A 71291-nucleotide genomic window follows, 5' to 3' on the forward strand; every position below is an offset into this window, starting at 1 on the left:
TGAAACTAAGATCTCCTCAAATTGTTCACAAAGAACAAGAATGAGATCCCCCCAACCCAGAACAGCTGGGTGCTTAGGACATTCACCTGAAGGAGCTCTGAGTTACCTGCTCCAAATCAGGGTGAGCAGGGATTTGAACAAAGCTCACCCACATCCCCAGCAAAGGCCCAAAGCACCCACTTTTGGTATCCAGACACTGCTTCAGAAATCTGTAGCTGAACCAGGACTAGAAGCCAGTTGTCTTGGCCTGATATCACCAGGCTATCCCTTCTTTTCCAGTAGGTCTGGTGCACTATTGATTGCACATCTGTTAACAAGGCAGGGGTTATAGCTGCCTGGAAAATAAAATGTCCTTCCTGCGGCTGTTTGGACAAATTTTCATCCAAAGTCGGCAGCCCACAGACAAAAAGTGAAAAATTCAAAGTTGTTCACAGGAAGGAAAGTACCAAAAAATTCCTCTTCCACAGAACCAAAGGGAAATTTTCCACTGGTTCACTGGACTGCCTAAGGAGTCAGGTTGATGGCTACCAAGAAGTCAAGGAGACGGTTGCCTGGAGAGTTGGGGGAGTGGCTGCCCGCCAAGTGGATTACGATGGAGACAATGGTGCTAACTGTCCAGTAGGCTTCCTGGGACCAGGGCAGCCAGAGCACCTGGCAGCTTGCCTGCCAATTGCTAGGACAGCTGTCAAGAAAGAGATCTTGGAGTCATTGTGGATAGCTCTCTGAAAACAACTGCTCAGTGTGCTGCAGCAGATTGTTAAGAATGATTGGGAAAGGGATAGATAATAAGACAGTCAATCGTATAATGACACTATATAAATCTATGGCACGCCATCACCTTGAACACTGTGTGCAGTTCTGGCTTTGCCATTGTCACGCTGTCTGAAACAGCTCACAAGTGGGAGTGCCGATCTCAGGGCAGACTGTCAGAAAACCAGGGCAGACGCGTCTGGCCGGTGGTGTGTTCTATAGTTAGATTTCATCAAGCCAGTAACAAACGTAAACTCCTGGATCACTGTACCAGTCTTACCATGGAGTTACTGACAGTCCTCTTAGATGGTCCAGTCTGTCTTGCCACCCAGACAAACTGGACTTAGTGATACATCATCACTTAAACCTAAAATCACATGGTTTCAGGTTGCTCCCCATCTCAAAAGACCAGTCACTTACCCCAGTTCAGCTGGTCCCCTAGATGGTACAGCAAAGACAACACTAACTGCCTATTCTCTAGTAAACTAACAAAAGGTTTATTAGCTAAGAAAAAAAGAATGAGAGTTAATGAGAGGTTAAAGCAGGTAAAATATATGCACAGGTGAGTCACAGTTTGCAATTCCAAATGGTAGCAGAGATGTAGTAGTCTTCCAAAAACAATGTGAGACCCGTAGCACTTTAAAGACTAACACATTTCTGCAGGCATAAGTTTTCGTGGGCTGCAATCCACTTCATCAGGTGCATCTGAAGAAGTGGGTTGCAGCCTACAAAATCTTATGCCTGCAGAAATGTGTTAGTCTTTAAAGTGCTAAGGGTCTCACATTGTTTTTGCTGTATACAGACTAACACGGCTACCCCTCTGAAGTTATCTTCCAGTTTCCCAAAAGTTTCTCGGAGCTACCCAGAATAACTCTGGGGATCTCTGTCTTCTCGTTCAGTTATTCCTCTCTGTCGGAATCCAAACAGTCCAGAGATGAAGGATCTTTCCTTGAAGTCATTCTCATAGTTTCTTCTCACAGAAAACAAGCTGACAGTGTCACTACCCATGTGGGCTTTTCCTTTGAAGATGGAGAGTAAGGAATGAATTTAGAGTCTTTGACCTCAGAGCATCACACACAATGACTGCTTGCTTTGAAGTTAGCACTTTTCTGTTAAAGTTCTTTATTTGCATGCCACAAGACTTCTTTCTTGTTTGATGAGTTATTTATTTACAGGGCTAAACACAATGTAAATGTTTCCTATTACATTATAACAGGATATAGATACGTGAAACAATGATGTATCATTCCATATTTCAGTTTTCATGAAGTTAAAACACCAATTACATTCACATATTTACCAATAGCTTTGACCTATACTAATATACAAGTGAATTGACCTGGGGCTTTGCTATGAACTGTCATCTGGTCTGCCAGTGTCACACCTGTATCAAAAAAAGATAGCTTAGAACTGGAAAAGGCACAGAGAAGAGAAACAAAAATGATTAGGGTTTTGAAAGAGCTTCCATATGAGGAGAGATTAAAAAGACTGGGACTTTTGAGCTTAGGAAAAAGACAATTATGGGGGTACATGATAGAGGTCTATAAAATCATGAATGGTGAGGAGAAAGTGAATCAGGAAGTACTATTCACCCCTTCACATAACACAAGAACCAGGGATCACCCAATGAAATTAAGAGGCAGCAGGTTTACAACAAACTAAAGGAAGTACTTCTTCACACAACACACAGTCAGCCTGTGTAACTCATCAGCAGGAGATGTTGCGCAGGCCAAAAGTGTAACTGGATTAAAAAACAAATTACACACGGGCCATCAATGATAATTAGCAAGAGAGTCAAGGATCTAACCCATGCTCTGGGTGTTCTTGTTCTGTTCAATCCTTTGGATCCATCTGGTTTTGGCCACTGTCAGAAGACAGGATACTGAGCCAGATGGACCATTGGTCTGACCCAGTCTGGCCATTCTTATGTAGGCAGGGGCTACTGAGTGGGTACATTTCACAGTCATGGACATTCAATTCAATTGAAAAATACATCCTGAATTTTGGTAACTGATATATATTGCTTCGAGTGCCATTTTCAGCTAATTCACAGTCAGAGCAGGTGGGAATTGGAGCTGACGAGGGTTTTTCAGTATGACTATAACATTCTGCTAAGGACAGCATACTTTAAGAACAGCTATTTTGGTCCCTGGTGACTGATCGAAGAAGAGTCTGTCCATACTATGTAAGGTGCTTGACTTTAAGGATGCCACTGTTTCTACAGGCCTGATCACAGATCTGCAGTGACAGCTGCTCAACATGAAGGAACCCTGATCAATTTCATTTGAAACATGTTAACTTCATTAACGTTTGCTTATGATAAAACTAATTTTAAAAAAGCCTTGCTTCACTATGTGCTCATTCATACCATCCCTGTTAGCAACACAGCTTCTAAAAATAAATCTCTCCTATTAGCCATGCAGCACCCATGGCTGTAGAGATTTACAGAAGGACACACAGGTTGTTATAACTCCACATGCTTTAATCCGCGCTCTGAGAAATGTTACACTCAGCTGAGACCTGGGTAGTGCCAGGAGATTTGTCAAACCTCTCAAGGAACTAAAGGTCAGTAGCTGAAACAAAGTTACTCATTGTTTTAATGGGTCCCACGATGGGCCATTAGAATGGAAACGTTCTCGAGAAATGCAGGTCTCGGCAGCAGTCTCATCGGGGCTGATTAGAAAAGAAAGTCAGAGGCATGGATTAAAGTTAGACAAAGGAAAGGGAGGGTTTGTTCCTTTGGCAAGCAGCCCCTGATGTGTAAAGGGAAAGGGGTCACGCCAGTTGTGCCAGCCCCTGTGAAAGGTGATCTTTCATTCATAAATTCCACCAGTCCTCCCAAGTGAGGGAATGCAAGGGGAGGAAGGAATGCCGTGAAATGGACATGTAAACAAAGTGGAGAGTCCCACCCGGTTGGCCAAGGAAGCATGGCCCAGGCGCAGCGAATGAAAGGCAATTCCAGGATTGTAGGCCTCAGTCACAGAGATCAGCCAATGTACCTGGATCCTGACAGGCTTTGCTGTCCCTGCCCATGACCCCCAGTTCTGCCCTCAGCCCTAACCCACAAGCCGCACTCCACCTAATGCTATTAATGTCTGGGTTTACACACAGACACACGTGCACCTCAGTCCTGACTCTATAGTCCCCTGGATGTCACAGCCTGCCCCACAGCTCTGCCAACCTGCAGCCTCCTGCTATCCCAGTCCTGGGCTCCTCCATGGCCCCCAAAGCTCTGCCAACACCCATTAATCCTGGCTTGTTACAGCTGGCTGGGAAGATTTAGTTGGGGTTAGTCCTGTTTTGAGCAGGGGTTTGGACTAGGTGACCTCCTGAGGTCCTTTCCAACCCTCATCTTCTATGATTCCATAAAGTCTTGCTCCTTGCACAGCGCTTTTCATAAGTGGATCTCAGAATGCTTAACGAAGGAAGATTAGAATCATTATCATCACTTTGTATATGGGGAAACCGAGGCACAAGACGCAGCAGTGACTTGCCCAGGCAAGTGGCTGGGTTGGGAATAGAACACAGATTTCCCAAGACTCCATCCCACGCTCTGTCCACTAGGCCACACTGCCTCAAACAGCTTAGTCCCACTCATCTACTAGCTGTTCTCACTGTGAACGTGCAATTAATTCATACTAAATAATTTAGACGCTGGATGTGATTTTTTTTTTAATTCAAAACGTTTCGTGATATTCAAAAGATTTCTTGATTTCTTCATCATTTCTTGATGAAAAATGGCTGTTTCAACAAACACGACGTTCCCTAGGGAGACATCTATTTTGAACTTCTTTTTTCTTTTTTTTTGGACTACAATTTGGGGGCGGGGGGGGGGGGTAAGGGGAACCAAAAAAAACCAAACACCAGCCCATCTCACTGAAACCCTGCGGAATTCTCAATTTTTGCCATTTTTAAAAAAATTGTTGGGTTTTTTTAAATGAAAACATTTCTCAAGTAAAAATATCCAAGATTTTCTTTTGGTTCATTTCAAAGACAATAAATCTGTCTCTTTAAGTGCCTTGAACAAGAAGCTTGCACTGCCTGGCACCGCAAATGCCGATTGCCCGGTTCTGTGTATGCAAAGCTACAGTAATTTTTGCTTTCCCAGTGACATACAGTAATATGTACAACACCCCTTGACTGTGCTCCTTTGGGTCTGCATTATGATAAAGTCTTTAATTACATGAGAACAACTGTTGACTAAAAGGTCACCCGCTATTTCTCAAAGAATTGCCAAGGAGTGCCCAGTTCCCGATTTAATGGGAGGTAAGCACTTAACTCCTGTAAGCCTCTCTGAATATTCCCTCCTTAGTGACTAAAACATGAACAGGTATCCTTAACTCTGCCCTCTTGTGCATACTTCTGCAAAACAGTCAACAGGGGGTAAGCAGCTGGAGTGCTGAGACAACTGCTTATCACGGTCACCTCACAATTGTTATACCACCGGTCTCTCATATCCATCTCTTCTCTCTCCCCTTATACAGACATTATAAGCTCTTTAATGAAAGACAACATCTCTTTGTCATGGGTGTGTACAGCGCCTAGCACAGCAGGATCGACAGTTGGTGAGTCTTCAATATAAATAAACAATAGTAATTAACACATATTATGCTGCAATCGTTAATGAGATGATCATGTCTGGTTCTTTCCCATGTTATACAATAGAATCTGATTGGGCAGTTTTAAGTCTGCTGCAGGTCAGATTAGTTACCAAAAGCTGACACCAAACCAATGTGCCCCAAGGCGACGTAAACCCATTGACGTCCATTTTCATTCTTACAAAACAAGTATATTGCAATAGCCCCTAAAAACCACAGCCCTGGTGCAAGGCCCTGTACAAAGATATTGTAACAGGGTGGCCTGCCCCTTGAAGGGCCAGGAGCCCTGTGACAGTTGGGAAGACATCAGGGATCCCTCTAAAGGGGTCTGTGGAGAAGAGCTGTAGGAAGCAGAGTAGCCCCTGCCCTGGAGCAGTGAGATGAAAATAGACACTAGATCAGCAATACATAGGGGCGCAGGCATCTGAAGAAGTTGATAGGAGCCTAGTGGAATTTACAGTAGCACCTAAGCAGGGTAAGTGCCTAACTCCCCTTGGATGGCATCAGGACTTTGCCATGAGCTTTGATGAATCCCACTAGGCGCCTTTCTCCATCTTTAGGTGCCAAAATCCTTTGTAATCCAGGCCCACAGATAACACAGAACCTGGCCTGGAGCCAAGGAACTCTGGGGAGATCCCAGGGCCTGTGGCAGGCTGGGGGTCAGACTAGAGGATCGTAATGGCTTTAAAATCAAGCCATTGATAAACTGTTGCCTCTGGGCCTATGCTTCTGAGCCGTGCAGGGCTCCAGGGAGTGAGTCCCACTAGCCTTTAGCAAACAGACGTGGATAAATTGCCTTCCTGCAGCATCGTTCCTTTAATGTCAGTGCAGCTCACACCTCCTACACACAGCTCATCTGCGGAGAGTGGCACATCTGAGTCTCGTTCTGTCAGGACAGTCCTTAGAATGAGGGGGAAGGATTCTCAGATAGCTGTGCCTTCAGTTTCTAGATTCTGGTATAGAGATAGATATTGATCAACAAATCCTGGTGCTGGATGACTGGATACATCACCTCTTGGGGAAAAATCCACAAGGATCTGTACAGTAAGTTTGCTATTTCAATTAAATATGTTGGGGGTTCAAAATACAGGGGGAAATTAAGATGATAAATATGAATTGCTATATGAACTCATTAAGACTTTTACTCTCAGTTCAATCAGCTGATTGGAATTTTTCCACCCTTCAGGAAAATTCTGACTTCTCATTGAGTACCCAAAATCCTTTCCTTTTTCTGTTAAGTTTTGGCAATTGAAAACTTTCTGCTAAAAACTGGAGGGTTTTTAAATCACAAAACTGAAAACATTTTGTTTTTGAGTTTTCAGTTTCTTTACAAAACAATCCCTAAAAGTTGGAGAAAAGCAGACAGATTCTGAGATTTGTTGTTTAGCTGAAAACCCAATCCCCCTTAAGAATAATGCAGCTGAAAATTTCCACCCAGCCTTAAACTTTAATTAAAATTGGGGAACAATAAGATTTCTTGATTTCAAACCCATTTATTCTATTGCATCTGTGTGACTTCTCTTTCAAACGGATAGTTGCCAGGAGCTAACAATTGAAGAACTAGTAAAATTGATAGAGCACACAGAATATTTTATATGGACTAGCCCCTTTAAATGCTGGGTTTGAGCTGAACCAAGCAGCAAACGCCTGTCTATCCTGACCCCTTTCAAGGACAAATAGGAGCTGAGAGGGAAGAGAATTACCTCTTGGTTGAGCTCCAGACCATTGCTGGCTGAGCGTAGATGGGTGTGCAGAACGTACAAATAACGAGACATGGGGTGATGTTTCCAAAGGTATTTAAGCACCCAGTGAGGTTATCAGAAGCACCTAGGAGCGTAAATGTCATTGATTTCAAGGGTGGTTCAGTGCATAGATGGTTCTGAAAATCCCACTAGGGGCCACAATACATTTTAAATTATGGACCAGGGCCCCTCACCAAAAAATCTTGAAGCCCTAGTAGATAAGACAAAGAAAGGGAGGGAGGGGAACAGAACCTAAGTGTTCTGGCAACCACTGCACCACACAGCACAGAGAACAATGCAACAGAGTGGTAATGGAGGGATGAGACTGGCCCATTGTTACATGCAGACAGAAGTGCAGCTGGGATTTGGTGCTGTAAATTAGTTGGGAAGCAGGCAGCAGCTGTCTAGGCACGGAGCTGGGGGGAGAAAAGCTGCCACTTAACATGCTGGCGGAGTCCACTTCATATTGCCCTACAGCTTGGGAATCAGCGGTACTGGCGTTTTAGTCTATCAGCTTCATGGCCAAGGTGTGAGGTTCTTTGCGACGATTGTTGGATTTGGATTTTACTTTGTTCCATCCTTCACTCTGCATCTGAACAAGCCTCTCCTTGAGACACAGACTCAGATGAGAACAAGTAACAAAGCTCCATTGATTTTAAAGGAGCCAATCCAATGTACACCAGTGTGATAACACGACTGATTGATTGTCAACCTGAGGAGCACTGACAACACCTAATCATTGTAAACGACGAGTGCTGTGCACCTCTGACATTCATACAATCAGATCTCAGGGAAAGCAGAATCCAGTCCATTCCCTTTGTAACTCTAATCCTAACCACTGCCCGTCTCATTCCCTCCACAGCCATCACACAATGGACTGAGGAAAAAAATGTCCAACCAAAGCAGCATGACCGAGTTCCTTCTCCTGGGATTCTCCGATGTTCGAGAGCTGCAGATTTTACACTTTGTGGTGTTTCTAGTGCTTTACCTGGCATCCTTGGTGGGGAACCTTCTCATCGTCACAGCCATAGCCCTCAACCATCGTCCTCACACCCCCATGTACTTCTTCTTGATGAATCTGTCAATCCTAGAACTTGGCTCCATCTCTGTCATCATCCCCAAATCCATGGTCAATTCCCTCATGAACAGCAGGTCCATTTCTTACTCCGGATGTGTCGCCCAAGTCTTTTTTTTCTTATTCTTTGCTTCAGCAAATTTTGCCTTATTGACCATCATGGCGTACGACAGATACGTCGCCATCTGCCAACGACTGCACTACGAGATGGTGATGAACAGCGGAGCTTGTGTCCAAATGGCCACCAGTGCCTGGATCACTGCAATTCTCAACTCTGCAATACACACCGGAAACACTTTCACAATCCCCTTTTGTGGAGGCAACACGGTGGATCAGTTCTTCTGTGAAGTCCCCCAGCTCCTCAAGCTGGTCTGCATTGACTCTTACCTCAGTGAAGTTGGAGTTATTGTCTTTAGTATGTGCTTAGCCTTAAGCTGCTTTGTTTTCATAACTATGTCGTATGTTCAGATCTTCACCACAGTGCTGAGAATCCCCTCTGAGCAGGGCCGGCACAAAGCCTTCTCCACCTGCTTCCCTCACCTCACTGTGGTCTCCTTGCTAGTTTGCACTGCTGCCTTTGTCTACCTGAAGCCCACCTCCAGCTCAGCCTCAGGTCTGAATCTCTTGGTGGCTGTTCTCTATTCCATGTTGCCTCTGATGATGAATCCCATCATGTACAGCATGAGGAACAAGGAGATCAACAGTGCATTGAGTAAATGGATGTGTTGGAGGTTATTCAGCAAGAATAAAATGTCCACGTCTCCTTCTGTAGCAATTTCATTCAGTGTTTCTTTATAAATATAATCATCTGATGATGTTATTGCCTCCCTGAGAGTATACTGTGCAATCTGTTTATGAGGAATTGGGTTTTAACACTAGTAAAAATCCAGGAAAACAATACTCAAGAAAAAAAGTAATTACTATAGTTATACGTTAATGCAATTAAGATTGGTATCTATCTATCTATCTATCATGTACTGCTACCCATCACCTTGCTCCTATTAACCATAGCAAAATCCTTTGTGTGGTCTGTGGCTCTTCTTAATTTTTAAGGATAAAAACTCTGACAGAGATATGAGCACATTTGTTCTCTTTGGTTTTTGTTCATTAGTCACAGTTTTCATTTATCTTTCCTTAGTTGTTTGTTAGTTTTCTTTGTATCTGTGTTCCAGGTGGTTTTGGAAGGGGGAAGGCCTGGAGAGATGATAAGTGTTTGGTTAGACAGGATTTTCAATATTTGACTTCTCTTGAGGGTGCCAATACGTCTTCTCTTTAATGGGATTTTCTGAGAGAGCTGTAGGTTTTCTCCCCACAATGATAATGGCCATGTTCCTCCTGAAATGATTATACTGTTGCGATATTATTGTGTTATTGATGATGTGTTGAGGGACAAAAAAACTCAGGTGGTGTCTATTTCTTATTTTAACCTTCAATGAATATGTCAAAGCTGTATGCAGTGGATCTCTGTCAGTCCCAGGATATTAGAGTGACAAGGTGGGTGAGGTAATATCTTTTATTAAACCAACTTTTTCTGATGAGAGAGATTAGCTTTCGAGCGACACAGAACTCTTATTTCCCAGACCCTACCAGCTCTGTGTGGCTCAAAAGCTCATCTCTCTCATCTAGAAAAACTGGTCCAATAAAAGATTTTACTTCACCCACATTCTCTATGTAAAATCTGTGTCAGTCTGGCTGTGGTGGGAAGACTGCTTTGAAGAGAAACTTTTCCCAGTGTTTTCTAAAGAAACACTAACTCATAGAATCATGGAATCATAGAAGATAAGTGTTGGAAGGGACCTCAGGAGATATCTAGTCCTATCCCCTTCTCAAAGCAGGACTAATCCCAACTAAATCATCCCAGCCAGGGCTTTGTCAAGCCAGGCCTTAAAAACCTCTATGGATGGAGACTCCACCATTCATTTTAAGGAGACCAAATCTGGATTCCATGGAAGTCACTGATTTGGCCAACTGCCATGTGCACAGCAGAGGTGAGATGCAGCCAGCTCTGGGATGGAGCAGCAGGGTGACAGCCACAGAGATGGCTCACCTGGTGCCGAGGGCCGGTTGAGTCCCTGCTGCTGCCTGCTGGGAGGAATGGACCCCGCTCAGAGGGTGAAGAGAGTGAGAGAGCCCCGCACCTCCTAGAAGACAGAGCACGGGAACTTAGTACTGCCTGCACCTGATGGAGATTCCCCATGTGCCCGGGGGCTGGTGCTGGAGTTTTCAATGTGGCCTCATCTTGATGTCCACCAAGTCCTGTTTTTGCAGGTGGGGCTGTGCTTGTGGGAAGGGCAAGGTGGGAGACTGTGTGTAAGTAGGGAGGGCTGTCCCTGGCACTCCCCTGGGTGACCACAGAGCATTCAGGAATCAAATCCAGATCTTGCTGCTCCTACACAGCCAGAGAACACATCCCAGGGACCCAGCAGCTCAGAGAGCATGTATCAGCCCCCTATCGTCCAGCTCCCTTTATAGTAGAGACGGAGGGAGGTGGCTGAATTCTCACAGCCAGGTGGGTTTTCACCCACAACTGCCTCTCGCTACAATTCTTCCCTGGCTGCTGCGCTCTTCTGCCCCCACCCTCCCTGCCCCAGCCACTAAGCGGGCCATGCACCAATTCCGGGAGGAAATTAGCAGGAGGTTTCTAACCAGCAGAGCAGGAAGGTTCTGCAAGAGCCTCCCTGTCAGAGCTGTGGGCGAGCAACTTAAAAAGAGAGGTGTAGAAATGTCCGAGTGGGATTGTAGGAGGTGGTTGTTTGTGATGGTGGGGGCAGTAAAAGTTCCACGTTCCTAAATCTCAGGGTTTCAGATGGCAATCGGCAGGGGTCAGGAAGGGATTTCCACCCTGCCTCCTCTTCAGGGCAGGTGTTAGAGCTTGCAGTAAGCATCTCCCAGCCCTCCCCGTAATGCCCCAGTAAAACCAGAGATGACCATACTTTACAGCCTCCCCCATTTCAGCCTCCCCCAGTATAACTCAAGTTGTGAATTTAAATTGATAAAGTTAAAGGAAAGCAAAAAGTGAGGTGGATGTTCTTAATTCAGTTTAAACCAGATTATTCTGGTTTAGTTTAAATCACTTAGGAATAGGTTTTATTTGACCTGAAATCAGCTTCTTTGAGAACAAAGTAAGTTTGTCCACACATTGGTTTAGTTATGTCACTTTAATAGCCAGGTCAAGTTATGCCAGTCGCTAAGGCCTAAATTGTTAAGAGACGAACATTTTTATACTGTCCTTCAGAAAAAAGCAGATTTATATTTTCGACGGACAGGCAGACAGCGAGATAAATGTAAGAAGTGACAGTGAGGATAGATCGTTAGACGCACAGATCGAGATGGCCAGTGCTTAATTTCTAATGAAAGAGGTGCCAGGGCTCAAGCGATTCTTTTACTCTCATAACGGGCGCGGCACAAATAAGAACTGGATTTGTGTGAGTTTAAAAGAAACAAAAAACGCTTTAAAACATTTTGGTTGGGCTTTTTGTTCTCTTTCATAAAGGAACAAGAAAAGAAAAAAAATCCTTTACAGTTCCTTTGTAGCGCCCATTATCCATCCCCCTGACCGGCCAGTCCCTGGAGACTGGGCCAGACCAGAAGCCCCTACCGCCCCCTAGCAGGGTCTCCCTCAGAGCCGCCTTCTTTGCAGACCATTTTTAAAAAGAGATTATGGCCACTTGCTTGGCCTTGCTCTGGTGTCTGTCTTGAAGAGGAGTCAGAGCTTTCCCTCACCTGTGCATTGGTAGCTCACACCTTTGCTACACCTTGAAACATTCTAACCACCTCCCTTTTCTTTCCACAGTAATAAAGAAAAACCCATCTCATGGCGGGCAGGCAAAGGAAGACACAGTGTCTTTGTTCTTTGCTAACAGGTGTATCGCATGGACTTTAACTTTCAGGCAGGCCCCGAGACCCAGAATCCCGTCTCAGGCAGATACACAGGCCTAAATTCTTCTATGAACTTACATTATGTACTTAAACCTTTGCTCACAAACAGGGAAGATTTGGTAGGGGAAGTAGAAGAGGGTGGCAACCTAGGCAGCAGTGACCATGAGATGGTTGAGTTCAGGATCCTGACGAAAGGAAGAACGGAGAACAGCAGGATACGGACCATGGACTTCAGAAAAGCGGACTTTGACTCCCTCAGGGAACTGATGGGAAGGATTCCCTGGGAGGCTAATATGAGGGGGAAAGGAATCCAAGAGAGCTGGCTGTATTTTAAAGAAACCTTATTGAGGGCACAAAAGCAAACCATCCCAATGTGCAGAAAAATTAGCAAATATGGTAGGCGTCCAGCTTGGCTTAACAAAGATGTCCTTGGTGAACTTAAACGCAAAAAAGAAGCTTACAAGAAGAGGAAGCTTGGTCAGATGACTAGGGAGGAGTACATAAACACTGCTCGAACGTGCAGGAATGAAATCAGGAAGGCCAAAGCGCAATTGGAGTTGCAGCTAGCAAGGGAAATGAAGGGGAACAAGAAGGGTTTCTACAGGCATATGGCCAACAAGAGGAAGGTTCGGGAAAGTGTGGGCCCTTTAGAGAATGAGGGAGGCGACCTAGTGATGGAGGATGTGGAGAAAGCTGAGGTACTCAATGCCTTTTTTGCCTCTGTCTTCACAGACAAGATCAGCTCCCAGATTGCTGTACTAGGTGGCACAGAATGGGAAGGAGACGAACATCCCGCAGTGCTGAAGGAACGGGTTCAAGACTATTTAGAAGGATTGGACATTCACAAGTCCATGGGGCTGGATGCAATGCACCCGAGGGTGCTGAGGGAGTTGGCTGAGGTGATTTCAGAGCCATTGGCTATTATCTTTGAAAGTTTGTGGCAACAGGGGAGGTCCCTGAGGACTGGAAAAAAGCAAATATAGTGCCCATCTTCAAAAAAGGGAGGAAAGAGGATCCAGGGAACTACAGACCGGTCAGCCTCACCTCAATCCCTGGAAAAATCATGGAGTAGGTCCTTAAGGAATCCATTTTAAGGCACTTGGAAGAGAGGAAGGTGATCAGGAACAGTCAATACGGATTCACCAAGGGAAAGTCATGCCTGACCAACCTGATTGCTTTCTATGATGAGGTGACTGGCTCTGTGGATGTGGGGAAGGCAGTGGATGTGATATACCTTGACTTTAGCAAAGCTTTTGATACTGTCTCTCACAGTATTCTTACCAGCAAGTTAAAGAAGTATGGGTTGGATGAATGGACTATAAAATGGATAGAGAACTGGCTAGAGCATAGGGCTCAATGAGTAGTGATCAATGGTTCTATGTCTAGCTGGCAACCAGTCACAAGCGGAGTGCCCCAGGGGTCGGTCCTGGGGCCGGTTTTGTTCAACATCTTCATTAATGATCTGGAGGATGGGGTAGATTGAACCCTCAGCAAGTTTGCGGATGACACTAAGCTGGGGGGAGTGATAGATACCCTGCAAGGTAGGGATAGGATACAGAGTGACCTAAACAAACTGGAGGATTGGGCCAAAAGAAATCTAATGAGGTTCAACAAAGATAAGTGCAGAGTCCTCCACTTAGGAAGGAAGAATCCCATGCACAGCTATAGACTGGGGACCGATGAGCTGGGCAGCAGCTCTGCAGAAAAGGACCTTGGGGTAACAGTGGATAAAAAGCTGGATATGAGTCAGCAGTGTGCCCTGGTTGTCAAGAAGGCTAATAGCATATTGGGCTGCATTAGGAGGGGCATTGCCAGCAGGTCACGGAAAGTGATTATTCCCCTCTATTCAGCATTGGTGAGGCCGCATTTAGAATATTGTGTCCAGTTTTGGGCCCCCCACTACAAAAAGGATGTGGACAAGTTGGAGAGAGTCCAGCGGAGGGCAACAAAAATGATTAGGGGGCTGGAGCACAGGACTTATGAGGAGAGGCTGAGGGAACTGGGCTTGTTTAGTCTGCAAAAGAGAAGAGTGAGGGGGGATTTGATAGCGGCCTTTAACTACCTGAAAAGGGGTTCCAGGGAGGATGGGGCTAGGCTGTTCTCTGTGGTGGCAGATGACAGAACAAGGAGCAACGGTCTCAAGTTGCAGGGCGGGAGGTCTAGGTTGGACATTAGGAAAAAGTTTTTTACTAGCAGGGTGGTGAAGCACTGGCAATTTTTTGAGGACACAATATTAAAGGCACAAGTTCAAACTATTCTGATAAAAAGGAAAGATATGAAGAATCCAAGAGGCCAACATGGCTCCATCAGGAGCTCTTTAGTGACCTGAAAATCAGAAAGGAAGCCTATAAAAAGTGGAAACATGGGAAAATTACTAAGAAGGAGTACAAAAGAATAGCAGAATCACTTAGGGAGAAAACCAGAAGGGCTAAGGAACAAAATGAGTTACACCTAGCAAAGGACATAAAAGGCAATAAGAAGTGTTTTTTTAAAAATACCTTCGGAGCAAAACAAAGGAAAGTAATAGATCTTCCACTTGGTGGGGAAATGCCTATTTTGCTTCAGTTTTCACTAAAAAGGTTCAAGTGATGAGATATTGTTCACAATTAACACTAACAACAAAGAAGAAGGAACACAAGCCAAAATAGGGAAAGAATTGTTAAAGCATAAGAAAATTAGGAGGGATTTTCAAAACTGCCTTGTGGGTTAGACACCCCAAACCTTACAAAACTTTTTTGAAAGGCCCAGCCATCTTCTGGTTCTTGGTACTTTTGTAAACCTCAGTCTCAATTTTGTCCCGGTTTAATTTATATCACATTGGACACTTTTTGTATCTACTTGAATGTGATATTCACTTAACGCATAGATCTCACTGGCATGGAAAGGCATTAACAGGATTGGAATTAAAAGGTTTACAGAATTATTTTGAATAATAAAAATAATGACCACAGCCATAATAGCTAGGACAGAAAGGGGAATAAATCCTTCTATTTCAGGTCATAACCAGACATTGGCAACAGGAAGTTATGCAGAAATTTTCATTATCAGATTATTAATCCCGAGTTGTGCATTACTTGGATTTTATACTTTCTTAGGATAACAAAATTCATTAGTTGAGGATGTAAATGAATGAACTATGAAATGAAAACCTTGGAAAGTTTCTCCATCTTTAATTTATCTAATAACAACTGATAACGTTGAGATTGATGTTACATGGAGTTATGAACTGACATTTTAATATTCCCAGGCTAGCCTAGTGCTTAGTTACAGTGACCGGTTTCACACGTCTTTTTTATGCTCCTTAGATATGCCCATTTTATTAGCCAACATGTGAGTCACCCGGGTGATACATAAGTGTCTCATTTCCGGGGTCCGTAATGAGTGAAATACTCACGCTGTTGAAGTGCATGAGCTCTCCCACAGGCATGGACAATGATGCTTAACCTAAATGCGGGTATATTTCAAGCTTGGAATGCTGGTCCCTCTTTTCTCTGGGATTCAGGTTCCACTCTCTCCATCACCTCTCATATTTAAAGACTCACTAAAGAGAAATGCAGGTGCTAGAACCACAATCTGTCCTGGAACGTGTTCCTTCTCTGCTGTTTCTGAAATTCAGAAGCCTCCTTATGTGTATATGTAGCCAGGAGGGCTGGTCCCCCTCTGAGGAGGACCCAGAGAGGGAGCCAGACCCACCCTGGCTGACAGAGGCCTGCCCCAGGGAAACACCTGACCCGAAGCAAGGGGGCAGGTCTAGGCCTTTAAAGGCCCCAGTGGCCCCACCTGACCGGAAGCAGGGGGGCGGAGCTAGGCCTTTAAGAGCCAGGCCGGCAAGCTCAGTTGGTGGGAGGCGGCCGAAGGGGAAGGACGCGTCTCCTCCAGAGCTCCTAGCCAAGGCCAGGCTGGGGAGCCGGGTTGAGAGGGAGTGGCTGGCCTTAAACCCAGCCTGGGGATCGACCGAGGCCTCCCCCAGGTACCCTACAGCCTGGGAGTTGGAGGGACCGCCAGAGACCCCCTCGGCCTGGGAGCCAGAAGAAGGCCCGTCGGGGCTCCCAGCGGACTACGAGCTGGAGGAGAACCCCCCGGAGACACCCGGGGCTTGGGAGACAGAACCTGCCAGAGCAGTGCCGAGCCTGGGACCCCGAGGATCTACCGGCCCTGCCCGAGGCCTGGGGGCCGCAGGACCTGGAGGAGCTACCCCCCGAAGACGAGCCCATGGAGCTACCCGAGCTGCCGCCCGTGGACAACGAGGGCCTAGCCAGTCTACCCCACCTCAGCGACCCAGAGGAGGGAGGTACCGGGGGTTTTGGGGAGGAAGAAGCCCAGGGATAGCTGCACATTGGTGGCTGAGTCGGGGGCAACCCGGGCGGCGTGTTGCAGCCGGATACCTGCCGACCCGGTGGCAAACGCCGTTGCCACTGCCAGGGCCCTGGGCTGGGATGCAGTGGAGACGGGCGGGCCTGCATCCCCCTCCCCCCTTCCCTATCCTCCGTGAGGAAGCCTTCCCTGCCGTGCCGTTCCAGAGAGCGGCTTGCTCACCTGCCAGCCCTGCCTGAGGGCCTGGCTATAAACTGTTTGCCTCGCCAGCCCTGCCTGAGGGCCTGGCTATAAACCCTGCCAGCCCTGCCTGAGGGCCTGGCTATAAACTGTTTGCCTCGCCAGCCCTGCCTGAGGGTCTGGCCGTAGACTGCTTGCCCTGAAAAGGGCACAAGACTGCTCCCTGTGGGAGGTAGCCGGGAGGGGTGGTCCCCCTCTGAGGAGGACCCAGAGAGGGGAAAACCCAGACGCTGCTCCCCGGTTCCAGGGGCACGTCCACAGTATACCATTCACTAAAGAAGCTGGAGTCTCTCCTGATACTGCTGAACAACATTTGGAACAACTGAGCTAGGGGAGTTCCTGGGTTTTCCCTACAGACAAAACAAATAACAATCCTGAAGCAATCAGCCTTTCCCTCTCAAAGGATGTCTCTCTTCTGATACCTAATCTATTGGGTCATTGCTCAGCGTGATGCGTGTAAAGGCTGGTTCATCCCAGCCTGACCTGTGGGGGGATTCTCTGGGGCAACATGCATGAGGTCAGAGATGCAGGCAAGGAAAAAAAAAGGAGAGAGTCGCCATCATGTAAGGAGTCAAAGGGAAAACAGACATGGGGCTGGTCTACTCAATGAAGTGACCTGCATGGTGTAAATAAAGCGACCCAAGCCCTGCTGTAGACACCACTAGGTTGATGAAAGAATTTTTCCATCTGTCTAGGTACCACCTCCCGGAAAGGTGGATTTATGACAGCGACAGAAGAATTCCTTGCTTCGCTGTAATGAATGTCCATATGACAGTGGCGCACCCATGACGCTGTCATGTTTCAACAGTAGCCATACCCTAAGACAGCCCCACTCAAGACCTAGTGAGAATTCAGGCATAGCTGCCATCTCTCTGCCCCTGTCTCAAATGAACTCACATAGGAAACTGACAACAACCAAAACCACCCTCTCCTGCAAGGATCCGTGACAACTGAACCTGGGTTTGTGGGCTTGGGCCAGCCGATGGTTCCTTGTCACCAACAGGGGGCCATGGAGAGCTTCAGCCAAGGAGCAATGCAAAGATTAGGCATGGCAGGAAGTACCGCCCTAAGGGACTAGAGTGAGAGACCCCTGACACCCTCTGATTGGCCCATCGTCACTATTTAACCCTGGAGAGTGACCCAGGAAGAAGTCTAGGTAACCACACAGACTTGAGGTCTGCTTTGATTCCAGACCTCACCTTGATTTCTGATCTCTGGTCTCCCACGCTGACCCCCGCTCTTGTTCATCGATCCCGGCTCTAGCAACTGCTCATTGACCGCCCCCTCATGGCCCTTATTGACCTGTGGATACAAGCCCTGCCATCACTAGTAGTTCAGATCACCTCTGCCCTGACCCCTTGCAATATCACCCATGGGCGAACACTTATCACCAAGGGATCACTCCGTGTCCGACCTCTCATTCCCCATCCTCAGAGAACGCCTGAGAAACTTTGAGAAAGAACAATGTGGAACAGAACAGATTTGGAAAATATAAAAAGGCATATCAGCTGTTTTTAACATCAGGAAAAAGTATTAGTAATACATCCTGGAGCAGAGGGAAGTGATGGTTTGGCTCAAGAAGAAAGACTTACCATTTTTATTTTCATGACATTACTTGGGACCATCTATTACAAAAGCAAGCTGGCCTGGGTGGCAAGATAGGCCGGGATGCCCAAGGGGACAGTCTGTGACTACATGGTAAGGCTGTTATAGTGCTTGAGACCATCACATTTCATACTTGGTGGGTGAAATCTAATTCTAGAACATGCAGCCAGTTTGGGGTTTGTGCCCTGGCTGGTATCTGTCTGCCCGGAGGTTGGTATCCACGTTCATGAGCCACTCCAGCCAGCTTTGCCCTGGGCTAGTCCAGCATTGTGGGGGGCTGTCTCAGGGCACCCCCAACCAGAACAATCTCCACATTTTGCATTTTGCAGAGGCAGCTGAGGCTGGGCCAGGCTGCAGGGGCTGTCAGGTCACCCCGATGGACAGAGGGGTGCTATCCAGTGGGGGTCTGGGCTATAGAGGAGAAAGTGTGAGTGTGTCTCTCATGCTCAGGGAACCAAGAGAGCTGAGGTGCCCAGCTGGGCCTGAGCCCTCAGACGAGGCAGAGGACAGAGCCAGGGCAGAGGATGAGTGAGGCAGAGGAGACAGTAAAACCCTCTAACCTCAACCCAGGAGGTGAGGCAAGGACAGAACCGAAGTGTGCAGAGGGGATTTGCTATAAACTGGCCCTAGAGCTCTGGGGAAATCAGTGCAGTTGCCCAGTCCAGGGTGTTAGAGCCAGGAAGGGCCCTGTCTGGCCACCTCAGGCAGAAGAATTGAACCCAGTCCATGGTCAAAGATCCTTAACTACAGAGCAAAACTCAACTGCAGTTGACCTGGTGCCTCTTTGCTAGGTGAAAGCAGATTGCAGAGTCTTGTGAATGGGTTTTCTCTTCAAAACAGAAGTTGGTATTGTGGGAAGAGAGACACAGAAAGAGAAAGCAAGAGAGTGAGAATCAACATTGTTTAAACCCAAGAAAACAGGAAATCAATTAAATGAAATTAACCACATTGCTTGGAAATTTCACCCAGTATTTACTTTTTACATTTACATTTTCTGCTGTAACAAATACTAGGACTGGACTGCACTGACTTTCTTTCTTTCTTTGACAGGATAATTGTGTGATTACTAACTATATTTCAACCTTTTAAAGATTTTCAAATTTCTTTTTTTTTTTTTTTGCATAAAAAGGTTACCTGGCTGGGTCTCTCTCTCTCTCTTTACATACATGTGTGAGTATGTTTTCCTGTGTTGAACAGTAGGAAATCTGGCAGCTCATAGGTGACTTTCTCAGTGGAGCAGAGATGGTGCTTTGGAGTCAGGATGTTTTCTAATGTGGTTTATTTATTTACTGAATGCTCACAGGTCTGGTTTCCTTGAACAGAGCTGGGTCACAAAACACAGACTGGCACCTCCCTTTCCTGGAAACCTCAGCTAAAGCCCCACAGTCCTGTCCAAGTGGGAGTTCCCCAGCACCTTGGCTTCTCTTGGACTCTTCTGTTTAACACGTTATTGCTTGCTCCTGCCGCAGGCTGGACCCTGGTGGAACTCTTTCTCCAATCCTTCAGGCCTGTCCTCATGAGTGATTTAACACAGGTCTGAGATCCCCTGGCTCTGTCAACCTGACCCCCTTTCAAGCCCTCCTGTGCAGTGGTGGTAATCAGACAGGTTAGCTTTTCTACAGGGCCACTTATTCAAGCCATTGTTAGTGTGTACACAGCTGTGTGCCGCAACACAACAACTGAGGACCACCAATCCTCCAACACCTTTCCACAGTCCCCAAGGACCCCCCAACACAACCGCCCTTTCTTGCCACCCTTTCTGATGTCCCACTGCACATAGGTTTGATGACCAGTCTGTCCCTACACACAGCTTCCAGCACCAGCAACTGCCCAGTGTCTCCAGCCCAGCTCAAGTTCTGATGCCAGGCCATCCTGCAGGACCTGAGCAAAGGTGATGTTAGAAAAGGAGGGGTGGCTGAGCAGTCTGTCCCTACACAGGGCGTCACAGTCTCTCCCTGCCAGGCCAGGAGGCAGTCCCCATGTGCCCCATCGCCCAGCAGAGTTAGCACCAATTCTCCCTCATGGAATAGGGGACCCAGTACTGGGCCCCTTGGTAGGGCACCAGAAACGAACCCTCAAGTGTCTCCACAACACACGCCTCCAGCGGCAGCTGGAGCTGCACCTGCACCTGCTGGTGCAATGACAGGAAGTGGCAGAGGGCAGGGTCCTTGCAGCTAAGTGGAATGAGTCTGATGATGGACAGGGGCTTCCCCAGGGTAGAGAGGAGTGGCAGACAGTCGGCATTGGGGAGGAAGGGCGGGACAGAGGTGACCACCACCCATACGCCCAGGTCCTCTAGAGACTCTAGAGGGACATAGATGCCCCCCACCACCAGACCCTTCTCCACCACCGGGTCCTTCTCCTCCTCAAAGAAGGACCAATCCCAACTAAATCATCCCAGTCAGGGCTTTGTCAAGCCAGGTCTTAAAAACCTCTGAGGATGGAGATTCTACCACCTCCCTAAGTGACCCATTCCAGTGCTTCACCACCCTCCTAGTGAAAAAGGTTTTCCTAATATCCAACCAATATCTCCCCCACTGCAACTTGAGACTATTGCTCCTTGTTCTGTCATCTGCCACCACTGAGAACAGCCTAGCTCCATCCTCCCTGGAACCCCCTTTCAGGTAGTTAGAGGCTATCAAATCCCCCCTCATTCTTCTCTTCTGCAGAATAAAGAAGCCTCACCACAGCAGTGTTCAATCAAAATACCTGACATCAGAATCAGGCCCCAGCTAAGCAATGGCTGGCTGCTTGCAGTTTGGGGTTAAAGACTTTCCAAGTATCAGACTCCTCAGGGCTTTCTTGATATCTTTGCTTCTCAGGCTGTAGATGATGGGGTTCAGTGTCGGGGTCACCACAGAGTAAAAGAGGGCCAGGAATTTATCCCTTTCGGGGGTGTAGCTGGATGTGGGTCGCAGATACATGGCAGTGGCAGAGCCGTAGAACAGCGCAATGACAATGAGGTGGGATGAGCAGGTGGAGAATGCTTTGTGTCTCTGCTGGGCTGATGTGATTTTCAGGATGGTGGAAATGATTCTACCGTAAGACACGAGGATCAGCATGGAAGGGATGATCACGATTAAGATGCAGGCAGCGAATAAAGCGATCTCGTTCCTGGAGGTGTCTCCGCAGGCCAGGCTCAAGAGGGGAGTCACGTCACAGAAGAAATGGTTGATCCGGTTGTCTGCACAGAAGGGCAAGGTGACTATCAGTGAGGTCTGACCCAAGGAGAGCAGCAAACCACTGACCCACGAACCGGCCACCAGCTGGACGCACCGTCGCTTGTTCATGAGAGAGACATAGTGCAAGGGATTGCAGATGGCTGTGAAGCGGTCGTACGCCATGGAGGCAAGGAGGAAGCATTCAGTTGGACCCAGGGCAATAAAGAAATAAAGTTGAGCAGCACAGGCAGTGAATGAGATGGTTCTGTCCTCTGAAAGCAGGATTGCCAGCATCTTGGGGATGGTGACAGAGGTGTAGCAGATATCGACCAAAGACAGATTGGAGATGAAATAGTACATGGGGATGTGAAGGGCAGGGTTAAGCTTAATTATTATGCCAATGAGGATATTCCCCATCAGAGACATGATGTATAAAATTAAGATCACTGTGAAGAGCAAGGCCTGTAGTCTGGGATGGTTGGAAATTTTCACAAAGACAAACTCATCAGTTTGGTTTTTATCTCCCACATGCACAGGATTCTTCACCTGCAGAGATAATGAACAATGAGTACAGAGGTGTGGTCATACCGCCAGACTGGATTAGAACCAAGGCCCATCTAATCCTGCATTCAGCCTTTGACAGTGGCTTGCACCAGATACTTTAGAAGAAAGTGTAATAAACTCTAAGGCAGAAAATCATGAAATAATCTGTTCGGAGGGAAATTTCTTCCTAATCTACCCATGAGTTAGCATTTGGCTCATACACAAAGATTTATGGATTTATGGACGCTATCCAATCACAAATATCACAAGTGAAATCAATGAAAAGACATGGGGTCTATCCTTATTTCCATTCTGGATCTACCTGTTGTAAATGGGGGATTCTCATTGTGCATATCCACATCTAATGGCTGTTGAATTCCTACTGAGCTTTTAATCACATGGATATAGAATCATAGAATCATATAAATATTGTTATTTGAATCATTTAGTCATTGATTGAATTGTCAGGGTTATAAAAAATACTAACAGCAATTATACACACAGTCAAGATTCTGCATGACCCACCAAATAATTTACAGATTACAATCTGAGAACCACAGCGGTATATATGGAAGAAGAAAATAAAAAAGGAGGAAGAGGAGGAAGAGAAAAAGAAGAATTCAGACTTATTTTCTTTCACAAATTGTGGAAGAGGTGGCACACAAAGAAAGTTCTGGGATCATTCAACTATAAATTGTCTAAGAAATTAGGAGCTCGGATAATAATACCTCAAAGAAGTGCTCTTCAGCAGTCTAGGCACTTTTGATAAATGTTAAAGACAAAACACACACAAATATCTTCTTATTCTATAGCCTGTCTTCACTCACACCATTTACACTAATGATACAGAGGACTAAAGAACTGACAATGCTCTGCATATACAACCCTGATGGCCAACTCCCTCCTTCATGTTCATCACCCTTCATCACTCAGCACACACTCCATTATCTTAGGAAAATAGATTTGGCTCTGGCAGGGGGCCTAAAGATGTGACCAAGAGCTTAATCTGGCATGATGCTGAAAATCCAGGCCCTGACCCATCAAACACACACAACCTTCAAGTACCGGAATATATACCCATTGACATCAGAAAGGAGTCCCAAGTGTGGGTAATGAGTTCCAAAGGCAAGGACATCTCAAGAAGAATTCTCTCTCTTGATTCTGCTTGATTTTTTTAAAATGTTTTTGAAAGTTGATATCAGTCCCAAATTTAAATTCTGAATTCTAAAAAAAGGACTGTCTCTATCCACAGCCATTTGTGCAGTATTTGTTATCAACTGACTTCACCTCAGCTGGCCTGAGCATTAAATCTGAGAAAGACAGAAAACATTCTGACAAGAATTTGACCCAAAGAGGTACTGCAAACTAGAAACCCCCATTATTGTTCATGATACCAGAAAAATTATGCACTGAAGTCAGTGGGTATTTTGCTCACCCTGGCAAAAAATGGTCAAAAATAGGATCCTTCGAATTCAATATCAATCAAAATGACACTGCCATTCCTTACATCGTATTCTGGTTCAAAGTTTGTCATATTTGTGTGACACAAAGAATACTGATGGGCACCAGTTTCTTGCATTAGTTTGCTTAAAGTCATGAAGAAAATCCAGTGCATTTGGTAAAATCTACTCCTCTGTTTGCAGCTACCTGCTTTTATGATGTGGGCTGAGAATCACCTAATTGCACACATGTAACAAAAAGGTATTTGCTTGTCACACTAATGGCAAGAAAGCAACGCAAGAGGATGATTTTACTGTCAGTTACACTGATCTTACAGCTGAGATAGATAGATCATGACTTTAAGATAACATACTGAACAAATTAGACTAATCTAGAAAGTGGTTAAATCACATTGCTTGAATATAAATTACTATAACTGATGACTTCATTTCTGATAATATAGATGCAATATGTTTTTGTAATTTACTCAGTTAGGCATAGTGGCCCTATAGTTTCATATTATTATGGGATGGATTTCAGAAGGAAAATGGAAATTGTATGTATTTTGTTGCATGAACATAGAAGCCAAAAGATTCTATCTGTTCACCCCGGCATTCTTAATACTGTTTCTCTACCTCTCCATTCACTCATCGGTCTATCCACCGCTCCATAGATATCTGTCATTATTCATATATTTCTATAGAGAGAGGAGGGTTAATGAATGGTAGTAGATAGGTAGACAGATATGGACAAAGAAACACAGAGGTAGATATACCTGTGGAAAATCTCAATATTCAGCTTTCTGCTAATAATCCTTTCCCATAATAATATTAATTTATGGGACCTAAATATCTGGCCAAGGAATTTCCATGAAGTGCTTTGAATCAGACACGGTGGCTCCTTTTCACTTAGAGCTATGTTTAGTGATGTTTTGGAGATATTTTTCACCTACCTTCTCAGTTTCCAAGAGGGTCAGCATCTCACCGTTTTACTGAAGGCAGCTCGTGCAAGCAGAATATACGTTCAGGTCTCTTTAATGACACCAAAGTGACAATCCTTTAAATACACGTCTTTGAATATTCATCAGGGGAAGGTAACAATTCAGGCAGCTCAGATGATGAGTTACAACACAGGGAGACACTGAGGGGAACAGCTTTCAAGCCTATTGCATGACGTCTGTTACTGTTTTTTGGTGTGCAAAGCTCAGGTGATACATGCACCGTTAGCTTTATGCAGCATAGCTAGGAAAGTCACTGTTCTGTCACCCTGGGGATGACGGCTGTAGGGATTAAGGGAAAGCATTCCACACTCTCATAGTGATCACTTGATCTAAGGGGAGAATTTGAAGAGCACAAATGGTACATACGCTATGTCTACACTGCAAAGAAAAAACCTGCCGTGCTGAGTCCCAGAGCCTGGGTCAGTTGACTTGGGCTTGCCGGGCATGGGCTGCGGGGATAAGAGCAGCCGTGCAGATGTTCCCACCTGGGCTGCACCCCTGGGTCTTAAATCCAGCGGGAGGGGAGGGTCTCGGGTCCTGGCTTCAGTCTGAACAGAAATGTCTGCACTGCAGTGAGCCCAGTGACCCTGAGCCAATTATCCAGGGCTCTAACACTTGTGCCCTGGGTGTTTCTTGGCCATGTAGACACACCCTATAACTTATGTAGGACTGGATTCATGAAGGCCTTAGGCTCTGTGATGCTCAGTGTCACCACATCTAACTTTCAGGCACTAAGCAAAATCACTGAGGTCCACAAAGCCTGAGATAGGTGCTCGGGGTCCCTAGACAATGAATGGGGAAGTAGGCCTCGCAGAATGGGACACACCAAAGCCAGCCAGCCTGCCAGCCGGGGAGCCCCTAAGCTTACGAGTGGGCAGTACTAAGCAGAGGGGGTCTCCTAAGCCCCACGGCTCTGAGAGAGCTCTGCTTGGGGTTTACAGCTGGGGCCTTCGGCTGGGGTTCACCCCAATCACATTTTAGCAGGCAGTGGTGGGGAGGAAAAAAAGACGACAAGCGCTGTTGTAATTTCAGCCAGGATGTCAGGGTGCTCCCCTGTGATGTGGGAGACCAAGGGTTGCAGTTCCCCACCCCCTTTGCATCCAAAGAGTGGCAGAGATTTGAATTCATACCTGCCAGTTCTCAGGTAAATGCTGGGGCGGGGATGTTCTGGTATGGGGAGTCTGTCCTTCTCTCCTGCTGAAGCTGTCGAGTTGATACGCAATGAAAGAATCCTTGGGCGAGACAGAGCCAACAGGAGAGTTACTGTATAGACTGGTGGTTAGAGCATGTACGTGGGAAAGCCAAGATCCCCTCCTGCTGTTCTAGTGGCTTCCTTACTTATTATCCACAGCGAAATAGCTGCAGCAGGAGAGACTGAGGGATTCCCCACATTAGACTATCACATAGCTCAGGGGCTGGGGCTCTCACCTAAGAGGTTGTAGATCCTAATTCACCTCTCTTGTCCCCCTCAGGTAGAGTGGGGGACTTGAACGGAGGTCTCCCACATTCCAGGGGAGCACCCTAGCTGCTGGACTAAAAGTGATGAGTGAGCTCCTTCTCCCTGGCCATTTTCTGTGAACTCGCCTCTACAGGCCTGCTCTGGTAGGTGAGCTCTGAGCACCCAGGAAAGCCTGTCTTTCCCCATCCAGGCATCGCTCCAGGGCTCACGCTTCCAGACACACTGGAGTGAGGCTGCTCTTCCCTTCCTAGAGGCAGAAACATAGACACCTGGGGAACTTTTGCTGATAAAATATGGCCGCCAAGCGAGTTGAGGCAGCTACAGGGTTCGGGGACAGCTGATGAGTGGTTTTGTGAATCCCCGAAGAGTCTGTTTCTGTGATTTAGGCACCTAAAGGGTCAATTAGATGCCTAAATCCCTTTGGGATTCTGAACCCTAACTCCCACTGGAAGCCAATTGAAGGTAGGGGTGTGTCATTTGTGCCTTCAAAACTCTTCCTCTACTAACATTTTCCCCTCTGTTTTAAGCTCTGGGTATGGGCCCGGCCTCAGATGGAAGTTCCAGTTTGATAAAGCAACAACGTGAACTTCTCTGAACCTCCAAAATATCAAAACTGAGGTTATTCTTCAGTCTCTTCTGAGGTCTTCTTCTGAGATGAAACTCCCAGTGGCCTACATTTTGGGACAAGATGAACAGCTGTTATATTAACTGGGCAAAAATCTGAGGTCCTTAGTTCACTCCAGAAACCAGTAACTCAAGACAGGGAGCCCAAACGTGAGTTCTGGGATGCCATCTTTTCCAGGAGCCTGGCCACTTGACTGCAAATCAACGGCCTTGCTTAGCTCTTCTACAGTGGGTTCCACAGCTAGGTCTGGCATGACATGTAGAGCTGGTATTTGATCCAATGATTCACTGGTGATGTTCTTTTCCTGTGCACAGAGCTCTGAATATTGTTCAACCCAGCGAGAGAGCTGCTTACTTTTATCAGTAATAAAGTCACCACTTTGCGATTTAAGAGGGGCAACCCTATTGACAGTCGAGGCTAGAGCTTTCTTCAGGCCGTCATACCTGACTTTGAGATTTCCTCTACCAGAAGCTGTCTGTATCTCTTCACAGAGCTTGGTCCAGTAATGATTTGCACAGCATCTGCTTGCTGTCTGTACCTTGGTATTTGCATGTCCAAGTCTCACTTTGGTGCTCTCTGTTGGCTTCTTATTGTGTTCCAGATAGGCTGTGTTCTTAGTGTTAATAAAAGGTAATTGTTCCATTTCATTCTCTTCAAATCAATCCTTTTCTGATGATCTCCTTCCCCCAAATGTAGCTAAATCTGTTTCATGGACTGTAGTTCTTAAACAATCCCAACATTCCTCTGCCTTCTCTGGTAGTGACTTCCCATGCATGCTGAGTTCAAAAGCCTTCACAAACTCTTGGCATTTCCTCTGGTTTTTGTTATTAGTAGCATTGATTTTGGGCTTGCTCTGAAGTTTTGCTCTATATAGGTCTTAGCTGTAATCTTCACTTTGCTAATGATCAAAGCGAGGTCTGTGTCCCAATCAGCACTGTGAAACGTACAAGTGTTCTGCACTGAGGGTAGGTCTTTCCTCCTGATGATCTCAAGATCTAACTGGTGTCAGTGGCCTGATTGTGGATGTCGCCAAAACACTCTGTGGCAATCTTTTCCTGGAAAATATGAATTGGTAATACACATTTGATTTTCGGGGCAGAATTCAAGAAGTCATTGGCTATTCTCATTCATCTTGCCAATGCCAAATTGTCCTAGACAATCTGGATGTGAGTTGTTGTCTACGCCGACTCTTGCACTGAAGTCACTGAGGAGGAAAAGTTGCTCAGTGGATGGTATTCTTTTGACGACTTGATACAAAGAGTCGTAAAATATATCCTCCTCCTCAGGGCTAGATTTGATGTTGGTGCATAAGAACTAATGATGTTCACAAAGCTGATGATCGTCTGAAATTTAAGTGAGGTAATGCACTCTGACTTCCCAATGGGTGTTTCCAGGAGCTTTGCCCACTTACTTCTCACGGCAAAACCGACACCACACAGATGATTTTCTTCACTGCTTTTACCATGCCAAAAAAAGGCATAATTGGCCTCTTACAGAGAATCAGCATCTGCAAGTCTTGTTTCCTGAAGTGCGGCAATGTCAGTCTTGAGTTTGTATATCTCACGGTCTATCAAAGCTGACTTCTGTATGCTGTTTGTGTATTGCAGATTCCCATCATCTGTCAGTCTTGGACACATGATCCTAACATCCAGATTTTCAGCTGGAAAGATCTTAGTTTCTTTTCAAAGGGACCTAAAGGAATTAGACATCTAGGTCCCACTAGATTTCAGTGGACATAGGGTTCCTAACTCACTTAGAGCCATCTGACATCTCCCAATCTATGCTGCTGCAAATAATGGTTTGTCCAAGCACCTCCCCCTGATGATGTGGGGAAAGCAGTGGATGTGATATACCTTGACACTACCAAAGATTTTGATATGATCTACCACAATATTCTTATCAACAAGTTAAAGAAGTATGGGTTGGATGAATGGACTATACGATAGATAGAAAGCTGGCTAGATCATCGGGCTTAATGGCTAGTGATCAATGTCTCGATGGCTAGTTGGCAGCCATAATGAGTAGAGTGCCCCAGAGGTTGGTACTGGGGCCAATATTGTTCAACACCTTCATTAATGATCTGGAGGATGGGGTAGATTGCACTCTCAACAAGTTGTCAGATGACACTAAGCTGGGAGGAGTGGTAGACACGCTGGAGGGCAAGGATAGGAAACAGAATGATCTAGACAAATTAGAGGACTGGGCCAAAAGAAATCTGATGAGGTTCAGCAAGGACAAATGCAGAGTCCTGCACGTAGGGCAGAAGAATCCCATGCACAGCTACAGACTGGGGACCGACGAGCTAGGCAGCAGTTCTGCAGAAAAGAACCTGGGGGTAAAAGTGGACATGAAACTGGATATCAGATAGCAGTGTGCCCTCGTTATCAAGAAGGCAAACGTTATATTGGGCTGCATTAGTAGGAGCATTGCCAGCAGATCAAGGGAAGTGATTATTCCCCTCTATTCAGCACTGGTAAGGCTTCATTTGGAGTACTGGGACCAGTTTTGAGCTCCCCACAACAGAAAGTATGTGGACAAATTGGAAAGAGTCCAACAAAGGACAACAAAAATTATTAGGGGGCCGGAACACATGATTTATGAGGAGAGGCTGAGGGAATTAGGCTTGTTTAGTCTGCAGAAGAGAAGAATGAGGGGGAATTTGATAGCAGCCTTTAACTACCTGAAAAGGGGTTCCAGGGAGGATGGAACTTGGTTCTTCTCAGTGGTGGTAGATGACAGAACTAGGAGCAATGTTCTCAAGTTGCAATGGACAAGGTCTAGGTTGGATATTAGGAAATAGTATTTTCCCTAGGAGGGTGATGAAGCACTGGATTGGGTTACCTAGGGAGGTGGTGGAGTCTCCATCCCTGAGAGGTTTTTAAGGTGCAGTTTGACAAAGCACTGGCTGGGATGATTTAGTTGGGGTTGGTCCTGCTTTAACAAAAGCTTGTGTATGTTTTCTCCACATTGAAAGAGAGGCAAACTGGATAATAAACCTTTACTGGTCCGGTTTCTGACAAGGGGAGGATGGTGCAACTTCGGGGTGCAAGGCAGGGAGCTGGGGTGGACAGGCTGGTGTCTTTCTCTGTGAGATTCATGAGTAGCTCAGGCAGCATTGATATGATCTAGCTGGTTGTTGGCCTCAGTGATAACAGCACCCAGAGGGGTTCACTCCTTCACACAGGGAAAGTGTTGTGAGAGACAGCCTAGACTGGAATATTAAGAAGGCACGGAGGAACCCCCGTCCCAGGTTGTACCCCAGGGGAACCCATTGCACTCTCCTTTTCTAAACTAGGGCCCTGATCATACCCATGTTTATATTTTTGAGTATGCTTATGAACATATTGCTGCTATCTACTACATGATGGATGGATGGATGGATTGATATGCAAGAGAGCTGGCTGTATTTTAAAGAGACCTTATTGAGGGCACAAGAGCAAACCATCCCGATGTGCAGAAAGAATAGCAAATATGGTAGGCGTCCAGCTTGGCTTAACAAAGATGTCCTTGGTGAACTTAAATGCAAAAAAGAAGCTTACAAGAAGTGGAAGCTTGGTCAGATGACTAGGGAGGAGTACATAAACACTGCTCGAACGTGCAGGAATGAAATCAGGAAGGCCAAAGCGCAATTGGAGTTGCAGCTAGCAAGGGACGTGAAGGGGAACAAGAAGGGTTTCTACAGGCATGTGGCCAACAAGAGGAAGGTTCGGGAAAGTGTGGGCCCCTTAGAGAATGAGGGAGGCGACCTAGTGATGGAGGATGTGGAGAAAGCTGAGGTACTCAATGCCTTTTTTGCCTCTGTCTTCACAGACAAGATCAGCTCCCAGACTGCCGTACTGGGTGGCACAGAATGGGAAGGAGACGAACATCCCGCAGTGCTGAAGGAACGGGTTCAAGACTATTTAGAAGGAATGGACATTCACAAGTCCATGGGGCCGGATGCAATGCACCCAAGGGTGCTGAGGGAGTTGGCTGAGGTGATTTCAGAGCCATTGGCTATTATCTTTGAAAGCTCGTGGCAACAGGGGGAGGTCCCTGAGGACTGGAAAAAAGCAAATCTAGTGCCCATCTTCAAAAAAGGGAGGAAAGAGGATCCAGGGAACTACAGACTGGTCAGCCTCACCTCAATCCCTGGAAAAATCATGGAGCAGGTCCTTAAGGAATCCATTTTAAGGCACTTGGAAGAGAAGAAGGTGATCAGGAACAGTCAACACAGATTCACCAAGGGAAAGTCATGCCTGACCAACCTGATTGCTTTCTATGATGAGGTGACTGGCTCTGTAGATGTAGGGAAGGCAGTGGACGTGATATACCTTGACTTTAGCAAAGCTTTTGATACTGTCTCTCACAGTATTCTTACCAGCAAGTTAAAGAAGTATGGGTTGGATGAATGGACTATAAAATGGATAGAGAATTGGCTAGAGCATAGGGCTCAACGAGTAGTGATCAATGGCTCCATGTCTAGCTGGCAACCGGTCACAAGCGGAGTTCCCCAGGGGTCGGTCCTGGGTCCGGTTTTGTTCAACATCTTTATTAATGATCTGGAGGATGGGGTAGATTGCACCCTCAGCAAGTTTGCGGACGACACTAAGCTGGGGGGAGTGGTAGAAACCCTGCAAGGTAGGGATAGGATACAGAGTGACAAACAAACTGGAGGATTGGGCCAAAAGATATCTAATGAGGTTCAACAAAGATAAGTGCAGAGTCCTCCACTTAGGAAGGAAGAATCCCATGCACAGCTATAGACTGGGGACCGACGAACTGGGCAGCAGCTCTGCAGAAAGGGACCTTGGGGTAACAGTGGATAAAAAGCTGGATATGAGTCAGCAGTGTGCCCTGGTTGACAAGAAGGCTAATGGCATATTGCGCTGCATTAGGAGGGGTATTGCCAGCAGGTCACGGGAAGTGATTATTCCCCTCTATTCAGCACTGGTAAGGCTTCATTTGGAGTACTGGGACCAGTTTTGAGCTCCCCACAACAGAAAGTATGTGGACAAATTGGAAAGAGTCCAACAAAGGACAACAAAAATTATTAGGGGGCCGGAACACATGATTTATGAGGAGAGGCTGAGGGAATTAGGCTTGTTTAGTCTGCAGAAGAGAAGAATGAGGGGGAATTTGATAGCAGCCTTTAACTACCTGAAAAGGGGTTCCAGGGAGGATGGAACTTGGTTCTTCTCAGTGGTGGTAGATGACAGAACTAGGAGCAATGTTCTCAAGTTGCAATGGACAAGGTCTAGGTTGGATATTAGGAAATAGTATTTTCCCTAGGAGGGTGATGAAGCACTGGATTGGGTTACCTAGGGAGGTGGTGGAGTCTCCATCCCTGAGAGGTTTTTAAGGTGCAGTTTGACAAAGCACTGGCTGGGATGATTTAGTTGGGGTTGGTCCTGCTTTAACAAAAGCTTGTGTATGTTTTCTCCACATTGAAAGAGAGGCAAACTGGATAATAAACCTTTACTGGTCCGGTTTCTGACAAGGGGAGGATGGTGCAACTTCGGGGTGCAAGGCAGGGAGCTGGGGTGGACAGGCTGGTGTCTTTCTCTGTGAGATTCATGAGTAGCTCAGGCAGCATTGATATGATCTAGCTGGTTGTTGGCCTCAGTGATAACAGCACCCAGAGGGGTTCACTCCTTCACACAGGGAAAGTGTTGTGAGAGACAGCCTAGACTGGAATATTAAGAAGGCACGGAGGAACCCCCGTCCCAGGTTGTACCCCAGGGGAACCCATTGCACTCTCCTTTTCTAAACTAGGGCCCTGATCATACCCATGTTTATATTTTTGAGTATGCTTATGAACATATTGCTGCTATCTACTACATGATGGATGGATGGATGGATTGATATGCAAGAGAGCTGGCTGTATTTTAAAGAGACCTTATTGAGGGCACAAGAGCAAACCATCCCGATGTGCAGAAAGAATAGCAAATATGGTAGGCGTCCAGCTTGGCTTAACAAAGATGTCCTTGGTGAACTTAAATGCAAAAAAGAAGCTTACAAGAAGTGGAAGCTTGGTCAGATGACTAGGGAGGAGTACATAAACACTGCTCGAACGTGCAGGAATGAAATCAGGAAGGCCAAAGCGCAATTGGAGTTGCAGCTAGCAAGGGACGTGAAGGGGAACAAGAAGGGTTTCTACAGGCATGTGGCCAACAAGAGGAAGGTTCGGGAAAGTGTGGGCCCCTTAGAGAATGAGGGAGGCGACCTAGTGATGGAGGATGTGGAGAAAGCTGAGGTACTCAATGCCTTTTTTGCCTCTGTCTTCACAGACAAGATCAGCTCCCAGACTGCCGTACTGGGTGGCACAGAATGGGAAGGAGACGAACATCCCGCAGTGCTGAAGGAACGGGTTCAAGACTATTTAGAAGGAATGGACATTCACAAGTCCATGGGGCCGGATGCAATGCACCCAAGGGTGCTGAGGGAGTTGGCTGAGGTGATTTCAGAGCCATTGGCTATTATCTTTGAAAGCTCGTGGCAACAGGGGGAGGTCCCTGAGGACTGGAAAAAAGCAAATCTAGTGCCCATCTTCAAAAAAGGGAGGAAAGAGGATCCAGGGAACTACAGACTGGTCAGCCTCACCTCAATCCCTGGAAAAATCATGGAGCAGGTCCTTAAGGAATCCATTTTAAGGCACTTGGAAGAGAAGAAGGTGATCAGGAACAGTCAACACAGATTCACCAAGGGAAAGTCATGCCTGACCAACCTGATTGCTTTCTATGATGAGGTGACTGGCTCTGTAGATGTAGGGAAGGCAGTGGACGTGATATACCTTGACTTTAGCAAAGCTTTTGATACTGTCTCTCACAGTATTCTTACCAGCAAGTTAAAGAAGTATGGGTTGGATGAATGGACTATAAAATGGATAGAGAATTGGCTAGAGCATAGGGCTCAACGAGTAGTGATCAATGGCTCCATGTCTAGCTGGCAACCGGTCACAAGCGGAGTTCCCCAGGGGTCGGTCCTGGGTCCGGTTTTGTTCAACATCTTTATTAATGATCTGGAGGATGGGGTAGATTGCACCCTCAGCAAGTTTGCGGACGACACTAAGCTGGGGGGAGTGGTAGAAACCCTGCAAGGTAGGGATAGGATACAGAGTGACAAACAAACTGGAGGATTGGGCCAAAAGATATCTAATGAGGTTCAACAAAGATAAGTGCAGAGTCCTCCACTTAGGAAGGAAGAATCCCATGCACAGCTATAGACTGGGGACCGACGAACTGGGCAGCAGCTCTGCAGAAAGGGACCTTGGGGTAACAGTGGATAAAAAGCTGGATATGAGTCAGCAGTGTGCCCTGGTTGACAAGAAGGCTAATGGCATATTGCGCTGCATTAGGAGGGGTATTGCCAGCAGGTCACGGGAAGTGATTATTCCCCTCTATTCAGCACTGGTAAGGCTTCATTTGGAGTACTGGGACCAGTTTTGAGCTCCCCACAACAGAAAGTATGTGGACAAATTGGAAAGAGTCCAACAAAGGACAACAAAAATTATTAGGGGGCCGGAACACATGATTTATGAGGAGAGGCTGAGGGAATTAGGCTTGTTTAGTCTGCAGAAGAGAAGAATGAGGGGGAATTTGATAGCAGCCTTTAACTACCTGAAAAGGGGTTCCAGGGGAGGATGGAACTTGGTTCTTCTCAGTGGTGGTAGATGACAGAACTAGGAGCAATGTTCTCAAGTTGCAATGGACAAGGTCTAGGTTGGATATTAGGAAATAGTATTTTCCCTAGGAGGGTGATGAAGCACTGGATTGGGTTACCTAGGGAGGTGGTGGAGTCTCCATCCCTGAGAGGTTTTTAAGGTGCAGTTTGACAAAGCACTGGCTGGGATGATTTAGTTGGGGTTGGTCCTGCTTTAACAAAAGCTTGTGTATGTTTTCTCCACATTGAAAGAGAGGCAAACTGGATAATAAACCTTTACTGGTCCGGTTTCTGACAAGGGGAGGATGGTGCAACTTCGGGATGCAAGGCAGGGAGCTGGGGTGGACAGGTTGGTGTCTTTCTCTGTGAGATTCATGAGTAGCTCAGGCAGCATTGATATGATCTAGCTGGTTGTTGGCCTCAGTGATAACAGCACCCAGAGGGGTTCACTCCTTCACACAGGGAAAGTGTTGTGAGAGACAGCCTAGACTGGAATATTAAGAAGGCACGGAGGAACCCCCGTCCCAGGTTGTACCCCAGGGGAACCCATTGCACTCTCCTTTTCTAAACTAGGGCCCTGATCATACCCATGTTTATATTTTTGAGTATGCTTATGAACATATTGCTGCTATCTACTACATGATGGATGGATGGATGGATTGATATGCAAGAGAGCTGGCTGTATTTTAAAGAGACCTTATTGAGGGCACAAGAGCAAACCATCCCGATGTGCAGAAAGAATAGCAAATATGGTAGGCGTCCAGCTTGGCTTAACAAAGATGTCCTTGGTGAACTTAAATGCAAAAAAGAAGCTTACAAGAAGTGGAAGCTTGGTCAGATGACTAGGGAGGAGTACATAAACACTGCTCGAACGTGCAGGAATGAAATCAGGAAGGCCAAAGCGCAATTGGAGTTGCAGCTAGCAAGGGACGTGAAGGGGAACAAGAAGGGTTTCTACAGGCATGTGGCCAACAAGAGGAAGGTTCGGGAAAGTGTGGGCCCCTTAGAGAATGAGGGAGGCGACCTAGTGATGGAGGATGTGGAGAAAGCTGAGGTACTCAATGCCTTTTTTGCCTCTGTCTTCACAGACAAGATCAGCTCCCAGACTGCCGTACTGGGTGGCACAGAATGGGAAGGAGACGAACATCCCGCAGTGCTGAAGGAACGGGTTCAAGACTATTTAGAAGGAATGGACATTCACAAGTCCATGGGGCCGGATGCAATGCACCCAAGGGTGCTGAGGGAGTTGGCTGAGGTGATTTCAGAGCCATTGGCTATTATCTTTGAAAGCTCGTGGCAACAGGGGGAGGTCCCTGAGGACTGGAAAAAAGCAAATCTAGTGCCCATCTTCAAAAAAGGGAGGAAAGAGGATCCAGGGAACTACAGACTGGTCAGCCTCACCTCAATCCCTGGAAAAATCATGGAGCAGGTCCTTAAGGAATCCATTTTAAGGCACTTGGAAGAGAAGAAGGTGATCAGGAACAGTCAACACAGATTCACCAAGGGAAAGTCATGCCTGACCAACCTGATTGCTTTCTATGATGAGGTGACTGGCTCTGTAGATGTAGGGAAGGCAGTGGACGTGATATACCTTGACTTTAGCAAAGCTTTTGATACTGTCTCTCACAGTATTCTTACCAGCAAGTTAAAGAAGTATGGGTTGGATGAATGGACTATAAAATGGATAGAGAATTGGCTAGAGCATAGGGCTCAACGAGTAGTGATCAATGGCTCCATGTCTAGCTGGCAACCGGTCACAAGCGGAGTTCCCCAGGGGTCGGTCCTGGGTCCGGTTTTGTTCAACATCTTTATTAATGATCTGGAGGATGGGGTAGATTGCACCCTCAGCAAGTTTGCGGACGACACTAAGCTGGGGGGAGTGGTAGAAACCCTGCAAGGTAGGGATAGGATACAGAGTGACAAACAAACTGGAGGATTGGGCCAAAAGATATCTAATGAGGTTCAACAAAGATAAGTGCAGAGTCCTCCACTTAGGAAGGAAGAATCCCATGCACAGCTATAGACTGGGGACCGACGAACTGGGCAGCAGCTCTGCAGAAAGGGACCTTGGGGTAACAGTGGATAAAAAGCTGGATATGAGTCAGCAGTGTGCCCTGGTTGACAAGAAGGCTAATGGCATATTGCGCTGCATTAGGAGGGGTATTGCCAGCAGGTCACGGGAAGTGATTATTCCCCTCTATTCGGCATTGGTGAGACCGCATTTAGAATATTGTGTCCAGTTTTGGGCCCCCCACTACAAAAAGGATGTGGAACAAGTTGGAGAGAGTGCAGCGGAGGGCAGCAAAAATGATTAGGGGGCTGGAGCACAGGACTTATGAGGAGAGGCTGAGGGAACTGGGCTTGTTTAGTCTGCAAAAGAGAAGAGTGAGGGGGGATTTGATAGCGGCCTTTAACTACGTGAAAGGGAGTTCCAGGGAGGATGGGGCTAGGCTGTTCTTGGTGGTGGCAGATGACAGAACAAGGAGCAATGGTCTCAAGTTGCAGGGCGGGAGGTCTAGGATGGACATTAGGAAAAAGTTTTTTACTAGGAGGGTGGTGAAGCACTGGAATGGGTTACCTAGGGAGGTGGTGGAATCTTCATCCTTAGAGGTTTTTAAGCTGAGGCTTGACAAAGCCCTGGTTGGAATGATATAGCTGAGGTTAGTCCTACTTTGAGCAGGGGGTTGGACTAGATGACCTCCTGAGGTCCCTTCCAACTCTAATATTCTATGATTCTATGTTTCTATTCCTTCTGTCCTTCCATGGATAGGAGGAAATTCTGTGTGTATTCCAGTGAAGTCTGAAGGCAGGTCTTCACTACTGCTTAAATTGATCTAACTGAGTGACAAGTTACAGTGACCTAAGTGCTGTCCAGTCGGCAGACAGCAACTTCATCAGACTAGCTGCAACGCAGTTGCGCTTCTAGTGTAGTCCTGCCCTGAGTAAGTTTCCCAGACATTAAGAGCTCTGTGTAGCTCAAATGCTTCTCTCTCTCTCTCACCAATAGAAGTTGATCCAGTAAAAGATATCACCTCTCCCACCTTGTCACTCTAATATCCTGAGACCAACATGGCTACAACAACACTTTTATTGTCACGAAAAAGGTGGGTTTGCTCAAGGGGTCGTGATTCAACCCCATGGAGACAAGAGCCGTCCTGTAGCGTATTTTAGCACTGCTTTAGACCCAGTAGCAGCAGGACTCCCTCCCTGTCTCCGTTCAGTTGCTGCAGCAGTCCTGTTAGTAGAAAAGGCGGAGACTCTAGTTTTGGGATGCCCTTTGATTGTGGTCATTTCACATGCTGTTACTGCCCTACTCTTAAAAGGCAAAACCCAGCATTTATCCAACTCGAGGCTAACTAAATATGAGAACCTCCTTCTTTCAGCCTCAAATGTAACCCTTACCCGTTGTCCCGTATTAAATCCTGCCTCACTCCTCCCCACTCTTTCTGACGGTCATCCTCATGATTGTTTGTCAGTTACTGAACATCTCCTTACGCCTTGCCTTGATCTCCAAGATGTCCCTTTGCTGAACCATGATTTAGTTTTGTTTGTTGATGGTTCTTGCCTTAGAGACAGCTTGGGTAACCTTGTCTCTGGATATGCGGTATGTACTCAGCACCAAGTGTTAGAGGCATACCATTTGCAACAAGTATTGTCTGTTCAGATTGCCGAATTAATAGCCCTTACTCGCGCATGTATATTAGCCAAAAATCTATCTGCAACCATTTACACTGATTCCCGTTATGCTTTTGCAGTCGCCCGTGACTTTGGCTGAAACCCCCATTCAAAATGGACAATATGTTGATGCGTTATTGCAGGCACTGCAGTTACCCTCCGCCCTAGCCATTGTTAAATGTCAAGCTCACCTTATCCCTTATGATGATATCACGCGTGGAAATGCCTTAGCTGATCAGGCAGCTAGGAATGCGGCCCTTTCCAGCCCTCCTGCATTAGATTTCACTAACCTTTTCCTTTCGTCAGACCAGTCACCCCTGGCAAGTCTTACTAAGTTAACAGAACTACAAGATCAGGCTTCAGAACAAGAAAAAGAGGACTGGCTATGACAAGGGTGCCAATTGCACCCGGATACCGTGTGGCGCTCCCCGGACGGCTGCCTGGTAGCACCCAAGGCCCTTTTACCCTACCTTGACCGTGTGACACATTCAGTGGCTCACACGAGCAAAGGGGGGATGATAGCTACAGTACAGCGCGATTGGTTTGCCCCACATTTTTCTTCCATAGCGCAAAAGTACTGCAGAACCTGTCCTATCTGTCTATCCCATAACATAGACCAGAAAGAAAAGACCAAACCCTCAGCACACCCTCCCCCATAGGGACCCTTTGTGACCTTACAAATGGATTTCATCCAAATGACTAAATGTTGTAACTTTGAATACGTGTTAGTCATAGTTGATATGTTTTCAGGATGGGTAGAAGCATATCCTTGTAAGCGAGCTGATGCAATAACCATTGCCAAGAAACTGTTGAGAGAATTCATACCTAGGTTTGGGTTGCCCCTCATTTTAGACAGTGATAGAGGAACCCACTTCACAGGACAGGTCATTCAGAACTTGTGTAAAGTCTTAGGAATTCAACAACATCTGCACTGTGCATACCACCCCCAGTCTAGCGGAGCTGTAGAAAGAAAAAAATTCTGATCTGAAAACTAGATTAGCTAAAATATGTGCAGAAATTAGCCTGAAGTGGCCAGATGCCCTACCCATAGCTCGCATGTATGTTAGAAACACTGCCAACTGGAAGCATGGACTATCTCCACATGAGATCCTTATGGCCAGACCTTTGAGACTGCCACACACCCCTCCGCCAAACCCACAAGAATTTGACTCACAGTTAACGGTTAATGTGATACTGAACTATTATAAACTGTTAATACAGTGTATCAAGTCTATCCACTCACAGGTTCAAGAAGTCCTCCCAACACCTGCAACGGAACCCTGCCACTCCCTCCAACTTGGAGATTGGGTCTACATGAAAGTCCACCAGAGAAAGTCAGCCCTGGAACCACGTTGGAAGGGTCCATTCCAGATACTCACTAACACTGCTGTAAAATGCCAAGACCACCAATCCTGGATACATGCCTCACACTGTAAAAGGACCTCTGGACCTGAAGAAATAAGGTTAGAGGAGCAGGATGTAAGTGCTCGTAACCTCTCCCCTGCACGGGAAGAGAATTTGCCACATCAGAGGGAAAAAGACGTGCTACAACCTCACCCATATAATTTGAGAAGCAGAACTTAACCCCTATCTAATGATCTACAACAATTCTTCCTCTGAAAACTCTATAAATCCATGGACTAATTTTTGACAACTATTGGGACTTAGAGGCTAGACAAGGACAAATTGCTTTTTGCTTAATGGTATCGATTGTGTTAATGCTTATTGTAGTGTGGAAACCAAAGTAGCAGGCAAGTGCGAGTTGGAAGATGGTACTGCACCATAATAGTGGGACACGTTGGTGAACTCACCAGAAGGCGAAAGCCAGGGTGTCTATGGTCTCCAATATCTCACTGCTACAGTATAAGTGGTACAAAATGCAACACTTTCTTATATGGACCCTTAGTCTCACATCCTTTGTTAAAGGAAATACTTTCCTATCTACAGTAATTCAAAATACCAAAGATGTTAATGTTTCAAATTGTTGGATTTGTGCCCATCTTCCCATTCATGCTCCAGGAGGAATTCCTATGATCCCTGTACCAGTTCCCCTAGAGACAACAAACGAGGCATTTGATCAAAGCCCTTACAATTGGAATGCAACTTGGAATTCCGTAAAGCGAAATATAACTGAATTTATTAGAGTAGTAAACCTAACACCTCAGTTCCTCTGTGTTATGTGTGTGAAGCTATAGTCGGAACGAATCCGACAGCTAAAACCTTAGGAGAGGTACCAGACCATCAATGTGAGATGACCATAGGGAGTACAACCCCAAGTGCTTGTTATACTCAAAATCCTACGCTAGGACAGTATTGGGTATGTGGCACTCGAGCTTATATATATTGGCCATGGGGATGGGCCGGTATATTTTAAAGGCATTATAAGGCATATTTAAATCTGGCCATAAGGCATGTTCAAGGGGACCTTGTTAAATCACCAAACTCTCACTGGTCTAAAAGAGAAATAACTGAGACTGATAGATTCTTTGCCATAACCTTCCCTAGCTATGGTGTAGGACGAACCATAAAAGAACTCAGACGAGTGGCATTAGTATTAGAGGAGGTAGCAAATGGAACTACTAAAGCTTTCAAATTCGTCACCACTGAAGTTTCAGAAATAAGGCAAATGGTCTTACAAAACAGAATGGCTGTAGACATGGTGTTGGCAGCAAAGGGAGGGATATGTGCCTTAATAGGAAAAGACTGTTGTACCTATATCCCTGATAATAAAGAAGGAATTTATAATGCCTTAACAAAGATACAAGATGCCACTGCAAAATTACACCAGCCTGAAAATGGAGTCTTTGGAGCTGGTTTGGGGATTTGTTAGGAACTCTGGGCTCCAAAATTGTTCAGGGGTTACTATTGTTCCTTGGAATAATAATAGGAATATATTTACTGGTCATGTTATTCAACTGTTGTTGTCAATGTATAGTAAGTCAAACCCAGAAAAGTATACAGACCACAGAAATAAAACAGATGGCCCAACTGATGTACACTGAAGTACTAAGAGAGAACGAAGAAGAAGATGAGGGGGTAAATGGATTAATGCAAATGAGTCTATAGATGTGGTGTTACAAAGCACCAAAGGGGGGAATGTGGAAGCACAAAAGCAAGGCCTGGTAGGCTTTGCACTGAAATGAGTAATGAAAATATAAGTTAGCATGACTATGGATGGAAGAACCCACTGAAGATGGTTGATTGCATTTTAAGCTGCTTTCTAAACTATCTGCTCTCGTAATCGTTCCTAGCTATTCTTGTAACAGATAAGGAAGTAGCCGTTAGACTTGTTTTGCAATGGAAAACTCCACTATGCGATCAGTATGTGAAGAGCTATCCTACATAAGCCATCAGCATTCAAACCTGTACGGAGACTCCTGACAGACTCCTGTGCTGTTCAGGGCTCCCCTATGGCCATAGCTCTGTGTGTGTCTGTCAGAATAAAGCTCTGCTCGATTTGACCCAAAAAAAGAAACTGTGAGATATTTTCCACGACACCTCACACCTTCCTCTAATGCAGGTGGCCCATTATCCCCATCTACTAACTGGAAAACAGCTGACGCAAAGTGCTGGTTAATTGATCCCTTCTCTCAGGTCTCATACTGGGAGAGGGGAGCTGCCCAAGGGCTAAACTCTCAAAGGCCAGGCCGGAGAGCAACATAAATGTTCCTGCAGCTGGAGATCATGGATGATTCTGGAGTCACTGCAGTGGCTGTGTCAATGCTATGCAGGTCTTGTGTGCAATGGTTGCACAGTCATTAAGAGGGAGCATCTCCTCCAAGTCAGAATACTGAACAGATCTCAGCCTCTTTGGGTATGAAGGATCTGCTTCAATGTCTGCAAACTGGGTGGAGCAAATTGGGGAGACAGAGCTAAAGACTTCCACTGCACGGTGACTGTGGGACTCTTGGCTAAGGCACCGAGTGTATGGTTCTGGAGTAGCCTTCTAGTCTATTTCCTCCCCTTCGCTCTGTCACTTTGACACTCTCTTTCTCCATTTCTATCTCCCATTCTCTCTCTCTCTCTGTCTCTCCAAATCTATGTAGCAGCTTGGGTAGACTGGAACTCTGAGCTGGTACAGAACATTCTCAGTCTTAGATGATTGACTGGTTGGTACTTGATGTGGAAACGGAGAGAAAAACTCTCTGATAGGTTCGGTTTGGGATACGGAGAGTTAAGCGAAACAGTGATGATTCTAGGGGTTTGCTTAACCAATAAACCCTTTATTTTATAATAAACAATTCTATCCTTATAATAAACAGTTCTATTTCTACAATAAACAGTTTCACAGCAAGCAATTGCACAGCAAACAGTGATAGCAAAGGGCAGGAAAGGACAAAAGGACAAAATGTGCCATCCAAGACTTTAGCGTTTTGTGATCTCTCCTGGACCAACGCATGGCTGCCAGCATGTGACACTAGGGTGCCCGGTTTTGGAGTTCCCCAAAGAAGTTACAAGACAAACACAACAGAAAACAGTTAATCCATACTCATCAAACATTATATACAGGTATATTCCTCTCTGCCTTCTGCCACCTGGGTTTGAACTTTTATAGTTTCCCCTGGTCAGCAGAGGCTAAGCCCCATTGGTTGCTATTTGCTGCATGACCTTCTAAGGTCATGGCTCGGAGTTTAGCCAACCAGGTGCTCCTGATTTCCTGGGCAGGTATGAACCAGCCAACCAGGTGATTACAATTATCCTGGGCAGTTGCTGACCATGCACCAGCAGGTGGGGTCACTTCATTTCCTTATAAGGAGACAGGTACATGCGGCTTGTGCTGCTGAGTCAACCCTCCCTAGGCTGCCTCTTTATCCACGTGGGGGGGGGGGCAGTGCATGTGGTGCTACAGACGCCACTATGCAATTCAGTCTCCACACTTTCTCACATGCTCCCGGTCAAACTGATCACCAGATTTGGGAGTCAGTAAGAAATTTTCCACCATGTTAGATTAGCAGGGACCTTCAGGTTTTTTTCCACCTTCTTCTGCAGCATGGGGGAGTTGTGTCACCTGCTGGGATCAGCCAAGTATATCTCACTGTGTCAGGCATTGGTGATGCCTGGGCCTCTCCTATTCTCTGCCTCAGTCACAACTGTTTAGTCTTCGGACATCTGAAGAAGTGCTTTGGTTTAAGTGAAATTGTTGTCCTCAGTGTGGGGTATATTTAATGGCCTGTGATGTATAGGAGGTCAGACTAAATTATCTAATAGACCCTTAGGGCCTTAAACTCTATGAAATTCTCTCTCTCTCTCTACACAAAGAGGAGAATTTTCCATTATCATACTGAAGTATTCTGGAGGTTTCTTTCAGTCTTGCACTCTCTCTGGAAAGGTACTTAGGAGTCAGCTAAATTCATGTTCCAATTCATGATAATTTGCTTTCCTTTTATTAATTTTTCTTTGGCTCTCTGATACCGTGCTGATGGATGAGCTATAAGAACTGAATAGAATAGAAGATAGTTGAACAGAAAAGAAGAAAGGAAAATAGAATTGAGTAGAATTGACAAATATGAGTCCTGATTCTCCACTCACTTCCACCAAACGTATGCGGGTTAGAAAGGTTTACCCTTTGAGAGTAAAACTTGTGGGGTACAAAGGAATAAACAAATCATGATTTATTGAGATTGCTAATCAGGCTGCATTCTCTCTATACCTCCAGGAATGATCCCATCTCGCATGGAAATGGAGAATCGCACTGTGGTGTCAGAATTCATTCTCTTAGGGATCCCCAACACCAAAGGCTGGAAGACCATCCTCTTCACTGCTTCTTAGCTTTCTACCTCTGCACCCTGATGGGCAACTTGCTCATCTCATCAGCCGTCCTCGCTGACTCCCACCTGCACACTCCCATGTACTTCTTCCTCTGCAATCTCTCCGTGGAGGACCTTGGATTCGCCTCCGTCATCACCCCTAAATTGCTGGTCAGTCTCTGGGCCAAGAGTAGAACCATATCGCTGGGAGGGTGCATGTCCCAGGACTACTTCTATCAGTTCCTAGGCTGCACCGAGGGCCTGCTCTACACCGTCATGACCTTTGACAGGTACATGGCCATCTGCCACCTGCTGCGCTATCTGATCATCATGAACCGGAGGGTGTGCGCCATACTGGCTGCCAGCACCTGGGTCACCAGCTCCTTTCACGCCACCATTCTCACCAGCCTGACCTTCACGCTGCCGTACTGTGGGCCCAATGTGGTGGACTATTTCTTCTGTGACATCTTCCCCATGGTGAAGCTGGCCTGCGTGGACACATACGTCATCAAGACCGTGAGCTTCACCAATATTGGCATGGTGCCCATGACCTGCTTCCTCCTCATCCTCATGTCTTATGTCAGGATTGTTGCCTCCGTTGTGAGAATGCGCAGTGCTGAGCACCGTCAGAAAGCGGTTTCCACTTGTGCATCGCACCTCACAGTGGTATACTTCTTCTTTGGGCCCTGTGCCCTCCTCTACACCCAGCCATCCTTGAGCAATGTACTGGCTACCCCCACTCAGATCTTTTGTAACGTGGTCACCCCGATGCTGAATCCGGTCATCTACACACTGAGGAATAAGGAAGTCAAGGCAGCATTCAGGAAAATGAAACGGGCCTGATCCCAGTCCTGCAAAAATTGATAGCTGAAATGGAATGTCTTCCAATAGAGGTGGTCAGGAAGTCAACGGATTTATGCCAGGGTTAGGTTAGAATTAGGAAGGAGGCCAGTGGAATTACTCCAGGATTAGAGTTAGATTAATAGATCATAGGGCCAAAAGGGACCACTGTGATCATCTGGGTCAGACCAATGGTCCATCTAGCCCAGTATCTAGTCTTCCAACAGTGTCCCCTAGAACACATCTTTTAGAAAAACATCAATCTTGATATTAAAATTGTCCTCGATGGAGACTCCATTAAGGCACTGGAACAATTTACCAAGGATCAAATGACTCTCTTTCTTGAAAATGTATGCAGAATATCCAGTCTGAATTTGTCTACCTTCAACTTCCATCTATTGGATCATGTTGACCATTCTCTGGTAGGCTGAAGAGCCAGCCCATTATTAAGTATTTGTTCCCCATGTAGATACTTACAGGTGCTAATCAAGTTACCCCTTGACCTGCTTTTTGTTAAGGTAAATAGCTCGAACTCTCTAAGTCTATCCCTATAACACACATTTTTTAATCCTTCAATTATTCTCATGGTTCTTCTCTGAATCCTCTCCAATTTAACAGCACACTTCTTGAACTGTGAACCTCAGAACTGGATAGAGTATACCATCAGCAGTTGCATCAGTGCCAAATCTAGAGGTAAAAGAAGCTTTCTGCTCCTACTCGAGATTCCTCCTCTATGCACTAGGATTACATTAATTCTTTTGGCCACAGCATCTCACTGCGAGCTTAGGTTCAACTGATTTTCCACCACGACTGCACAATCTTTTTCAGAGTCATTGCTTCCCAGGATACAGTCCCCCAACCCAGAACCATAGCCTAGATTCTTTACTCCCAGATGTATATTCTTACATTTCACCGTATTAAAATACACATTGTTTGCTTGACCCACCCTTACCAAGAGATCCAGACTGGTGAGGAGGTCGGTGGGGTTATCCCAGGTTTAAGATTAGGTTTAGAATGGAAGTCAATGGAGTTTTCCAGGGCTAATGAGGAGGACATGGATGTTTTCCTAGGAGTAGGGAAAGGTCAAAGGAATGATGCTCTTATTGAGGTTGGTCTGAGGGCAGTTAGGTTATGCTAAGGGTCAGGTTACACATGAAATCAATATTATTACCCAGGCTTTGGGTGAGGCAGGAAGTGAATATATTTATGCCCGGGTTAGTATTAGAGCTTGGCAGGAAGTTAGACAAGTGACTTAATCTCCTTAGGGATCAGATCCCCACCTGAGGCATTGAGGTACAAATCATTCTTTTCTCCCACCCGTTTCTCCTGTAAGCTCTCTGGGGCAGGGTCTGTCTCTCACCGGTGTGGGTGCAGTGCCCATTACCCTCTAATGGCCTTCTACCAAAACAAAACTAATAATATTTTTGTGAATTGTCATCAACTCTTATAAAGTGAAGTTTAAATAATTAAAAAAAAAAAAAAAAAAAAAAAAAAAAAAAAAGGAAAGGAACCCGCGGCAGACAATGTGAGCCATGTTTGCTTGTCCTTTTCCCTGCAGGACAGTCCACACTATCACAGCATCTCGGCACTGAAAACAGCCCTGACTGAGGGAGGAGCGCCCTCGTGAGTTGCCTGCACCACCCCCTGCACTGCAGCTCCCCTTTGCATGGCCGGGGCTCAGCCTGAATTTTCTCTGTTGTTTCTTTGCCGTTGTCAAGGAAACCAATTTCCAAACAGCCACAAAATCAGAACACGGCGACTGAGCAAAGAAAACTTGGAATGGAAGAGAGGTGCACAGCTGTGCACATTGACTCTAAAAATGGCTGTAACTTCTGATGGACAATGGGAAAGCTGCATTGACCTCCAGGCCCTGGGCACTGGATGGCTGCAGAGGGAGAAGGGGGGAGAGGAGGTTGCTATAGTGTTTAGTAACTGAGATCTGTATCAGTTCAATGTACCTACATTTAAAGAGCCCATGGGAATTATTTGCAAAGCATTATCTTGGGGCTAGTACAGACGAGTGGACACAGGAGATCAGGGTTCAAGTACAGGTTCTGTGGAAGATTCCCTATTTGACCTTGAGTAACTCACTGAATTGCTTTGTGCCTCAATTTCTCCATCTGTTAAACAGGCATCATTAAATTCTTTGTCTCTCTCATCCATTAAATGTTTATCCATTTCAGACAGTGACAGCCTCTTACTATGTGTCTGCGCAACACCCAGCAGAAAGGGGACCACATCTGAGTTCCAGTCTGTAGGTCTGACCATAATACCAATGACAAGAATCAGAGGCGACCCAGGGTGGGGGATGAGGGGTCAGTTGACCGTGCAGATTTCTGCCAGAGTTTGCTGGCCATGCCCCCTCCCTGTCCAGCGGCTCCTGGAGCAGGCTGCAAGTTGCGCGCGTGGGGATATGGAGAAGTAAACACTTTGCTGTGGGAGCTGCAGGGAGGGGTAGCTGAGAGCACAGCGGGTGCGTGTCTTTGAACCGTGCCCTCTGCCCACCATCAGCAGGTCCCAGCCGCCTCTGATAGGAACAGTGAGAATAGAAATAAAAAGAGGAAAATGCAGCTGCTACCCTAGTGTTTGTGGCAATGACACAGCAACTGAACTGGAGCCAGCCAAGAGTAAGGTCGGAGCTGCTACCCAGCACAGTGATAAGGGCGCCCCTGGGTATTCATTAGAACACCTGTATTTTAATTAACCCCAAAGGCCATTCCACAGCATGGTATGTTATGACTGAGCTGGGATAATCTGTCTACAGAGACTAATTATAACTTCTGCCTTCTGCCACTTCAGTCCGGCTCCCAAATAAGATGCCCACCACAGGAACAGCAAGAAATGACAGCGATGAAAAGAATTGCAAAGGGCTTTACTGACACTGCTCTGCTATGGCAGCAGCAAACGGATCCATGAGCTCAGTGCTGACAAACCCCTAACACAGCCCTGCTTCCCCGGCTGTGTCACACCCTCTGTGTGTGGGGTCTATGGACTGGTTTAGCTTACAGGCTATGCCAGTGATGTAGCTAACCACTGCTAAGCCTTTAGCATCGAGGCACAGCAGAGGTGGAAGACGAGCCTGGCTAGTGAAGGAGCAGCTTTGTTAAGTTAAATGTACATTAATTCTCTAAAGATCCTTTCCCCCCATGAACACTGGTTGTGAAAAGGGCTGGGTAAGAGAACATGCCTGGGACCCAGGAAGACACAGAGTGATGTTCATCCCAGTGGAAAGAGAAGGGATGGTGTTGGGGGTAATGCGCAGACTGGAATCCTAGACCGTTGGGTCAGATTCCCGGCCCTTCCACACACTCCTTTTGTGACCTCAGACAATTCAATCAGTCTGAGATTTTCAAGAAAGCCAATAGGAGTCAGGAGCCCAAAGCCCACTGCACTAGAATGAGTTTTGGGAGCCTGGCTCCTTTGAAAATCTCACCCTCAAATGTTCTGTGCCTCAGTTCCCCCTTGTAAAATGGGCCAGTAACCCTTCCTATGTTTGTGACCTCTCAAAGTCAGGGACTGTCTCACGCTGTGTCTGAGCAGCACCCAGAAAACTGAAGCCATGATCTTCCTGTTGATAGGGACCACAATACTGCCAGTCTGTACTGGATTGCAAAAAGTGATCCCAAGTGGTGCACGGGACCTATGCTGTCCATCTGCACAGCGCTGATTTTCACCCTCACAAATAATCACACAACTGCATGACTACATCCAGGTGCACAAAGAGACAGAAGGGGGCACAGGAGCAGTGGCTTATACTAACCAAGGAGAAAGCTTTGCTGGCGACAGAGACCACTAGCTGAACACCGGGCCCAGTTCCCTCCTATTTCAAATGCCTGGGTGAAATTCGCTGGCTTGTGTTACACAGCAGGAGAGACTAGATGGTAATTAACATCCCATGTCCGCTCATCACTTATGGGTTATATTCTCAGCTGGTGTAAATCTACATAGCTCCTTTGAGTGCAATGGAATTAGTCCTGATTTACACCACCAAGGTGAGTGACAGAGAGGAATCAGCCCCATTGAACCCAATGGAGTTAATCAGGATACAGATCATACCAAGTGAGAGGAGAAACTGCAGCCTGGTGGAAATGAGGATCCAGCCCTTTCAGTTTAATACTGCTACACTTATTTATGCCAGCTGAACTGCTGGTCCTGGGGGTCTGTGAGTGTCCTCTAAAATGATGCAAAATCTCAGTTAATTGGTGACTCTGCTGAGGTCTCAGACCAGGAGCCTGGAGGGGATTGAGAGACCGAGTCCCAAAGGGATCTTGGGTAATTTAAAAACCATGGACAGTCTAAAGGCTGTGGAAAGCTGTGAAAAAGCTCTGGGGCTCTGCAACAGCTTGTGGCGATAGGCTGTGGACATCCCTGGCTACCTTCGGAGACGATGAGGTCTGCAGGCTGGATAACAAAAGCACAGACCGGGCACCACTCCTGTGTGATGTGCTGTTTTGGATGAGAAAACTGGACGTTTCTACACAGGGGTCACGGCCAGGGGGAAGAGGAAAATTCCATTCAGCTGGATCGTCCTCTCCCAATGCAGCCAGTGTAAGACATCCGGTCTGGTAAAGATTTTCTCTCTGTCCCTCAGTCTCTTCCTGTCTTGAAATCCGTCAGTCTCTTCCTCACTCAAGGATGATGTCACACAGATGATTTCTTTACAGAAAAATCCATCCATCCATCTGTCCGTGAGTCTCTCTGCAGTATCTGTCTGCCTGTCTCTCTCTTGTGGCTGTGTATCATTCATCTCCCTCTCTCCGTTAATCTCTGTGTGGCTATGTACACACCACAGCTTAGGTTGGTGTATGTTACGATGTTCAGGGGGCTAAAAAAGCCAGCGTAAGTTACACTGACCTAAGCGCTGGTGTGGACAACTCTGTGTTGTTGGGAGAGTTTCTCCCACTGACATAGCCACTGCTGCTCGCGGCGGCTGGAGTATTTAACATGATGGTAGAGCTCTGTCCCATCGGCTTAGCCTCTCTGTACTAGCAGTGCTACAGCAATGCTGCTGTAAGCCGTGTAGTGTAGCCAGCAGTTGATAAATCCAACACGGCAGCTTCTGCCTGTCAATAGCACCTCTCGTGCATGGGGGAAAACTCCCTGACAAAATGCAAATAGACACTTCATTTTTGTCCTTCAAATCTGACCTTAAAAATCCCGTTGTGATATTCACAGAACGCAGCCTGCTGATCATGGCTGAACAGATAACAAGCTGTTACTATTCCTCTTCCTCCCTTTTCCCTTTTTTTCTAACCCCCATAAAAATTCATATCATTAACAAAGCTGGGACAATTCTTCACCAGATTTATTTGTTTGTATGTTGCACCCTCACCCTCTCCTTTAACACAAACACAGAGCAGCACCTACATTGATAAAAATGAATCCCTGCTAAAACAAACTGCTCCACTGCACACACAGTAATCCCCGTGCAGAGAGGATGAGAGAAGGAACAAACCACATATGACACACATTGGTCACATCACCTCATCCGCCAGTGGAAGGCTCTAAGATGCTGTGGAGATAACGATGGGGCAGGAGCCTGTGTAGAATAGAGTTGAAGAAATTAGAACAGGAGAGAAGAGATGAAACTGGAATCGAGTAGAATAGAATTGGACATCCCCTTTGTCTGTTCGTCTTTGGATGATAAGATCTTTAAGGCAGACATTTTCTCTTTCTGAGTGCTGCTCTGCAGTGAGGACCTGATCCCAACAGGCATGAGAATGATGTAAATATAAACTACTATGAGTGAAAGTGAGTAGTGGGGTGACATGCAGTAAAGAGGCGGCAGTGGAAGGAAGGGTGAGCATTGCAGCGATAGGATGATATATCCTTTTGTTTCTGTAACTCATGGGCATTATTTCTCTCCCTTACCCCAGGAATGATTCCCACGTGGGGTTGGTCAACCGCACTGTGGTGACTCATTTCACCCTATCAGGAATACCCAACACTGACGGCCTTCAGACCATCCTCTTCGTCGTCTTCTTAGCTTTCTACCTCTGCACCCTGCTGGGCAACCTGCTCATCTTAGCAGCCATCCTTGGTGACTCCCGCCTGCACACCCCCATGTACTTCTTCCTCTGCAATCTCGCCATGCTGGACCTTGGATTACCCTCCATCATCACCCCCAAGCTGCTCGCCAACCTCTGCGGTCAGAGCAGGGTCATCTCGCTGGGCGGCTGCATGTCCCAGGTCTTCTTCTACCAGTTCCTAGGCAGCACCGAGGGCCTGCTCTACATCGTCATGGCCTTTGACAGGTATGTGGCCATCTGCCACCCGCTGCGCTATCTGATCATCATGAACTGGAGGATGTGCGCTATCCTGGCTGCCAGCACCTGGGTCACCGGCTCCTTTCATGCCACCATTCTCACCAGCCTGACCTTCACCCTGCCCTACTGTGGGCCCAATGTGGTGGACTATTACTTCTGTGACATCTTCCCCGTGGCCAAGCTGGCCTGTGTGGACACGTACGTTATCGAGACTGTGACCTTCTCCAATAATGGCCTGGTGCCCATGACCTGCTTCTTCCTCATACTCATGTCCTACGTCCGGATCGTCTATTCCATCCTGAAGATGAACTCAGCCGAGGGGCAACGCAAAGCAGCCTCTACTTGTGCCTCACATCTGACGGTGGTGATGCTGTTCTTTGGGCCCTGTGTCGTGTTCTACATTCAGCCACATCAGAGCAAAGTGGTGGCGACTGCTCTACAGATCTCTACCGACGTGGTACCGCCCATGCTAAACCCGGTCATCTACACACTGAGGAACAAGGACGTGAAACGGGCTCTGAGGAAACTGAGAGGAGGTCAGACGACTGCACATTGATATGCTGCATCTGCAGAAGTAGCATGTGGGTGAGCATTGAAATATGTCTAAGAATTCATCCGCATGGCTCTTGTGTCTTATGTGAGAGTCTGTCTCTCTCCTTCCCCATACAGTCCCGGCTATCTATCTGGAGCTCTACAAATTATAAAAGTGCTGCTAAAAGCTTCTAGCTGTCTTGGACATGCTTTAAGGCTGACATGTTGAAAGCTGCCTAAAGGATAGGCACTCTCAGTCTGTATTAAAATTAATAGGAATTGGAGATCCAAATCTCATAGCTGACTTTGAAAGTCTCAGCCTCATTGCACAAATCTACAGAAGCCAGGGCAGCATCTTCTGCAAACTCAAGAAAGGGAAGAAAACATTTCTCTTCATTATCTGGCACAAACCACATGTCAGCAGGAAGCTGTGCTAGAGAGCTGCCTACTGATCCTGGAACAACAGCTGGGTTTTTCAACATGTCCTGAAGTTCAATGGATTTGTGGTAAAATTTTCAAAACCACCTCAGTGATTTAGGAACCTAAATCCCATTTTCAGAGAATCATAGAAGAACAGGGTTGGAAGTGACCTCAGGAGGTCGTCTAGTCTAGCAGGACCAATCCAGCCCCATCAAAAGTGATGGAGGCATTTAGCAGTCTAAGGTACATCTTCACTGACGGCTGCACATTCGCAATTCATCAGATCGATTTTCCTGGATCAATTGAGCTGTCAGTGAGGACCCGCTCAATCGATGTGGAAGTCGACTTGTGAAAACGACCCCTTCAAGTACTGCGGCGCAGTGAAGACGCCGTGCACAAAGGAAGTTAAGAAGTCGACAGGCGTTACGCAATCTATTCTGCGTAGCTTGTGTAACTCCTGTCGACTGCCGCCAAATTTTAAGGTAAGTGTAGACCAGGCCTAAATCTCACTGAAAGGCCCTGGGATTGAGGCTTCCGAGGACCAGATTTCAAAGGCATTTTATCACCTAATAGGGTTTTCAAGAGCACCTTGAGGGAGTCAGCCACCAACCTACCATTTAGTTTCAATGGGAGTTGAGCACCTGACCTATTTAAAAGCCTCAGTAAACTCCACTAGGCAGATAAACCCCTTTGTAAAACTAGACTTTAGGCTAGAGGTTATTTAGACACCTAGCAGGATTTTCAGGAGCACTTAGGCACCTAGCCCCCCTTGAAATCAACCAGAGTGAGATGTCTGGGGCCAGATTGTTAAAAGGGGGACAGAAGGCAATTTCCTGGATAAATTTTATTGCATGAGCTTTAATACCTTGGAGGTCCATTGTATTAAAAATGCAGCTGTGTGTGTGTTACTGTGAAGACCCCAGTCAGCAAGGAGAGAGATGTGCGTGTCCACCCAAGAAAGGCAGCAGCAAAGGAGCTGGAAGCTGACAGCCTTGTCCCTTGCTGGACCATTAAGGAAAAATGCAGGTGCAGTTGCCCTGAACTGTAACAAAAATTGGGGCCTAAACACCAAGATCCATTTGAAAATCCCACTATGTGCCTATCTGCACCTTTGAAAATCTGGCCATTGGGAGCCTATGTCCCACTGAATGTCAGTGAGAACTCGGCTCCTTAATGGCTTTTGGAAATAAGACTTACTCTCCAAAGTTACTTAGAGGGGTTTGTATATTTTACCCTGTACTCAGACAGAGCTAGAAAGATAAAGAAAAAAGGAAGAAAAAAAGCTAATAGAAGGTTTAATGGATGAGAACTCTACACTCATCACCTGCACTGCGTTTTGAGGTTGTGCTACATATATATTGTGTCTTCTGCATCCATTGCACTTGAATTTTGAGCAACATTCAATGTGTATGAAACCTAAACCTGGGACTCATATGAGGATTTTTTCCTGTTTCCCACCCTCAGTTGTTTTATTGGAACTTGTCTCTAAGTTGCCTGTGCTTCTTCTTGGTGTGCAAATACAAAATAAACCTGGAAACCAGTGTGTGGAGAGGACTGGACCCATTTATGAGACTGGCAAAGAAAAAGTGAAATTGAACAAAACAGCAAAAACATGAAAGGAAAAAGAGTTGGGCTTGGAGGCTGTGATTTCCAAAGCGCCCAAGGAAGTTAAACGTCTGTGGCAATTGGAAAACTAGTTCGCTTCAGGCCCCTTTGACATTTCCAAACTAAAGTGGAAGTGTGATATTAGAAGTTAGACAAGTGATTTAATCTCTCTGGGGCTCAGTTCTCCACCTGAGGCACTGTGGTTCAAATCACTCTTTTCTCCCACCCATTTCTCTTGTAAGCTCTTTGGGGCAGGGTCTGTCTCTCACCGGTGTGGGTGCAGTGCCCATTACCCTCTAATGGCCTTCTACAAAAGAAAAATAATATTTTTGTGAATTGTCATCAGCTCTCATGAAGTGGGTTTTTGTCCATAAATAAAAAAACAATTAAAATAAAAAAAGGAAAGGAATTGAGGCAGATAATGTGAGCCATGCCACTGGCCCTTTTCCCTGCAGGACAGTCCACACTACCACAACATCCCAGCATTAAAAACAGCCCTGACTGAGGGAGGAGCACCCCCTCCTGAGTTGCCTGCACCACCCCCTGCACTGCAGCTCCCCTTTGCACTGCCGGGGCTTAGGCTGAATTTTCTCTATTGTTTCTTTGCCGTTGCCCAGGAAACCAATTTCCAAACAGCCACAAACCCAGAAGAGGGCGACTGAGCAAAGAGAACTTGGAATGGAAGAGAAGTGCACAGCTGTGGACATTGACTCTAAAAGCGGCTGTAACTTCTGATGGACAATGGGAAAGCTGCATTGACCTCCAGGCCCTGGGCACTGGATGGCTGTAGAGGGAGAAGGAGGGAGAGCAGCTTGCTATATCGTTTAGTAACTGAGAACTGTATCAGCTCAACACACCTACATGGGAGCCCATGGGATTATTTGCAAAGCATTATCTTGTGGCTAGGACAAACGAGTGGGACACAGGAGCTCTGGGTTCAAGTACAGGTTCTGTGGAAGATTTCTTATTTGACCTTGAGTAACTCACTGAATCGCTTTGTGCCTCTGTTTCCCCATCTGTTAAACAGAGACCATTAAATCCTTTGTCTCTCTCATCCATTAAATGTGTATCCATTTCAGACAGTGACGTTCTCTTACTATGTGTCCGTGCAACACCCAGCAGAAAGGGGCCCACATCTGTGTTCCAGTCTGTAGGTCTGACCATAATACCAATGACAAGAATCAAAGCCGACACAGGGTGGGGGACGAGGGATCAGGTGACCATGCAGATTTCTGCCTGGGTATGCTGGCCAGGCCCTCTGCCTGGCCAGCGGCTCCTGGAGCAGGCTGCAAGGTCGACCCCGGGGAGACGGAGAAGTGAACACTTTGCTCCGGGAACTGCAGGGAGGGGCAGCTGAGAGCAGAGCGGGTGTTTGCTTTTGAACTGTGCCCTCTGCCCACCATCAGCAGGTCCCAGCCGCCTCTGATAGGAACAGTGAGAATACAAGTAAAGAGAGTAAAATGGAGCTCCGGCCCTGCTGTTCCTGGCAATGACACATGGAACTCAGCTGGTGCCAGCCAAGAGTAACCTTGGAGCTGCTACCCAGCACAGTGATAAGGGCCCCCCTGGGCATTCATTAGAACACCTGTATTTTAATTAACCCCAAAGGTGACTGCACGTCATGGTATGTTATAACTGAGCTGGGATAATCTGTCTACAGAGACTAATTATAACTTCTGCCTTCTGCCACTTCAGTCCGGCTCCCAAATAAGATGCCCACCACAGGAACAGCAAGAAATGATAGTGATGAAAAGAATTGTAAAGGGCCTTACTGACACTGCTCTGCTATGGCAGCAGCAAACGGATCCATGAGCTCAGTGCTGACAAACCCCTAACACAGCCCTGCTTCCCTGGCTCTGTCACACCCTCTTTGTGTGGGGTCTATGGACTGGTTTAGGTTACAGGGCATGCCAGTGATGTAGGTAACCACTGCTAAGCCTTTAGCATCGAGGCACAGCAGAGGTGCAAGACGAGCCTTACCTGGCCAGTGAAGGAGCAGCTTTGTTAAGTTAAATCAACCTTAATTCTCTAAAGATCCTTTCCCCACGAACACGGGTTGTGCAAAGGGCTGGGTAAGAGAACATGCTGGGACCCAGCAAGACAGAGTGATGTTCATCCCAGTGGAAAGAGAAGGGATGGTGTTGGGGGTAATGCGCAGACTGGAATCCTAGACCGCTGGGTCACATTTCCTGGCTCCTTCACACACTCCTTTTGTGACCTCAGACAATTCAATCAGTCTGAGATTTTCAAGAAAGCCAATAGGAGTTAGGAGCCCAAAGCGCATTGCACTAGAATGAGTTTTGGGAGCCTGGCTTCTTTGAAAATCTCACCCTCAAATTCATTCTGCCTCAGTTCCCCCTTGTAAAATGGGCCAGTAACCCTTCCAATGTTTGTGAACTGTGAAAGGCAGGGACTGTCTCACGCTGTGTCTGAGCAGCACCCAGAACATTGGGGCCATGATCTTCCTGGAGTTGCTAGGGACCACAATACTGCCAGTCTGTACTGGATAGCAAAAGCTGATCCCAAGTGGTGAACGGGACCTACGCTGTCCATCTGCACAGCGCTGACTTTCACCCTCACAGATAATCACACAACTGCATGAATACATCCAGGTGCCCAAAGAGACAGAAGGGGGCACAGGAGCAGTGGCTAATACTAACCAAGGAGAAAGCTCTGTTGGCCACAGAGACCACTAGCTGAACACCAGGCCCAGTTACCTCCTATTTCAAATGCCTGGGTGAAATTTGCTGGCTTGTGTTACACAGGAGGAGAGACTAGATGATAATTAACATCCCATGTCTGCTTATCATTTATGGGTTAGTTTCTCAGCTGGTGTAAATCTACATAGCACCTTTGAGTCCAATGGACTTAGTGCTGATTTAAACCACCAGGGTGAGTGACAGAGGGGAATCAGCCCCATTGAACCCAATTGAGTTAATCAGGATTCAGATCATGCCGAGTGAGAGGAGAAACTGCAGCCTGTTGGAAATGAGAATCCAGCCCTTTCAGGTTCATACTGCTACCTTTATTTATGCCAGCTGAGCAGCTGGTCCTGGGGGTGTATGACTGTCCTCTAAAATGATGCAAAATCTCAGTTAATTGGTGACTCTGCTGAGGACTCAGAGCAGGAGCCTGGAGGGGATTGAGAGACCAGGTCCCAAAGGGACCTTTGGTAATTTAAAGACCATGGACAGTCTAAAGGCTGTGGGAAGCTGTGAAAAAGCTCTGGGGCTCTGCAGCAGCCTGTGGCGATAGGCTGTGGACACCCTGGCTACCTTCGGAGATAATGAGGTCTGCAGGCTGGATAACAAAAGCACAGACCGGGCACCTCTCCTGTGTGATGTGCTGTTTTGGATAAAAATCTGGACGCTTCAACACAGGGGTCACGGTCAGGGGGAAGAGGAAAATTCCATTCAGCTGGATCGTCCTCTCCCAATGCAGCCAGTGTAAGACATCTGGTCTGGTAAAGATTTTCTCTCTGTGCCTCAGTCTCTTCCTGTCTTGAAATCTGACAGTCTCCGCCTCACTCAAGGACGTTGTCACCCAAATATTTTCTTTACAGAAAAATACGTCCATCCATCTGTCCATGCGTCTCTCTGTAGTACCTGTCTGCCTGTCTCTCTCTTGTGGCTGTGTATCATGTATCTTCCTCTCTCCGTTAATCTCTGTGTGGCTATGTACACACCACAGCTAAGGACGGTATAAGTTACATTATTCAGGGGGCTGAATAAGCCAGCGTAAGTTACACTGACCTAAGCGCTGGTGTGGACAACTCTGTGTTGATGGGAGAGTTTCTCCCACTGACATAGCCACTGCTGCTCGCGGGGGCTGGAGTATTTAATATGACGGTAGAGCTCTGTCCCATCGGCTTAGCCTGTCTGTGCTTGCAGTGCCACAGAGACACTGCTGTAAGCTGTGTAGTGTAGCCAGCAGGAGATAAACCCAACACGGCCCCTTCTCCCTTCCAACAGCACCTCTCATGCATGGGGAAAGCTCCCTGAGAAAATGCAAATAGACACTTCATTAATGTCCTTCAAATCTGACCTTAAATTTTTACACAATGATATTATGATAATTATTGATATTCACAGAACACAGCCTGCTGATCTTGGCTGAGCAGATGACAAGCTGTCGCTATTCCTCTTTATTCCTTTTCCCTGTCTCTCTTACCCGCATATAAACTGCCAAACAATTCTTATCATTAATTAAGCTGGGACAATTCTTCACCAGATTCATTTGTTCATATGTTGCACCCTCACCCTCTCCTTTAACATAAACACAGAGCAGCACCTACACTGATAAAAATGAATCCCGGCCAAAACAAAGTACTCCACTGCACACACAATAATCCCTCTACAGAGAGGATGAGTGAAAGAACAAACCACATATGACAAACATTGATCACATCCCCTAATCCACCACTGGAAGAATCTAAGATGCTGTGGTGATAAAGATGGGTAACAGCCTGCATAGAATAGAGATGAAGAAATTAGAACAGGAGAGGTGAAAAGAGAAGAAACTGGAATAGAGTAGAATGGAGTAGGACATCCCCTTTGTCTGTTCGTCTTTGGATTGTAAGATCTTGAATGCAGTGAGTTCTGCACTGCACAGTGAGTACCTGATCCCAACTGGTATGAGAATGATGTAAATATAAACTATTATGAATGAAAGGCAGTAATGGGGTGACGTGCAGTAAAACAGCGGCAATGGAAGGAAGGGTGAGCATAGAAAGTATAAAAAAGGATGTTATGTTTTTTGTTTCACTATCTTATTGGCATTATTTCTCTCCCCTACCCCAGGATTGAGTCCATTGTGGGGTTGGACCAGCGCACTGTGGTGACTCATTTCATCCTCTTAGGAATTCCCAACACCGATGGCCTTCAGACCATCCTCTTCATTGTCTTCTTAGCTTTCTATCTCTGCACCCTCCTGGGCAATCTGCTCATTTTATCAGCCATCCTCAGTGACTCCCACCTGCACACCCCCATGTACTTCTTCCTAGTATGATCTATAAGAACTGAATAGATAGAAGATGGTTGAATGGAAAAGAAGAAAGGAAAATTAAATTGACTAGCATCAAATAGAATCAATGAAATATTAGAGTCCTGATTCTCCAAAGACTTTCACCAAACTTAGAAAGGTTTACCCTTGCAGATTAAACTGTAGTGTGCTAAGGAATAAACAAACCATAATTTATTGAGATTGCTAATCTGGCTGCATTCTCTCTATGCTTCCAGGAATGACCCCGTCTCACATGGAAATGGAGAATCGCACTGTGGTGTCGGAATTCATTCTGTTAGGGATCCCCAACACCAAAGGCCATGAGACTATCCTTTTCATCAGCTTCTTAGCTTTCTACCTCTGCACCCTGCTGGGCAACTTGCTCATTTTATCAGCCATCCTCGCTGACTCCCGCCTGCACACCCCCATGTACTTCTTCCTCTGCAATCTCTCTGTGGTAGACCTTGGATTCGCCTCCATCAGCACTCCTAAATATCTGGTCAATCTCTGGGCCAAGATTAGAACCATCTCGCTGGGTGGCTGCATGTCCCAGGTCTTCTTCTACCAGTTCCTAGGCTGCACCGAGGGCCTGCTCTGCACCATCATGGCCTTTGACAGGTACGTGGCCATCTGCCATCCGCTGCGCTACCTGATCATCATGAATTGGAGGATGTGCGCCATCCTGGCTGCCGGCACCTGGGTCACCAGCTCATTTCACGCCACCATTCTCACCATCCTGACCTTCACCCTGCCCTACTGCGGGCCCAATGTGGTGGACTATTACTTCTGTGACATCTTCCCCGTGGCCATGCTGGCCTGCGCGGACACGTACGTCATCGAGACCATGAGCTTCTCCAATAATGGCCTGGTGCCCATGACCTGCTTCCTCCTCATCCTCCTATCCTACATCCGCATCGTCTACTCCATCCTGAAGATGAACTCAGCCGAAGGGCGACGCAAAGCAGCCTCCACTTGCGCCTCACATCTGACAGTGGTGACGCTGTTCTTTGGGCCCTGCGCCCTGGTCTACACGCAGCCACAGCTGAGCAAAGTGGTGGCAACCGCTCTGCAGATCTCTGCCGATGTGGTAGCGCCCATGCTGAACCCGGTCATCTACACACTGAGGAACAAGGAGGTGAAAGGGGCTCTGAGGAAACTGAGAGGGGGTCAGACGACTGCACGTTGATGTGCTGCATCTGCAGAAGTAGCATGTGGGTGAGCATTGAAATAAGTCTACAAATTCATCCGCGTGACTCTTATGTGGCTTCTGTGAGAGTCTGTCTCTCTCCTTCCGCGTAGAGCCCTACCTGTATATCTGGAGCTCTACCAATCATAGAAGTGCTCCTAAAAGCATCTAGCTGTCTTGGACATGCTTTCAGGCTGATATTTTCAAAGCTGCCTAAAGGATAGGCACACTCAGTCTGCATTAAAATTAATAGGAATTGGAAATCCAAATCTTCTAGCTGACTTTGAAAATCTCAGCCTCATTGCACAAATCTACAGGAGCCAGGGCAGCATCTTCTGCAAACTCAAAAAAAGGAAGAAAATAATTCCCTTCATCAGCTGGCACGGACCCAATGTCAGCAGCATCTGACTTACTTAGACGTCTTAGTGCATCCCACTAGGCACCTCATCCTCTTTGTAAATCTAGAGCTTAGGCCACATTTTAGGAGATATTTAGGCACCCAGTGGGATCTTTCAAAAACACCTAGCTCCCAGGGAGAACTGGGCTTCTTAATGGCTTTGAAAATGGGCTTACTCTGCTAAGTCACTTGGTGGTTTTGTAAATGTTACCCTCTACTCAGACAGAGAGATAGAAAGAGAAATAAAAAAGGAAGAAAACATGCTAATAGGAGATTTAATGGATGTGAGAACTCTACACTCCTCACAGGCACTGTATTTTGGACTTCTTGTACGTAGGTATTGTGTCTTCTCCATCAATTGTGTTTGAATTTTGAGCAACATTCAATGTGTATAAAACCTAGGACTAAAATGAAGGATTTTTTTTGTTTGTTTTTCATCCTCAGCTGTTTTATTGGAACTTGTCTCTAAGTTGCTTCTTCTTGGTGTGCAAATTAAAAATAAAGCTGGAAACCAGTGTGTGGAGAGGACTGGACCCATTTATGAGACTGGCAAAGAAAAAGTGAAATTTAACAAAACAATAAAAACATGAAAGGAAAAAAAAAGTTGGACTTCGAGGCTGGGGTTTCCAAAGGGCCCAAGGAAGTTCAAAGTCCATGGGAATTAGACACCTAGCTCCCTTTAGGCCTCTTTGAAATTCCCAGCCTAAAGTGAAGGTGTGATATTATGTTCATTCATTTTTGCAGAGGGTGAGTTTAACGGTTATATACCACTTAAGTCCTAAAATATTTATTATATTTGCACACTTAGCCCGAAAAACTGATCACCACAAGATATTATTGAGATCAACAGCTTAGTAGATTTCAGAAAAGGATCAGACATTTATATGAATCATGAACATTGTGAGTTGTATAAAACCCCCTCATCATCGTCGTTGTCAAGGACTAGTTGTACATTTTCCTTTGAAGCTTTTCTTTGATGGAAAATTGGGTTTTCAAGGGACCTGCACAGGGGTAAACATCACCCTCTAGATGGGAAAGGAGCTTCTGCAACTGAAAACCTGCTTACAACAACACACAATCAGCTGGGCACCAAGGAAAGTAATTCTACTGGGCCAGAAATGTATAGAAATCTCACTGCATATAGCGATGGCCACTTTGACATCACTTGGTGATCTGAACCACTGACTCAAGTGGAGCTACGGCTGGTTCACTCCAGTTGGGGAATCTGGTCCATGGACTCCAGGGCAGGTAGAGCAGATTCACAGCAGTCAGGGATCTGTCCTATTTAACGCCGTGTGGATCTCTAACAATGCCTAGAGCTCTGGCTCCATTGTGGCAAGTTCTGTGCAGGGTCAGTCCATGCCCTAAGGAGCTGATGCTCTAAATCGCCAAAGGAGGCATCATTATCCCCATTTTACAGATGGGAAACTAAGGCACACACACATCAAATGACACAGGGAGTCTACGGCGGAGCTGGGAACTGAGACGGGCTGTCTGGAGTCCCACTCCAGCGCCCTCACCACAGATCCAGCCTCCTTGTGAAATATTGAGCATGGTCTTTTGTAGCACTGAAGGGCCTGTCCAGGATCCCTGTCAAGGTTCATGGCCCCATTGTGCTGAGTGTGGCACTAGACAGACGGACAGAGTGTGCTCCAAAGATGGGACATGCTGATGGGAGACAAGACGAGTTCGTGTGGCATAGCAGGGGACGGGGTGGGGGTTTACAAAAATAAGACACGGGGTGACTTATGTAATTTTCTTTGTAGGAGCTGAAGAGCGTGGACAGTTCCAAGGGGTGGGAGAAGGGCATGGACGAACCAATGGGCTGATGCACTTTGGCTGTTGCTATGTCCCTAAAGAACGTCAAACATGCTGGATTCTTCCCTGGGATCCCTTCTTATAGGATCCTGAAATTCTGTTTTTCCTTTTCCTTTTGCATTAGAACATAAGAGCCACAGTCACGGCCCAGGACCCCATTGTGCCAGGGGCTGTACAAATACAGAACAAAACACAGCTCCTGCCCCACGATGCTAATCCCATGCCCCTCCCCACCAGTAATCAGAATGGCTTTTCTATGGCTCCTGGGACTGCAGCCCCACCTCCAACCAGGCCTGAATGGATTTAGCCTTGCCGCCCTGGGTTTTGTGCAGTCAGAAAATAACCCTCATGGAGAAATGAATGCCAAGTGACTTGCCCAAGGTCATACAGTGAGTCTGTGGCAGAGATGGAAAAAGAACCCAGGAGTCCTGACCCCACACCCCACCTTGCTCTTACCACATGAAAGAGAAATGCAATCCAAGAGTCACGCATGCCAAGCTGTGCTTCTCTAGCCATAGAAGTATTGGAACAAACGCCCCCAGAAGAAGGGCTAGAACCCAGGAGTTCAAGCGTTAGACCTCTACTCTCCTCCCAAAGCCACAGATAGAACTAGGAGTCCTGAGAACCATCTCCAAGTCAGCCAGTTCTCAGGCAACTCCTGCTGAAGGCAGGATAAATCATAGCTCAGGCCTGGGCAGTTTCCTGCCCCCCCATCTCATCAGGGTGTCTTTCATCTCCTTGTTCCTCAGTGTCTATCTGAGGGGGTTGAGGGGTGGGGGTCTGTTTCTATGACTCATTTGTTTACATTTCTCCTTCAGCTCTGACGTAGCTTTTCTCTCTGCAGCGTCTTATAACCTTGCACCTTGTTTCTGCCATTCCTCCTCCTCACCCCCCCCGGCCCAGCCCCTTGTGTATTTCTCGCCCTCAAGGTCACTCACAACTGCACCAATATTAAGCTGTTGACTTTTGCTGAGTTTTTAAGCACATAATGATGATGCCTCCAGGGGACATTATTAGAAGCCTGGTTTGGGCAAAGTGAAGACGACCCACGTATTTCTTTAGTGAGGTGAGCCTGGGGGGCCTTGCTTGAATGGAGCACTCCTGCAGATTGCACCTGGTGCTGGCAAAGACCAGTACACCAAAGTGCCTTGCTTCATTGAATGCACCAATTCTGACAGAACACTGCTCTGGCTGGTATCTCAGGCCTGGCCTCTCCACACATGCAGCCCCCCCGCCAGTCAGTCTGAGCCCAGAGCTCTGCTAGAAGATGCTGCTTTGCAGAGCGTGGAGCGGGCGACCCACTCGGACGTGCTTGGAGTCAGTGCTAATCCCAATGTCCCAGGAAAGTTCTCAGGGGCACTGTGCTGGAGAGAAGAGGGTGGGGACTCAGTAGATAGCCCTGTTCTCTCTAGGTATGTCTACACATGGATCAAAAACCTGCAGCTGACCTGTGCCAGCCGTGGCTGTGTGGCAAGTCTTTTATCCCTGTGTAGATGTACTCTCTGAGTCAGGGTGCAGGGCGTCAATGCAGTGCTTGGGTCATTAGTCATGGCCATTGGCGAGGTCACGGCACATTTTGATCAAAACAGAGGTTTGAACCTTCATTTCCTGGCTAAATTCTAACACAGACACTTCTTTACATTGTAGGTACAGAGACAGCTCTAACATAGGGCAGGTCATATCCCCAGCTGGCAAAACTCACCAAAGCACCATTGCAGTTAATGCCCCTAGGTCTTTTTACACTGAGCAAATTCACTTTGGCTTTTGGCTGTAATGTGTAGACGCCAAGGTGCATGTCTATCAGACTACATGTGAGCAGGTCTCCTTTCAAAGCAAGGCTGGGTGGGAAAAGGTTTTCCCATCTCATGAGAATTTTTGACATTTTGAAATTTGTCAGAATGAAAAAAAGCAAAATCTCAACAGTGTAAACTGCAAAAAAATTCACTTGGGGGAAAATAAATGTTTCATTTTGATCATTTCAAAGTTTTTCAGTCCATATTGACCTTCTCCCCTTTTTAAAATGTCTAAACCAAGATCTGTTTTCACTCAAAAACCTTACAACTTTCTGTTGTGACAAGATTGAAATGGGATGCTTCGACAATCTTGAAAATTTTTAACCAAATATCTATTTTTTGTGGTCAGGTGTTTCATTGAACCAACACTGTTTAATGAGCAGTTCTGTTTTAGAAAAATTGGCATTAGCCTACCAAAAACATGCCCCCCCACCCCCAAAAAAACAAAAACCATCCCAACTAAAGAGATCCACACACACAAAACACCAGAAAATTGCTGTCCAGCTTAATTTCAAAGGTTCTTTTTTCCTGGCATCTGGCTGAGCTAAGTGGAGGGTTAGGGGAAGTGTGAGGAGCCTTGGAAAGATACCACTTCTACTTGAGTGCATGCATCGCTCTGGGTTCCTCCATGGCCCCTCATTTACACCAGTGAATCTAACCTCACTCCTGCGAGGGACGGAAGGGTTTTCATCCCCATTTCACAGGATGAGCAGCAGAGAGGTTGTCAGATGCTCCTTTGATATGCCCAGCATAGGTAACTCACCCAAAGTCACCCAGGCAGTCTGTGGCAAATCTTGAACCCAAGTCTCCTGCGTTGCAATCTGCCCACAACAGCAAGTTTTGTTGCTCCTACAAATGGCAGGAACTCTGCTACACGTCGCTGAGCGCTGCATACTGGCAGCTTGTCTGTTAACACGCCATGTGCACACACCCGGTCACCTCTCCTTCACAGAGAGCTCTTGGAACGCAGCCCAGCACTGCGACCGCATGAGCAGCCTTTGCAGGAGGAAAGGTCTCTGCATCTTTCTGAAGAACCCTGGCCCAGATCCTTCGCTGGTGAAAATTACCCCCAAGGGCTGCAGCCCTTTTCTCTGAATGCCATGGCTCTTGGCTGCTCGCAATCTGTGCAGTGTTCAGCCTGCAGACCTAGAGGTGAAAGGTTTCCTAGGACAGCCTCAAGTCAAGTGCCCCAGGGCTAGGCCAGCCTGGCAGATCTCATTTATACTTATTGCGTATATCATGGTAGTGCCTGGAGGCCCAACTGAGACCAGAGCCCTGTTCTGCCAGGGGCTGCACCGACAAACAGTACCAGCGAGATCAGGACCCCACCTGGCCGGGTGCAACCCAGACACACAGAGCCACAGAGATCAGGACACCGGCTTGACAGCGCTGCACAGACAAACAGTAACAGAGCTCGGGACCATCACGGGGTCTACTCACCGCTAGGGTGCCTGGGGAGTCTCACCTTCCAGGCCCAACACCTCCTTCCGCTGCTCATCCATGTGCCCCGCCGTGTCTCTGAAACTCAGAGTGCTCTATCTTCGTGGCTTGTCCCTCTGGCCAGGTCATTAAAATCCTCCCCTTCCAGGGTAGGAAAGTCCCAGCAGACAATTGTCCGAGGCAGCCTTCTGCTCCATGGCCCGGTCTGTGCCGCTGCCCCAGAGGGTGGGGTGGGAACCCAGGCCCACCCGCTACTGCAGGGTCCAGCCCAGGGGGACCCTCTGTCTAGCAATGATGGGCTGCTTGCTGCCAGCCCCTCTCACTATTTCCCTGGAGCTCTGCCGGTTCACCCACTCTCTGGGCTTACCAGCCCAAACTGCCTCCTTCCTTCTCCCAGGGAACGGCGGCTGCCAACTTCCTGGCTTTATACCAGCCCCACCTGTTCCTTCCCAGCTGGGCTCCATCAACCTTTCCAGCCCTGCTTCTCCCCAGGTGCAGGTTAATTAACCTAACTTAACCTGCTTTGCCTCGCCTGGGCTGGACGCTCCCTTGTGCCAAGCACTGCACAGCTGCTCAGGGACTGGCACCCCTTTGTGGTAGGCACCGCTTAGACACACAGCAACAGACCCCTCCCCCCCCACTGTGCCTGGTGCTTGGCAAACACACAGTAACTGAGACCCATTGTGCCGAGCGGTGCCCAGACAGCTCCACCCCGGAGAAGCTCACCGTGTAGCTGGCAGCTGATGGAATCTAGTGGCTGAGTCAAAGCAATGGGTGAGGATTGGTGGGGTGGAAGGACAAGGTAACCATGTGATCGTCTTTTCAGAGCCTTTAGGGCCAGAACAGACCCTTGTGAGTCTTGCAGTTTCAGGGTAAATTGAATCTCTGCCCCCTTCGTGGCAGCCCCTTAGAGCACACACCTCCGGTTGTCCCCTCTCTTTGGGCGGAGAGCCGTCTCCCTCTCCCTCTAGACCAGGGATTTAAGCTTGAAACTGCCCTGCAATTGCTATGACTAGCTCCACAGGTCTGTGTGCGAGGTCTCCGGGACAAGAAGAATGACCAGTCACCTGCCAGCTTTCACAGCACACAGTCCATTTCTTTTAGGACAAAAGCATTACAGAGAGAATAGACAGGGGTCCTGGATCCAAACTGCGCGAGTGACCCCCAAGGGGGTGATGATTAACCAAGGGCGAAACATTGAGTGATCTTTGCAGGGGCGTTTGGGCTAAAACTCACTGCTATGTAGAGGCCAGAATTGAACCCAGGAGTCCTAGCTCCTGGCTCCCCCATTCTAGCTCACTGCACCCTCCACTCCTCTCCCGCCTCCAGGAATAAAACCCCAGAGTTAAACACAGAACAATTCCAGGCAGTAACAAAGCCCACGTTTATATGCAGGAGGGTGAGTAACACTGGCAGAAACGCTCAAGGGAAGCAGTGCATGCTCTGGCTTGTGAGGTCTTCAAGTCAAGATTGCCTCTGTGGATGACAGGCTTTCCGCAGGCACGAGTTATAGGGCTCGGCCCTCTGTGGTGAACTTCTGTGGCCTGCCAACTCCAGGTCAGGCTAGATGATGCTGCTGGTCTCCTGTGGCATTAAACACCGAGCAGGCTGTGAATCCCTGCATCTGGACACACTGCCTGGCAGTGCGTTCAAGCTGCGAGGCCATGGCCAGAGCCCTACGCTCTGAGAGCTCCCTTCACCCCTTTAAATCTCCCTGACCAACCTCTTCACGCAGAAGGAGGATTTGTCCCCGCAGGTGAAACCAACGTCGGACTGGAAGGGTTTAAGGGTCAGCGTTCTTGTGGCGATTAGCCCAGAGTCGCCCACTTCAGGGTCCTTGCACCTGCTTCTGGAGAAGCTGGTACCAGCCACTGGGGGAAACCTGGCTGGAGGAGCCTCGGTGCTCATCCCATCAATAGAAATAGAGAAACTGCCTGTTTCTCTGCTCTGTTAAATTCCTTCTTCAGCTCTGAGGTGTCCTTTCTCTCTGCAGCTTCTTACAACCCTGCACCCTCCCTGTGCCCTTCCCTGTGTTCTCTCCCCTTTCCCCCGGTGTATTGCACTCCCCTGGGCCACTCACAGCTCCGCCAATATTAAATCCTGGACATTTGCTGTGTTTTTAAGCACATCATGATGCCCTCCCGTTGGCAAACTCCCACGGGCATTATCAGAATTGCCTGGGGCACAGCGAAGGAGAGAGCTCATGTATTCCCTGAGTGAGGCGAGTCGGAGGGCCTTGCTAGAACGGATTGGTGTTGCAGATTGCACTGGGTGCTAACTAGGAACATTACACTGAAGCTCCTGTCTTTGCTTAATTTAATGCAGCAGTTCTCACAGAAAACTGCTCGCACTGATCTTCCAGGCCTGGCCTCCCTCTCTGAGTCCCGCGCTCTGCTAGGAGGTGCTGTATTGCAGAGTGGAAGGGGTTACTCAGTAGGATGTTCTCTCTGCTCGGAGTCCGTGCTGAGCCGTGTCCCAGCCAGCTGCTAGGGGAGCACAGTGTTGCTGGGAAAATGGTGGGGGCTCAGTAGACAGCCTTGTTCTCTCTGAGTTCTTGCTGACCCCCTGTCCCAGCATGGAAGCAGGGAACGGTCGTGGGGGCTCAGCAGGGGATGAGCTCTCCTGAAAATCTGAGCTGAGCCCCAGTTGCGAATACAGCGCTTGGCTCCTGGAGAACTCATGGCACTTTTTGGTCAAAGCAGAAGTTTTAACCTTCATTTCCTGGCTAAATCCGAATTCAGGCTAGGAACTTCACTGACGGCAACAAATTCGCCGACTTATCTGGATCGACTGAGCGGTCAGTGAAGACCCTCTCAGTCGATCCAGAAATCGACATACTAAGACCACCTTCTCAAGTGGCGTAGCACTGCGTCGACGGGAACCGCACAGTGCAGTGAAGACAGTGCACAGAACAGCAGCACAGAAGTTGACGGGAGTTTCGCAAGTTTTTTGCGTACCTTGCGTAACTCCGGTCGACTGCTGCCGAATCTCCGAGGTAAGTGAAGACAAGCCCTTAGTTAATTCCATGCTTGTTATGCAGACAGCTCTAACGTAAGGCAGCTCATACCCCAGCTGGCATAACTCACCCAAGCGCCATTGGAGTTAATGCCCCTATGGCTTTTTACGCTGAACAAATTCACTTGGACTGTTGGTTGTAATGAGCAGACTCTAAAGTGCATGTCTATCAGACTATACGTGGACAAGTCTCCTTTCAAAGGAGGCCTGGGCAGGAAATGGTTTTCCCGTCCCATGAAAATTTTTGATATCTAGACATTTTTCTTGTCATCAATCGGGACAAAAGGTCAAAATCTCAAAAACTTTTGTGTACCAAAAATCTGGAAAAAAAAAATCAATTTGGGTGAATCAAAAATGATATTTTTAAATATAATTTCACAATGTTTTATTTCATTTTTAACCATTTTTTTCCTTTTAAAACGTCTTTAGTGAATATTTACTAAAATTTCAAAAGGAAGTCATTTTAACTCCAAAAAACAAAACTTTCTGGTTTGACAGTGTTAAAACAGGGGGCTTTCACCACCTTGAAAATTTTCTAACCACAAAATATTTTGAGCTGTGTTTTCCGTTGAACCCAAAACTGTTTGGCAAGGAGTTTTGGTTTTGCTGAATTGGCATTTTTCAACAAAAACAACAACAAAATTTCAAAAGAAAATTCCCATCCAGAGCTGCTATTTCAAAGGTCCTTCTTCCTGGCGCTGGCTACAGTGAGGAGAGCAAGGGGAGAAGTCAGGCGACTTTGAAGGATAAAACTTCTACTTGAGTGCATGCGTGTCTCTGGTTCCTCTATGACCCACCACCCCCATCTATCCTCATGCCTGTGAGGTAGGGAAGGGTTATCAGCCCATTTCACAGACTGAGGACCAGACATATTAAGTCTAACGCTCCCCAAACTGTCCAAAAGACCTGGGCTCCTGTGGTGGAGGCCACCCACCTCCTGACTGCTTTCTAGCGGCTGGGGGTGATACTGCAATTTCTCCCCCCCTGCTCCTGACACCCCCTCCAGGTTACCAACCTTGACTCGGGCTTCTAACGGAGACTTGACTCCTTCTCGGGGCTTAGGCCACTTCACGAGTGGAGGAACATGGGCTACGCACAACTCCTGGGTTCCAGCCCAGGGACCCTGAACACAACAGCCATGTGTTGCTGCCTTTAATGAGCTGCTGGTGCTTCCCAGGGCCTCTTCCCACCAGGTCCCTTCACCTCCACCTGTTACTTTAGGGTTACAGTTCTCAGGTCTTCTCACTCCTACGGCCAGTGACTACAGCCAGAGCAGAGCCCCCACCCTTGCCCCTCTGGTCCTGACCCACTAAGCCCCTGCTGCTCCTTTTATCTGAGCCCTGTGGGCTTTGATCGGCTGCTTCGGTGCAGGAACTCTAGGCAGGAATTGAGGACCCACCTTTGCTGCTCTTTCTCTGGGGTGGGGTGTAGTAGGACCGTGGGGCCTTCAGTAGGGGGCCACGAAGGCCTGGGGCACTCCGTCGCAGTTCATTACTCCCTTAGGCTCCTTTGAAATTCCCAGAGGTCACCCATAGAGCCTAGGGCTGAACTGGGAGTTGAATCCTGGTCTCTTGAGTCACAGCTCGCCCGCAATAAACCATTTGCGTATGGTAACGGTAAGTTTGATCGGTCCTACTGAAGCCAGGATCCACGCTACGTGCTCTTGAGTGTCATCAACCTGCACCTTGTCTAATAACAATCTATCCATACAAGGTCACTCACAGCTGCGCCAATATTAAGCTGTTGACTTTTGCTGTGTTTTTAAGTACATAATGATTCTGGTCATTATTGCACTCATTGACATATGTTTGTTAGGTCCAAGTGAGGCAGCTGCAGTAAAAGTAAGAGAAGAATCCAGCAATCCTGACCCCCAGTTATTTGATCTAAACACTAGACCACGAAACCTACTGAGCGCTGGGAATGGAACCCAGGAGTCCTTGACCAGGATTTTTCAAAAGATCCCAGTAGAATTAGGTGCCCAGTTCCCACTGATCTCCAGTGGGAGTTAGACAATTAAACTGCCTTTAACTCCTTTGAAAACTCCATCCCTGTTCCTGTTTTTTTATGGTAACGAGCTGTCCAACGCTGTTCCATACACCTATAGTCATTGTTGTTGCCCTTCTCTGGACATGTTTCCAATTCTAATATATCATCAAAGACAAAGCTGGAGGATATTTGAAAAATGTGGATGGTCAAATAGCCACAGCTGCTGCCATATTCACAGCCGCAACTGGAATATGCCAGCGCAAGACCACACAGAAGAGTGATTTACGAGTTAAGTCTCTGGTATATGAATTAGGAGATTCGAGCTCAAATACCTGCTCTTCTACATGAACCTGGATGAACCTGGGCAAGTCATTTAGTCTCTCTGTGTCTCAGTTCTGCATCTGGAAATAGGATGATAGCCCTTCCCTACCGCATGAAGGTGTTGTGGGGATAACTACATTAATGATAGTGAGGACTCTGGTCTATGATAAGCAGAGTGCGGGACAGATAAGTGTTTATGATACACAGAGAGAAGCCAGATTTACCAGTTACTGTCCACTCCCCAGTATGATCACACAGATGGAAATATGGCAATCGTAGGCCAGATGCTAATTTCAGTTACACTACAATCTGTCCAGAATAGCGCTGTCGACTACTGGCCCAATGAAATAAGTGATCTGATGCAGATACGAAAATGAGTCCATGGTTAAGACAAGAAAAGAAGCTTGTCTCCTTTGCCATCCACCAGCCCATATGTCAGCAAAGACTTGAGACTAGAGCCCTGGAGAATAGAATTCAAGTCCATGAGATCCCCTACCCAGCTCATTTCCAATGTGACGGTTCAGAAAGAAGCAAAATACATATTTTAGGCAAACGATGCATATATGCTCATTGTGTCGGATGTCCCGCGTGCTATGGCAGTGAAGGCTTTCCCGAACCAGAAGGGAAGAGAAATGATATGACCTTCTTGTTTTAGCGTGTAAGCCACAGGTGCTTAGGAGGAAATGAAATCAGGGGGCAAATTATCCTGTAACTTTCCACTGCCAAGTTTACTGCACCTCCTCTGAAGTATCTAGTGCTGGCCCCTGTCTGTAACAGGACACTCCTTTTGATGGTCCCCTGCTTGGACTGACTACAGCAGTTCCTATGGGGTTGGGTCTCATTTACCCCATGGTCACTCTGCATGATTCTGGTGGCTTGAAGGGACCTCACAAGATGGAACCGTCAGAGCGGGGTTAGGTGGGCTGCAAGAAAATGAGATGCAGACCTTTGCCCCTAGCTAGCTAGCTAGATACCCTCACTGAAAAGGTGGTACTTATTATATAAATTATTCTAATAGAAATTTTACTATTTAAGTATTTACATATGTAATAAAAAGATGCAAAATCTGAAACATAACCCAGATTGGCTAAGAATATGCTATATCTCTAAAAGTCCCCCACATCTGCATTAAAAGAGGCATCTGTGATTATATTCAGGCAGTAGATGGTAGAGTATTA

General features: G+C 46.9%; 5 protein-coding genes across 5 annotated transcripts; 4 read left to right on the plus strand and 1 right to left on the minus strand.

The window, feature by feature from the left end:
* The first annotated feature begins 7979 nt into the window (after positions 1–7979).
* On the plus strand, positions 7980–9007 carry LOC137144267 (olfactory receptor 14I1-like). Its single transcript, XM_067534470.1, has one exon. The coding sequence runs from the start codon at positions 7980–7982 to the stop codon at positions 8961–8963; it is 984 nt and encodes a 327-aa protein (XP_067390571.1). The 3' UTR covers positions 8964–9007.
* Positions 9008–20935: 11928 nt separating this feature from the next.
* LOC137144269 (olfactory receptor 2G3-like) lies at positions 20936–24326 on the minus strand. Its single transcript, XM_067534472.1, has 2 exons — positions 24300–24326; positions 20936–21910 (listed from the first exon to the last, which is right to left on the minus strand). The coding sequence occupies exons 1-2, from the start codon at positions 24324–24326 to the stop codon at positions 20936–20938; spliced, it is 1002 nt and encodes a 333-aa protein (XP_067390573.1).
* A 19210-nt stretch (positions 24327–43536) lies between these two features.
* On the plus strand, positions 43537–44337 carry LOC137144265 (olfactory receptor 10D3-like). Its single transcript, XM_067534467.1, has one exon. It carries the CDS (start codon positions 43537–43539, stop codon positions 44335–44337), a length of 801 nt encoding a protein of 266 aa, XP_067390568.1.
* Positions 44338–50181: 5844 nt separating this feature from the next.
* On the plus strand, positions 50182–51156 carry LOC137144266 (putative olfactory receptor 10D4). The gene has a single exon (XM_067534469.1). The coding sequence runs from the start codon at positions 50182–50184 to the stop codon at positions 51154–51156; it is 975 nt and encodes a 324-aa protein (XP_067390570.1).
* A 7254-nt stretch (positions 51157–58410) lies between these two features.
* LOC137144268 (olfactory receptor 10D3-like) lies at positions 58411–59343 on the plus strand. Its single transcript, XM_067534471.1, has one exon. It carries the CDS (start codon positions 58411–58413, stop codon positions 59341–59343), a length of 933 nt encoding a protein of 310 aa, XP_067390572.1.
* The last annotated feature ends 11948 nt before the right edge of the window (positions 59344–71291 follow it).

The sequence above is a fragment of the Emydura macquarii genome, unplaced genomic scaffold (assembly GCF_026122565.2).
Source record: "Emydura macquarii macquarii isolate MOO-44397 ecotype Brisbane River unplaced genomic scaffold, CSIRO-AGI_Emac_v2 contig_3438, whole genome shotgun sequence".
Lineage (NCBI taxonomy): Eukaryota > Metazoa > Chordata > Testudines > Chelidae > Emydura > Emydura macquarii.

Coding starts and splice junctions, on each gene's coding strand:
- LOC137144266 (XM_067534469.1), top strand. CDS start 50,182: ATGGGCATTATTTCTCTCCCTTACCCCAGGAATGATTCCCACGTGGGG.
- LOC137144265 (XM_067534467.1), top strand. CDS start 43,537: ATGGGCAACTTGCTCATCTCATCAGCCGTCCTCGCTGACTCCCACCTG.
- LOC137144268 (XM_067534471.1), top strand. CDS start 58,411: ATGGAAATGGAGAATCGCACTGTGGTGTCGGAATTCATTCTGTTAGGG.
- LOC137144269 (XM_067534472.1), bottom strand. CDS start 24,326: ATGCTGACCCTCTTGGAAACTGAGAAG. Junction 21,911..24,299: donor CCCTCTTGGAAACTGAGAAG/GTAGGTGAAAAA, acceptor TTATCTCTGCAG/GTGAAGAATCCTGTGCATGT.
- LOC137144267 (XM_067534470.1), top strand. CDS start 7,980: ATGTCCAACCAAAGCAGCATGACCGAGTTCCTTCTCCTGGGATTCTCC.